This window comes from Gouania willdenowi, chromosome 5 (assembly GCF_900634775.1).
Source record: "Gouania willdenowi chromosome 5, fGouWil2.1, whole genome shotgun sequence".
Lineage (NCBI taxonomy): Eukaryota > Metazoa > Chordata > Actinopteri > Blenniiformes > Gobiesocidae > Gouania > Gouania willdenowi.
Window position 1 is genome coordinate 1,447,818 of NC_041048.1, and position 58,549 is coordinate 1,506,366.

The window sequence follows — 58,549 nt, forward strand, 5'->3', positions numbered from 1 at the left end:
CAGTAGATAAATAAACTGTCTATAATATTATTAATGCTTCATTTTCCCTTATTTCAACATGTCTATGTATTATACATCTGATATAGTTTATTAGAACACATTACAATGATTTATTGATTGTTTGTTGAAAAATACATAAGCAGAGGACCATGAAAAAAAATGATAGATCGATGATTGGATGATATATACAGTATATATATATATATATATATATATATATATATATATATATATATATATATATATATACTGTATATATCTATACAGTATATATATACTGTATATATACACACAGTATATATTAACTAATTTAAAAACGTAATAAACATGGCTCTGTTTTTTAAATTTACATTACATACATTACATAATTTACATAATAAATTGTTTTTCAAAAATTTCAATCGAGTTACAAAAAGTTTGTGTGATCACGTGTAAAAATCAATAAATACTAAACAGATCGTTTATGTGACCGACAGGGGGCGGTGTTTAGATGAAGAGCAGCACATAGTGGGCGGAACTTAGAGTGGGCGGAGCTTGAACGCAGCAGCGCCTTCAAAGTCTCGCAGAGTTTGAGAAAAAGTTCAGAGCAGCTGAAACACATCAGGTCTGACCCGGACTAACCTAACCTAGACCTAGACCTAGACCTAGACCTAGACCTAGAACCAGAACCAGAACCAGAACCAGAACCAGAACCATGCCGGTCACGGACAGAGACCTGGCCGAGGACGCGCCGTGGAAGAAGATCCAGCAGAACACGTTCACCCGCTGGACCAACGAGCACCTGAAGGCGGCCAACAAGCGGATCGCGGACCTGCAGTGTGACCTGGGAGACGGACTGCGGCTCATCGCGCTGCTGGAGGTGCTGAGCCAGAAGAAGATGCTGAGGAAGTACCACCAGAGGCCCAACTTCAGGCAGATGAAGCTGGAGAACGTGTCGGTGGCGCTGGAGTTCCTGGACAAGGAGAACATCAAACTGGTGTCCATCGGTGAGTGCAGAACTCCGTTCAAAACTCTGACGCGTTTTTCTCACCAAACACCAGAACATCGTGACTTTCCTCCAGGTTCACTTTGTCTCCATGAAGCACAAACAACAATGAAAACATCACGTTTGATTTAAAGCTGAGAACTTTGAAGAAGGTGTAGCCGTGACCGTAGATACCTGTGCGTCATAAACCAGACATGTGCGAACTCTGTTCAGAAAATGTGCTTCTTTTAAAAGGTTCAATGTGTAAATATTACTGGTTCTAATGATGAGACCACCAGGTCAGGGACGAATCCCTTTAAAATACAGAAATTAAATGTTTTATTTTCTTCACTGGTTTGTCATCAAACAACTTCACAGTTATTTTCCAGATTGATTTGGTTTCTGACTTTAATGCGGCTTTATTTACACTAACATAAAAATAAACAATAAAATAAAAATTAAAACTCAAAGACTTCTTCAGCAGGTTTAGCCTTTGGCTCCGCCCACATGGTGGTTTATTATTACCTTTAACTCCATTAAAAAAAACTTAAATTTGATTTAAGTCTTAGACATTGAACATTTGAGCTTTTTTTAATACGTTTTTTAACCTAGTTTTATATTTTAGCTTCACAAAAAGTCCAACTTTAGGAAAATCAATGGTTTGATCAGGGGGCGGTGCTCCGAAAGAGAAAAGAATCGATCATTGTTATTTATGATTATTCTCACAAAGACTTTAATTCACCTTTTTTATTTTTATTTTTTATAAAGGACCAAACTATTCACTTTTCCTACATTTTAATGCGTATTTGAACAAGCCTTTTATTTACTCTGAACATCAACATTTACTTTGCTTTAAATTTGCATCAAATGTCAATAGTTTTAGTGAAATGAGGGAATTAAATGTTTTTTTAATTATTGTTTATCGTTACTGTTCAACTTTTTAAAGTGTGTGTGTGTGTGTGTGTGTGTGTGTGTGTGTGTGTGTGTGTGTGTGTGTGTGTGTGTGTGTGTGTGTGTGTGTGTGTGTGTATGTGTTACATTTCTCACCTCCCTGTGAGGCAAACGTGGGAAAATGTGTCAAGCTTGAAAAAGAGTAAAATAATAGAAGTGAAATTCTTCAACATATTTAAAACATTTGATCAAGTGTGTGTGTGTGTGTGTGTGTCATTTTGTGTATTTTTATTGTGTATTTAAATCATTCTTTGCATGTTTGTTGCTTTTCTATATTTCTCCTCATTGACTCATTTTTATGTGATGATGTCATTTTGTGTATTTTTCTGTCTTGAGAAATATTGTTTATTTTGGGGCTGCACAAATTAGACTCAGGGCCGTCTGTGGGCCCCGGGCCGCATGTTGCCCTGAACATTCACGTGATAAATCACAGAAAACAAAGTACCTCCAGGATTAAATTTGATCAGTTTTTTTTTTTTTTTACATTTTATGAGATTATTTGTTATAAATCAGTCACAATATATCACGATAACCAGTATTATCATAACACTGTCTAACAATGACAATAAAAACACAGAAGTAACAAATGAAAATGAACCGAAACAACAAAAGTATAAAACGAGTCCCAGAAACACGTTGGATGATCCCTCATCTGTTCACACTGAATCCTGGGCCGCGTTGGGATGCAGTGACGGCCGTATTTGGTCTGCAGACCTCGAGTTGAATGCCTGCGCTTTATTTTGAAAGCGTCGTCTCCTGAACTCCTCCTCAGTTTCACAAGGTCAGGAAGGTAAAGCTGTGTGTGTGTTGTGTAATAAGGGTGTTGGCTGTGTGTGCGTTTGGCGGTGTGATGCGTTCACTGTCCCTGTAAGGTCGATGCTCAGCTAATGGTGTCATACAGGCAGGAAGTGTTTTATTTTCAAAATAAGAGGTCACCGTCTCGAAAATATTCTAAACAAAATGTGCTTTTGAGTCCTGACTTATTCTGTGTTTGAGTCCTCCTGGGTTCTATAACTGTCATTGTAGTGTTTAATCTGAATTATTTAAACCTCAGAGGATCTGTGAGTCATGATTCACTATAAAGACTCGACTCTTTAACTCTGATCGTTCATTAACCCAGCAGTTCCACAGTTAGATAACAGAAGTCCTGACTGGTCGTCTAGATATGGAGGAATACCACACACACACACACACTGATATCAACACACTCTCAAGGTCAAACGGTGAGGTGCATTCCTCCTGTTGTCATGGTAACCCCTGTAAACAAAGCCTCCTGTTGACGAGGAGGGAGAAGGAAACGCTTCATTGTGCGTTCAAGTGCATCAGGAACTGGGAGGACTTGTTCTTCTTCAGAGATTAAAGGAACTCCACACACAGACCCTCATGTTTGACTAGCTTAGCATGTAGCCACCAGCCCCTCAAGTTTGGTTAGCTTAGCATGTAGCCACCAGCCCCTCAAGTTTGGTTAGCTTAGCATGTAGCCACCAGGCCTTCATGTTTGGTTAGCTTAACACGTCACAACACTGGCTGTGCAGGGTTAGGGGTAAAGGGGTGGAGCTCCGCTCAGCTCCACTTTCATTGGACGATGATTACAAAGAGTTGCTGAAAGTGATGCTAACTTAGCGTGCGTTCCCGGTATAAAGTGACGCTAATGCACATGTGTAACCTGAGTTCAAACCTGAGCAGAAAGTGTCTTTGTTGCTTCACTTCACTAAACATCCCTCTGTTAGCGACAGTGTTAGCATTAGCTCTGCGAGCAGCATTTAAAGGAGCATTAATTAACACATGTCCTACATTATGCTTAACGATGCACAGATTCATGTTCATTTTTGTTTCAAACAAATGTAAAATGTAACATTTGAAGGATGTAAATAAGAATGTGTTGAATAAAGCTAACTAGCTTAGCCTCTGCTAACCTACAGTCGCTGTCTGTGGTCAGATGTTCGGCTTTATTTGGTCACCATTGTAACTGGTGACCTACTTCTCCTAGCATAACTCGTTGCTGTGGTAACGGAGCTGCATATTTAGCACTGCATAGAAAATGAATGCCCTTCAAAATAAAGCTCCAGGAAACAACCCACAGGCTGAGAAGCTCCGATCATTAATCAGTCCAGGAACACTATTTCTCTTTGAACTATTCTAAAGGCATTTTTACTACATGTTGAAATGAAGACGAGAAGTTTTCATCATAAGACCAACTTTTCTCCACGTGCAGACGTCATGTGACCATTACACAGCCTGTGATTGGCTGTTGACAGAAAACAATGTTTTTAAAATCATATAAATGAGTCACACACACCAGAAGGTGAGCGTGCCGCATCTTTAAAAACACTCACTATAATTTACAACTTTTAACCAATTTCTGTGGTTTTTAAAATCCCATTTCACCTGTTTTTCCACCATTTTTAGTCACTTTGAACCATTTTATTAGTGATTAAAACCATGATTTCCATCTTTAAGATGATTATAATAATAATAATAAACGTTCCTGGATAACAGTGGATATTATTCAGATGAATAAATAAATGTGGTTATCACAGATTCATAGAACAATAGACCATCATTTTACTGACTTTATGGATGGACCCCAAAAATCTCTCCTTTATTCCCCCTTATAGATGGTCCTGTCTCCACATGACTGTTCTTCAATGTTCATGTCTGTGTTCAACCACCTTCAGCTACAGGGGGGGTCCCTGCTCTATGGGACCTTTATTTTGGGGGTCACGGGCTGAACTACTGCTTTATCCAGTAGTTCAGTTTGTGTGACTTCACTGTTGAGTTATTTTTTCACGACGATCCTAAACTTAGTGAATGATATTCAGGTGCACGTGTATTCTAGGAGTTACGGTAATAAATAGTGACTACAGAACAAAGACTAAACGTTTGTTTGGCTGTGTTTAAAGAAATGGAACTTTGTGTGTGTGCGCGTGCGTGCGTGCGTGTGTGTGTGGCTTTTGTTGTCACCATCCTGTGGGGGGGGGGGGTGGTTTGGTTGTGACCTCAGCCCTGAGGAATGTGTGTGTGTTAGACCACACACACACACGTGTGTTTCCTAGCTGAGTTCACTGGTTAGACCTGATGAGGCGTCTTTTCATCTGCTCATCGTTTGTAATCAGTTTGTGTAAAACACACACACACACACAGAACAACAGAAACTCGAGCTTTATTAAACTCATCCTTTCACTCCTGGGTCTGTGTGTAACTCTGAGATCATGAGCCGAGTGATCTGATTGGATGATCTGATTGATGTGATCAGAGCCGTATACAGAGAGTTGTGACAACTCCGTTCACTCGAATTGTTGTTGTTATTTTTTTTACAGCAATGGCGTCTCATGGAGCCTCAATAGTTCCAGGAAGTGATCAGTTTACTATTGACACGCAATGAAAATATAGCAGATTAAACAGTTTGTGACATTTAAATGATCATATTCATTATTATTATCGGTGTATCTAAACCATTGATGTGTGCATTAAAGCATGTTAGTGGATTATTATGTTATTATCATCATAATTGACACATACATATGACGTGTACTGTATAAATATTGTAAATCAATGCACTTATTGACGAAAAATTACTGAAAATCCCAGTTATGTTGGATTTGAATCTTTTGAGGAACTATTTGAGTCGACATGAATCATGTGACGGTCAAGAATTTTGAACTTTGTTTTCACAACTTTCTCTAAACGGCTCTGGATGATCTGATTGGATGATCTGATTGGCGTCTAAACAGGAAGTGAGAGAAGCTTCATCATTGGACCAATTGGCTTGTTGCACCGGGCAACAAAAATGTACTTCCGCATTTGACGTGTGGTTGTCAACACGTTCCGTTCCTCGTCGGTTGTACCAGTGGTGCTTTGATGGTTATCTGTCATGAACAGTTGCTGAATGGCGCCGTAGACCGCTCTAATGGACTTTAACCTGAGGGTTCACTGGTTTAAAGACGGGACAGTGTTACTTTACACTAATTACTGTTACTTTACACTAATACTGTTACTTTACACTAATACTGTTACTTTACACTAATACTGTTACTTTACACTAATACTGTTACTTTACACTAATTACTGGTTGGGATGCACCGAATATTGGGTGACCAAATATATTCGGCCGAATATTGCAAAAAAAGCAACATTCGGTTTAGTGAGTTAAAAGCAAGACCGAATAGTAGCGTGTGACACAATCAAACAACGTGCAGTGATTTAGAGTCAGAAAAGTGTGTGTGCGTTGCTGCAGAACCAGCAGCTCCTCCTCCTTTCCACACACAAACACATCCAGACTTTCTCCTTAACGCTCTCCGTCACTGCGTAAAAGTTGGAAACCGTCCAATTCCACAACAGAGTTTGTTGTTAGCGCTGTTAGCGTTGTTAGCGCTGTGAGCCATGAATACGTAAACATCTCCATTGTTTCCTCCTTACACTACACCAGGTCTCTCTGCATAGACTGGTGTAGCATTAGCATGGAGTGCTAACAGCTGATGTGTGTAAACAGTGGGCGTGGCTCCAAGCAGTGACTCCCAACACGATCAGCAGCAGAAAAAGTAGTGCAGTTTGTATTTACATATATGGTAATAAAGTATAATATATATTCTATATTAAACAGCAGTGTTTGTTTTAGCTGTTAGATAGTTGGAGAGGGAGGAGCTAACATTCTAGGAGGCGTGTTAGGTGACATCACCTGACAACGTGGGTAAAATCCAACTGTCCTGTTTAAAGCTGACTTTTTATAAAATATGTAATAACAAGAGAAGAAACATAACTTTTTACACTTTGTTCCTCTGAATGAGACTAAATGATGTTTATCACTGTAGATAAACCATTAGAATGTTATTTATTATCATACCTCACCTTTAATGTACTTTAGTTTTTTTATGGAATTAATGTTTTGTTTTATTTGAAGGACTAATATAAATGAAAAATGTTATTGTGCTTTTTATGAAAAGCAAAAACTACTGGGATATTTAAAAAAATGTCAGAATATTCAATAAACATTTACTTTCTTTAAAAAACGTCTAACAATGTATTCAAGGCTATTTATTATGCACTACTAAAAAAAAAATAGTGAAAAACTTAACAACCGCATTTGATATTCAGTATTCGACCAAGTGTTTATATTTTATTCAGCTTCAGCCACAAATTTTCATTTCGGTTCATCACTAATTACTGGTACTTTACACTAATGAACATAACAAGTGTAAGAGTTTGTTTAAACAATATTTAATTATTGTTGATAGTATTAATGTTTGTAAACACATTAGAGGTCGACTGATTTTTAACGAAAAGTTTCAGCTGATGATCAATATCTAAAGTTCATTGATTATGAAAGACAATTGAAACCCTCGTATGATATAAATGTATATATTAGAAATAAAATGAAATACACCAATAGAACTCTTAACATTTATTGAACTTTAAATATACTCGTACAGGACAGATAAGTAGCAATAAAACATAACAATATATAGTGGTTTAAAGTAAATATCAGTTTTAATCATAACCACTCAGTCCTCACACTGGTCACATATACACAACTACAACATCACATTTCACTTTAAAATAATCAACTATTCTCCACCTTTTATTTCCTACCTGAGTCTCTCCTCCCTGTTCCCTTCCCCCCTCACCCAGGTGTAACACCGCCCTCTCTTTTAATATTAATATAATTAATGATGTAATGTTCAACCTGTCATGTGGAGTAGCCCAGGGCTCTGTTCTGGGACCTGTTTTGTTTTTACTGTATCTGATGCCTTTTGAAATATGTCTAATCATTTTTATGCTGATGATATCCAGTTGTACTGTTCCTTTAATGACTCAGCATTTCACTTTTTATCAGAGTTGTTAGATTGTATATCCTGTATCAAAAACTGGTTGTCATCAAAGGATCTCCAGATAAATTCTAATAAAACATAAACTCTGATCATGTGATTAAAAGTCTCTTGGTGATCTGGGCTCATCTGTTAAACCTTGTGTTTGATCAGTTCATGTCTTTGGAGGGTCACTGTCATCTACTGACTAAAAACTGTTTATCATCTGACAAATATCTCTAAAGTCATTATTAAAATCAGATCTAGAACTGGTCATACACACATTTATATCATCACACATGAACTATGTTTTAATAAGTCGACCCTAAACAGACTCCAGATCGTACAGACGCTGCTGTCAGACTTTTAACTGGTGCTTCTAGAACATCCCACATTACCACCATTCTTTCTACTCTGCACTGGTTCTAGTGAAGTTTAGAATAAACTATAAATATTAGTTATTACATTACATGAGCGTTACATGGTCAGACTTGTTGTACCCCTACACTTCAGGGTGAAGTCTTCAGTCTTCAGACCAGGGTCTCCTAAAGACCCTAGAACTAAATGTAAAACCAGAGGAGACCTGGTGTTCCAGACTCTGGAATAACCTGCACCAGTCTCTCAGGGAGCTCAACTGTGTGGTTACTTTTAAACAGACTCCACTTTACAGAAGAGCTTTTAGTTACTGGATTTAAAATGTTTATTATCCATTTATGATGCTGCTCTATGATGTATATGTACCCATGTTTTATTATGATGTTAATTGTATTAATGTATCCACAGCAAATGATTTACTTATAAAGTTCACCATTTTATGTAATTCTGACTAGAGATGTCCCGATACAACTTTTTCACTTCTGATACGATACCGATATTACAGCCTTGAGTACTGGTTGATACCGATATTGATGCGATATCAGCATGAATCACACATACTTTTATGACTTATTTGTAGTGTGGAATGTTAAAGGTTTGATCATGTGATCAATCAACACGTCTGAGATTTTAGATGCTGTCCGATAAAATGTATATTTGTTTTCTGGCTGATATCAGATCGATATCTGATATCAATATTGGATCAGGACACCCCTAATTCTGACCTTTTTTGTTTGTTTTCCAAACATTATAATTTCTGATGAAATGTGATCATTAAACATGGAGATGACGATGTTAAAGTTTGTGTATAAAAAACCTCAGTTGTTTAACAAAACCATTGAAGGAAATGTTCATTATATTCACATTTAAAAGTTTTGTGAGGTTTTAAAAAAATTTAAAAATAATTTTTTTTAGTTATTTTGTATTTTTTCGTATGTTTTTGTTTGTGTTTTCTGTTTATAATGTTATATTGAATTATATCAACCTGCATCTGATATTTTTATGTGGGTTATTTTTTTTTATTTTAGAATATCTTTCTATTTAAAATGTCTGTTACACATTGGTTAATAAATCATTTTATTTTCATCCTTGCTGTTGCTGACTATTGTTCTGAGTAAAATCACTTATCAATAAATAATAAGTCACAGCAGGATGTGATTAATGCTGATATTAGATGATTATTAACTCACACAGTGTGTGTTTGTGTCTGAAGTGAACAAGTTGTCACGACTCGTTATTGTTGCTCAACACGAGGATTTGATTTTAAAGTTGTTACACAGTAGACTATGTGAAGCCCCGCCCCCTTTTGTGTGTGTGTGTGTGTGTGTGTGTGTGTGTGTGTGTGTGTGTGTGTGTGTGTGTGTGTGTGTGTGCGTGTGTGCGTGTGTGCGTGTGTGCGTGTGTGCGTGTGTGCGTGTGTGCGTGTGTGCGTGCGCGTGTTGAAATAAGAGCCTGTTATCAGTGACACACACACACACTCTGACCCTCTGTTTGTGCTTAACAACCTTGTTGCTTTGGTTTTGTTGCGTCTCCATAGCAACTCCTCAGCATGTACCAGCAGGAGAGACGCCCTGAGAACTGTTTGAGATGTAGGCGGAGCCTAGAGTGTATAGAACAGATCTTGAAGTGTAATAGCCACATGTTTGTGTTAGCTTAGCATGTAGCGGTGCTGTCTATCTAATGTGTGTAGTGAGGTGAGCTGCAGGCTGTGAGGAGGTAAACCACACCAGGGCGTCTTCTGTGAGAATGTGAAAGTGTTTAAAAGCTCTTTAATTAGTCTCACCCGTGTTATTACAGATCTGGGTGTTCCTCAGGTTAGAGCAGCTACACTCACACCTTCAGCTTTGTTACGTTTTATATTTTGTTGAATTATTTCAGATATTCTATGTTCTAGAAAACTAAACAAACCAATTTTGAATTTCTGTGTCTTACATATTTATTTAACCTTAATAAACAGTTTTATTGTTTTTCATACATCCACCAGAGCAAAATGTGATGTGGGCGTGGTTTGTGCTGTTTTCTCGCCTCATGGCCAATCAGCATCATGTGTTCAGGTGTGTGCGCGCTGATTGAACGGCGTGATCTGACATATGGTCACTGAACCGTCCTGAAATAGATGACATTTCTTACTGTAACTCCTTTCGATACACGGCAACACAGGAAAGTTCTTTTTTGGAAAACGGGCGTTTATTGATGCCTCCTCCTGGCTTATACACACCATCCACGCCGTGAGAACTTAGAAAAATACAGTACAATACAGTACGTCAGACATTGTTTTGCATCAATAAACACTTAGAAAGAAATCAAATTACAAAAATACAATACCTCGTTGGCTGCTTGTAACAAAAGGAGATTCTAACAGGGATTTGCTTGAAGTTTCACAACTCAATGAACTAATTTAAATCTTTAGAGGAGCTGAAGACAACGTGCTCATACCTCCTCCTTTCATGCATGTTCTCCCCTGTTATCAGTCCGTGGGGGCGCAACATTACATCACTCGTTCCGCCGGAGCTCCGCAAAACAGAACCGAGTTCCGCGAAGACAGAACTAAGCTCGGTGTTTAAGACCATGCGTAATACACAATCAGTAAACAAACAGAGAGCAGCTGATGCAGCGCGGAGACACGAGCTGCGTTCAGGAACGGCCCGGACAACGAGGCACCGTCAGAGGAGGAATTTACACTCACACATTTTGTAATAATATTTTATAACTTTGCTCATCATGAACTTATTTATTGATATTTATTTATTCCATGTATTTAAAGCATTTATATGACATGTACCCTATTTAAAGTACTCTCCTTTTCAGCAGCAGTTACACTTACAGATGTTTTAAACACATCACAGTGACATGTATCTTTGTCAAAACATTTTAAAAAAACTCTTACATGCTAAGCTAACCAAACATGTGGGACTGGTCGCTACATGCTAAGCTAACCAAACATGTGGGACTGGTCGCTACATGCTAAGCTAACCAAACATGTGGGACTGGTCGCTACATGTTAAGCTAACCAAACACGTGGGACTGGTTGCTATATGCTAAGCTAACCAAACATGTGGGACTGGTTGCTACATGCTAAGCTAATCAATCATGTGGGACTGGTTGCTATATGCTAAGCTAACACAATATGTGAGACTGGTTGTTAGATGCTAAGCTAACCAAACATGTGGGACTGGTTGCTACATGCTAAGCTAACCAAACATGTGGGACTGGTTGCTACATGCTAAGCTAACCAAACATGTGGGACTGGTAGCTACATGCTAAGCTAATCAATCATGTGGGACTGGTTGTTAGCTGCTAAGCTAACCAAATATGTGAGACTGGTTGTTAGATGCTAAGCTAATCAATCATGTGGGACTGGTTGCTATATGCTAAGCTAACACAATATGTGAGACTGGTTGTTAGATGCTAAGCTAACCAAACATGTGGGACTGGTTGTTACATGCTAAGCTAACCAAACATGTGGGACTGGTTGCTACATACTAAGCTAACTCTAACATACAGGACTGGCTTCTGGTCCTTCCCAGTCTCAGAGGAAGAAGAACAAAGATTCATCTCTAACTTTTCTTCTTCTTCACCTGAAAGATAAACGACATGTTTGGAAGGAATATGAAACTTACGATAAAAGAGACATTTGTCATCTCTCTAGTTAAACGCTGCAGGTTAGTTAGCCCTAATGGAGGATGAGTCATGGTTTTCAGGTAAAAGTCATCAGAAAAATAATTGTAATAAAAGGTGAGCCATGGATAGACGCTAAAGCAGCAGCTGTTTGGTTTGTTTTAGTGTGAATCATCAGCGTCATCCATGAGCTCAGCACTGACAGGATGTCTGTGCGCACACACACACACACACACACACACACACACACACGGGTGGGGTGTTCGTGTTCAAACCTGAATGTTGTACTGGGAACAGATAAGTTACTGGGAGTAGTGACACTGGTAATCATCCATCATTTAAACCATTACAACCACTCTTTGTTTTAAACTCCCTTACAGTATGTCTGACTGGAACATGTTTAGAATTCTATGAAAAAGTAACAATAGATCATAATGATGGAATTAATGAGTGATTACACACTTTTAATAGATTTATTTTTTAAGAATTCCAGTCATCTCCCTCCTGATGTTGGACCAAGATTTACTTTTGTATTTTAATCAAGTTTTTTTGTTTCATTTTGTAATTTTTGTTCTTTTCATTATTCTGTATGTTTGTGTCTTTGTGTGTTTTTGTCGTTTTGTATCTTTCTGTTATTTTTGTGTATTTTTTTCTCATTTAGTGTCTTTGTTGTTGTTTTGTTAGTTGCTGGTAATATTTAGTATTAATTTTAACTAAAAATAAACATTATAAAACCCTATATTTATAATGTTTTTATTAGTTAATTTTCTTCTCTCTCTTTAAGTACCACCTGTAGTTCCATTGCGTACCCCTAGGCGTACACGTACCCCATTTGAGAAACACGTTCACTCAGGGCTTAGGTTAGTGCTAACGTTTTTACGTTCTGATAATTTTTGGGTCATTTAAAAAAAAGAAAGTGTCTATTTTTATTTCTGATATTTTATGTAGGTGTGAATCTGAAGTCATTACTCAGCAACAATTCATGGTCTAAACATTGGTACTAAGATGGGATTCTGGGTAATGAAGAAAAAATTTGTCGGTCAATTTTTGGTGAAAAAAAAACAACGTTTTTGATAATTTTGAAAAAGAACTTTGTGGTGGGCTGAATTTAAAGAAGGAAAGGAGGCGGAGCAAGACTTTACAAATATCAGGCCGAGGGTTTTTACAAGTGCAGACATGTTGTGTTTTTTGGGTGTAACTGTTGTTTTGTTTTATTGATATATAGACTTTATTAATCTCCTGAAAAGAAATTCCTGTCCCCAGTAGTTTACAGTGTGTGACATACATTTTACACACACAAATAAATAGGTCAAAAGTTACTAAGGATAGTAATTAAAGTGCACATTAACCATTGTACATTATTATAACTGTGTGTGTCAAAATAAACTGGTAGTTCATGTGTTCCACAGATCATAAAAACACACGTTATCTGTAATTTCAGTGATTATTTTAATGTGTTCTTTGGAGAGAACACACTAAACATGTGGAAAGCGTGATACACACACACACACACACACACACAGTGACACACATTAGGTGTGTGTGTGTGTGTCACTGTGGGTGAGGCTGAGCGTGAGCTGCTGAAACATGTCAGCCTTAAACGGTCTGACCTCATCCTACATCCTTTAAAGTAGGGATGAGTAACTGTTCTTATAAACATCTGATCTGAGGGTCACATGATCAACATTAACGTGAGCATTTAAAATGATGACCACCTGAGCATCAACACAGAAGCTGTAGTTAGCTAAAGTAGCGTACTGTATTTATGAACCATTTATTAATATACATCATGTGTGTCGGACTCGAGACCCGGGGGCCAAATTTGGCCCTTTGGAGCCTCCAATTCGGCCCAAAATAGAAAGTAAAAATGACAGAAAACATGAATCATTGTGTGAATTAAGGCTGCAATCATGAGTCGACATAATCAATAATGTCGACTACAAAAATTGGTCATGTGTTGTTTAATCTTGTAAAGTAATGAGAAAATCCAGCCTTCAACTGCTTCCTGGTTTCTTTCTGCTGCAGTGCCTGGCACTGACTGCTGGGGGCAGCATTGCACCAACAACTTAGTGTAAGTAAACAAAGAAGAAGAAGAATGGAGGAGAGAACACTAAAGTAGCTTAAAGCAGAACTAAATACCTTGTGCTTAGTGCGCCCCTAAAGGTTCCGTTTGGTTATGTCACTGTTGTAAACACGCCACACCCCCAGGGCAGCAGCTCTGCCCTCCCGCTACAGTGAGACGGGCGGAGGCTTCCTAAACATACCGGGGCAAAATTAAAGCAGTTAATCTTGACTAATCGTTTACATTGTGAGTGAATTCATCCTTTAGTAACTCAGTAAGTTTATCATTTATACCGTAGAAACAGAACTCCCCTGCTACACACACGCACACACACGTTCCCTGGTAATGACGTCACTGGAGTGATGAAGTGACCGAAAAGCACCACGGTGTTAAAGCGACGCATCACATCGCTGTGAACGCACCGTGAGTGTGTATTGGGCTGTCGTAAAGCAATACGTGTTGTCATGAGAACGAGAACAGAGCTGTGACACTGGTACCAGGTCAGAGGCAGGGAAAGCTGGGGGGGGGGGGTAAGACCCCCAATCACCCCATGAACACTTGTAATACCCTCACAGGGACTATGAGACGGAAATATTAGTGAAAAAGTGACTTAATTCTGTTTTAACGTCACCTAAAGTTTGTAAAGCATCAGAACTTTTCACAGAAAACAAATCAGTGAAAGTGTGAAATCTGAAGTTCAGCTCTTAGTCATTAAAGCACGGGGGGGGGGGGGGAGGGAGGGAGGGGGACCCCCTCCCAAACAGAAACACAGCAGAGCTTCAAATGAAGTCTGACCAGAAAGACAACTCTGGGTGAAATTCTATGATCCAAATACCACACTGACATTTATTAACAAACAGCTGCACTATATGTGCCACTTATAGTCTTATTCCTCCTCTAGGGGACAGCATGTGTGAGTGAGTTTTGTAGTGTGGTTTATTTAGATGAAGTCCTGTTTTAGAACACACTCAGAAATCCATTAAACTGAGCTTTTTATGCTGTTCTGAGAAGTAGTGAAAGCAGCGACTCCTAGAATAAGTATTTTAAAACAAAAGAAGCTATATAATAAATATAGATATTTATCTTCATTTAGGCAACATTGTCATTTTTTATATCCCCAAACTAAAAAACTCAATATATCGCCCAGCTCTAGCGGTCAGAAAAAGAAGTTAAAGATTATTTTTAAAGTTATTTTCTCCTCTCAGACTCTAAAGCCATCGTGGACGGGAACCTGAAACTGATCCTGGGTCTGATCTGGACTCTGATCCTGCACTACTCCATCTCCATGCCCACGTGGGAGGGCGAGGACCAAGAGGTAGCACACGTTACCATAACAACCCATGTTTATACGAAGTATTAAAGCCAGCTGTTCCAAAACAGAGAACATGTATACACTAAATAGTGTCTCTGTTAATGAAGATTTATGATATATTATTCATTAAAAAAGATTCATTAATTGCGCAATTTATTGTAATTAATTGCGATTAATCGCATTTTTCTACTTAAGACATTTATTTATGGAAAATCATGGAGTTGATGTAGAATTAATAAAGTATATTTAAATTCAATGACTATTTTTATAACTTTCTTTTAGCTTTTTTTTTTTTTTTTTTTTTACAAATTAAACATTAAATTAATCAACTAAATTAACATGAACATTTTTGTCAGCACATGTACAATATTTATTTATATATAAACACCCAACTAAAGCTTTTTGCACTTTAATTTGTATTACAGTGTTTTTAACAACATACAAATATATTTTTCAGGTTTTTTTCCATGCGTTCAAGTTTATAACAAAAAAATGCTAATAATTAATAAATATTAATTATTTTTTACAAGCACAACTTTTTTAATAAATGTAAACGTATAAATGACCTTTAGTTTCAGTTTTGCTAATTCATGTGAATCTTAAAAAAAAAAAAAAACTTGAAATAAAGTCACGTGACCTTTGTTTTTTAGATTATGACACATTTATAAACTATTTGTCTGGATAAACACGTCATGGTCAGAAGTGGAAATGTCAATTTTCTCTCAAAATGTGACGTAATATGAAACGATATGATGGACTTCCTGAAATAGAAATATCTTTATGACACAAACTGGTTAGAAATGGTTCCATTATTCCCAGAAAGGACTGGGTGAGTTGGTCTGATCATGAACTGGTGCCCCCCCCCCCCCCCCATGTTAGTACCTCCTCAGGTCATTGGTCAGACCAAACGGATTGATGACTCAGCAAAACGTCCATCAGATGAAACGACTTCACGTGTCAGACCAAGCGCCGTCAAATGGCACGGCCTCAGGCTTCAAAATAAAAGCCCTCAGACTCAACGCCCTCAGGCCTTAAAACATGACATGGCGTTTTATTTTGAAGGAACCGAAAGTACAGTACACATGACAAGTTTAAAAAGCTGTTCTTTCCTTAAGCTATGTCATGTATTGTTTGATTAATAAATACATAATTAAATTAGGAAAGACCTGTATTCACAAGGCAAATATGTATTTGGTAATTTAAAATGGAAAAAATTACAATGCAGGAAAAACAGGACTGACCTTGATCTTAAATATGACATTGAGCAAAGGTCAAGGTCACACATTGAAAGGAAATGTTGTTCAATGGTACCAGTCTGAGCACTGTATATCAATGTGTGGCCAAGTTATAGAAAAAAAAGTTTTTTTTTTTTTTTTTTTTTGTGATGTCATGAACTTTGACCCCTACCGATGTTTTTACTGGTAGGTCGTACAGTTTTGGTCCAATTAAAAAAAATACTCTGCTTGAGATGAGCTTTTCATACATGTAAGCATCAAACATGTACAATAAATATTGCTAGAGATATGGACATTTTTGTTTTTTGACACTTGATGTGACCTTCACCTTGTCCCTATGAGATACATGTGTCATTAGTTCTAGGATAAAGAGTTGTGGAAGAAAAATAATAATAACTCCTACGATAACAATTATCAATTGGTAAATACAATGAAACGTTGATATATTTTAACCTTTAAAAATAAATAAAATAACAATTTTCAACTTACTCTCGGATCCGAAGCACCACATATTGATGACGTCATGTTTATTTCCGTATGTGTATTTAGAAATCTGTTTTATTTATATCAATGTTTCATTTAATAATATGTGGATATATCTTAACTTTTAACAATAAAAGGAAAGAACAGCTTTTCAACTTAGTCATGTGTACTTTCGGTTCCTTCAAAATAAAATGCCATGCCTGGGGCCATTGAGTCCGACTCTTATTTTGAAACCTGAGGCTGTGCCATTTCATAACGCTTGGTTTGACGAGAGACCGTTAGATTTGACGGAGGTTTTGCTGAGTCATGAGTCCACCCTCCCAGTGAGGTCAGAAAGGACTCAATGGGTGTTTTTTTTTCTTATGTTTTTGTGTAGGCGGAGTCAAAGACGCCTAAACAGCGTCTGCTGGGATGGATCCAACACAAAGTCCCTGATCTGCCCATCACCAACTTTAGCCAAGACTGGAGGGACGGGAAGGCACTGGGAGCACTGGTGGACAGCTGTGCTCCAGGTGGGTCTGTGGGGGTCCATAGGGTCTGTGGGGTTCGTGTGGGTCCATAGGGTCTGTAGGGGTCCATAGGGTCTGTGGGGTTCGTGTGGGTCCATAGGGTCTGTGGGGGTCCATATGATCCGTGGGGGTTCATAGGGTCTGTGGGGGTCTGTGGGGTCCATAGGGTCTGTGTGTGGGGGTTCATAGGGTCTGTGGGGTCCATTTGGTCTGTGGGGTCCATTTGATCTGTGGGGGTTCAAAGGGTCTCTGGGGTTTGTGGGGGTCCATTTGGTCTGTGGGGGTCCGTGGGGGTCCATATGGTCTGTAGGGTCCATAGGGTCTGTGGGATCTGTGGGGGTCCATTTGGTCTGTGGGGGTCCGTGGGGGTTCATAGGGCCTGTGGGGTCCATGTGGTCTGTGGGGTCCATAGGGTCTGTGGGATCTGTGGGGGTCCATAGGGCGACTAGAAACATACCCTACACCAGTGGTTCTCGATCGTTTTGGCTCTCGTCCCCCTTTGTCCGACTTTAACTAGTTTTCTAAGCCAAATGTTAAACATCTTTAGATCATAATGATGGAATGAATAAAACATTAACTTCAGTGGTTCCCAACCTTGGATTGTGACCCCATTTTGATATCATGATTTTCTGGTGGCCCTAAAGACACTTTTTTTTTTCTAGAATAATTTTTTGATTATGTTTGAGCTCAGATATTTTTTTTTAACTTTTTTTAGTTGAACTAGATTAATATTTCACAAAGTGAAAGTATAGAAATACAGTTGTTCAAGATTGTGTGTTGGTTTAATAAAAAATAAATAAATAATTTTCAACAATTTCAGGCGACCCCACATGGGGCGCCGACCCCATGGTTGAAAAACACAGATTTAGTGGCTCCTGAATAGATTGATTTCTATAGTTTTTATCATTTCTGGTCCTATCACACCTGGGGAGGGACCAAGACTGAAACTTTATTTGTTTACATTCCATTCTCTCTCTCTCTAGGACCCCCTGTAGTGCCATCATGTACCCCTAGGGGTACACATACCCCCATTTGAGAAACACTGCCATACACAACTACAGCAGATACACACAGACTGTAAACTACACTTATCAACAATTTATATGATGACGGAGAAGCTAAAGTAGGTGTTTTATTTTGTTAACTGTGGTGGATGTGCTTCCTGTGTCCCTCACAGGCCTCTGTCCAGACTGGGAAACCTGGGATTCGGTCCAACCAGTGGACAACGCTACTGAGGCCATGAAGCTGGCTGATGATTGGCTCGGCATCCCTCAGGTACGGCCAACTGTTTATTGTTTGTATTTTAACAAAAAATCTAGTTTTTACTCTTCGTTCCTTTCATCACGTTTAGTCGGGTTGAATTAACACTTGTTCAACTGTTTTTGATTCAGCTCGAGTGTCCCTTCACAATAAAAGCACCTAGTTTTATCCTTTCCACTGGAGGTCAAAGGTCGTGTGCAGCATTTCTCACAGACGTGGTTTTTGCGGCTCAGGAAGCGACTCATTATTCTTCTTTGTGTTTTTTGTTCCCAACAATGAGGGTCTTAGATTTCCAGGAAAAGGAAATGATTTAATGTTAGTGTGGGAGGAGCTCACATCTTTATGTTCTTCTGCAGGTCATCGCTCCAGAGGAGATCATCAACCCTAACGTGGACGAGCAGTCGGTGATGACGTACCTGTCTCAGTTTCCCAAAGCTAAACTCAAACCTGGAGCTCCTTTAAAACCCAAACTCAACCCCAAGAAGGCCCGCGCATACGGGCCTGGTACGCACGCACGCACGCACATTTTTAGTTTGGGTGTCTGAGCCTCCTTTGTGTCAGTGTACCCCTAAATTTAAAAACATTTTAAAAGGTAAAATGTGGTAAAGCTTGATATGAAACATATTTTAATAATTATTAACTACATATGTCTAGAACTGTACATAGAACCGTAACATGGTTCCACAGTTTGGCATTCAATTATAATTGAAAGTTTTTATAGAATTTGTATGGCAATTACAATTATTTAAACTCAAATAATTATGCCATAGTTGTTATCAATTACACAATTACAATTATAATTGATTCTGACACAAACACACTTAAACAAATGATATGTATTTAGATGGTTGTGGTTTTTCTCGGCTGCGTTACTTCAAGATAAAACTCTGCTAAACTTTCAAAGTGACATCAGTAGAAACAAAAGATGGTTGTCAGCATTTTATTTTGAAAGCTTGAGCAGTCTTCTGGCTCTGCTCCTGGAGGGCTGCTGCTCTGCACGTTTCTCAAACGGGGTTCAAACCTACGCTGCTTTCAGGCATTGAGCCGACGGGGAACCGCGTGCTGCGTCCGGCCGTCTTCACCGTGGACACGTTCAGTGCTGGTCAGGGCCAGGTCACCGTCTACCTGGACCACCCGGACGGCACCAGAGAGGAGGTAAACTCAGCATGTGCTCATGGCTGGTGACGGTGTCACTGAGTGTCATGTGACCTCCCCCTGTGTCTGCGCTCCACAGCTGAAGGTGGAGCCCAACGAGGGAAAGAAGACGTACAGCGTCACCTACGTGCCTCAAGTCATGGGAGCGCACAAAGTAAGCCACAGGGGCGGGGCTAATGACTACGGATGATCTAACCTGCTATAAACTAGAATATTTACATTTCCTAAAGAAAAAGCAAGTGATGTTGCTGCTGTTGAAATTAATATAGACAAAATGTTACATTGTTAAATGAGGAGCTGAAAGGTTTATTTAAAGGAAGAAATGAAAGCTGATAGGATGAATAATGTAAATGTTCAAAAGTTGAAATTGTAAGGATTCCCACTATGATTTTAAGAGAGAGGAAGATTGTTGCAACATTTTAAGCTAAACGTTGTTGTAGCTTCAGAATTTAAGTTTTAACAGCAGTTTTTCCTCAAAGTTCATGCGCAGCAGCTGTCACACTCTAGCATGACAAACAGGACGTCTTCAAAAACTAATACACTTATTTTGTCAACATTTTGGTGTTATAATGATGTCGGAGTTAAAAACTGATGGAGATCTAACAGTTTAAAGAAACTCATTTACATAAAGCCTTAAATCACATTCAAAGTAAAAGTAGAACATTTTGACATTTGGATGGTGTAGACAGTGGAATAAAAAAATCTACTTGTAATTATCGCTCTTTTCTGTAACATTGAATTTATATTAGTTATATATGCGTTGCCTCATATCTCTACACAGTAAAGCGTGTGTATGTGTGTGTGTGTGTGTGTGCACACGTAGTGATTCGATATTTTAAGGCTTCCAACAGTTAGTTGTCGATGATGAAAGTATAAACTTAATTTTATTTAAATTCAACGATGGCTTATTGACGTTGAAATGTTCAGTTAATTTTCTACTGGAGTCAGAAGCTGTTTTGGTTTCATCTGCAAACACATTCCAACAGTCTTGAAACATTACAAATATCATTTACATACAGTATAAATCAATTGGGGCCAAACACTGAGCCTTGAGGAACTCCCCAAATTTTGATTTGACATTTTTTAATTGCACGTAATGGTATATTTTGTCAAGATAGGAGCCAGAAGCATGCTCGTCCTTTTATAACATATTTCATAAGTTTATTTATTTTCTATAGCAGCAGATATATTTTCCATCACTTCCCTAATTCAATCAAACTGGCGACATTTGAAAAAAGATGTTTTTAAAACGGACGATAATGACTCATTACTTTACAGTACATTAAAACAAAGCTGTTTAACAGTTTAGATATAAATGCGTTCTGTTTAACTCCTCCCCTTTTAGGTCACCATTTTATTTGCCGGACAGCAGATTCCCAAAAGTCCGTTCGAGGTCAACGTGGACAAAGCTCTCGGCGACGCCTCCAAAGTCACCGTCAAAGGCCCGGGAATCGAACCCGTGGGCACTATTGCCAACAAGCCCACGTACTTTGATGTTTATACCGCAGGTGGGAGATCAAAGCAGGGCTGGTTTTAATTAAGTGATCAGAGCTGCCAACTGCAGGTTAGGCTCAGGAGTAGGTGGCCATGGCAACGGAGCCTTGCCCTGAGCTTGTGGCTGGTTACCATAGCGACGGAACTGTAACAGACTCCTCTCTGAGGGCTTAGATCAACTCTGAGCTTTAAAGACTAAATCTACATCTAAAGCTCATACTTTATAAACCACGTCCAGTTTTTATTTACAGGCCTAGAGTTGGTTTATTTCCTTTACAATTATAATAATTAGCTAATGCTGAAGCTAGTAGAGGTAAAGCTAATGCTGAAGCTAGTGGAGGTAAAGCTAATGCTGAAGCTAGTGGAGGTAAAGCGAATGCTGAAGCTAGTGGAGGTAAAGCTAATGCTGAAGCTAGTGGAGGTAAAGCTAATGCTGAAGCTAGTGGAGGTAAAGCAAATGCTGAAGCTAGTAGAGGTAAAGCGAATGCTGAAGCTAGTGGAGGTAAAGCGAATGCTGAAGCTAGTGGAGGTAAAGCTAATGCTGAAGCTAGTGGAGGTAAAGCTAATGCTGAAGCTAGTGGAGGTAAAGCTAATGCTGAAGCTAGTGGAGGTAAAGCTAATGCTGAAGCTAGTAAAGGTAAAGCTGATGCTTAAGCTAGTAAAGGGAATGCTAAAGCCGATGAAGGTAATGTTAATGCCGAAGCTAGTAAAGGTAATGCTAGTACGGAAGCTAGTAAAGATAATGCTAAAACCTGTAAAGGTTTAGTTTATGCTAAAGCTAAAAAAGCTAATACCGACACTAGTAAAGGTAATGCTAATGCTGAAGCTAGTAAAGCTAATGCTGAAGCTAGTAATTATGAGTGTGTTTATTGCACACTACATGCTTTAACTTGTCACAGATAATTCATGTAATTAGTTTTTTGTTTTTGGCGTATTAGCGACCTTCTCTTGTTCTGAGCAGGGGCGGGGACCGGAGACGTGTCGGCCATGATCAGGGACCCCCAGGGTCGGCAAAACGTGGTGGAGGTGATGCTGGAGGACAAGGGGGACAGCATCTACCGCTGCACCTACCGGCCCACGCAGGCCGGACCGCACGTCGTCACCGTCAGCTTCGGGGGCGTGGGCGTCCCCAGGAGTCCGTTCAGCGTGGACGTTGGACCAGGTGTGTAGGAGATGTCCCCCCCACCCTCCCCTCACCCGTTGGTCCTGTGTTTTAACCATCATCCTCTGTCCACCCGTAGCCTGCATGCCCGGGGCGTGCCGCGCCTCAGGCCGGGGTCTCCAACCTTCAGGGATGAGGGTGAAGCAGGTTGGGGACATCAAGGTGGACACCAAGAACGCCGGCAGCGGAGACCTGAAGGTGGTCATCAAAGGGCCGAGTGAGTGCGGGGAGAGGGGGCGTGGCTTAGGTGGACACCAGAAGCAGAGGTGTTTGAACGTTGAGGATGTTTTGCTCTGTGTTCAGAAGGTTCAGAGGAACCGGTGAAGATGGTCTCCAGCGAGGACGGAGTCTTCCTCTACAAGTACCAGCCCAAGAACCCTGGGAAGTACAGCATCGCCATCAGCTGGGGGGGGCAGCACGTCCCCAAGAGGTGTGTGTATACGTGTGTGTGTGTGTGTGGTACGTGTGTGTGACTTCTCGTCTTCAGTCCCTTTGAGGTTATGGTCGGTTTGGAGGCGGGGCCTCAGCAGATCAGAGCTTGGGGTCCAGGCCTGGAGGGAGGCATTGTGGGTAATCCTGCTGCTTTCGTGGTGGAGTCCATCGGCACCGACGTGGGAGTGCTGGGTAACGCAACACAGTAACATCACATGGTAACGCAACAGTAATCCATCATGCTGACATCATCAGATCTCTGTTCGCAGGGTTCGCCATTGAAGGTCCGTCTCAGGCTAAGATTGAGTGCGAGGACCAGAATGACGGCTCGTGCGATGTTCGCTACTGGCCGACCGAGGCCGGAGAATACGCCGTACACGTCACATGTGACGAGGAGGACATCGAGCACAGCCCCTTCATGGCCTACGTTGTCCCCGACAACAACACCAGCCACCCCGAGAAGGTCTGTCCTCAGACACACAATCACACATACAAGGACGTGTACACACAGTCCAGTCCAGTGGGCGGGGCTTACCCATGGTTGTTTCTACAGGTGCGAGCCTTCGGACCAGGACTGGAGAAAAATGGCTGCTTGATCAACCAAACTGCTGAGTTCACTGTTAGCGCTGAGAATGCTGGGAAAGGACCTCTGAAGGTCATGGCTCAGGTATCAACCACACACACACACACACACACACACCAGGATTGGAGTCAATTACAATTGCGTTTGCCATTACCCATGTTTAATTATAATTCAATGACCAGCATTTTTCCCCAATGACATTTCAATTACAATAATTTTTTTGTCCTCACAGTCAATTACGTTCTCAATACTAAAGTTCAATTACAATTAATCACAATTACTAAGTTAACCTTTTCCTTGTGTTCGCTTTCCGTTAGCATCTCTAATGCTAACTAGGGTTTGGTACCGAAACGCGGTACCAATATGGCACCGGTTCTGACGTAAACGGTAGTAACCAGACCGAATAAGAACGAACATTTCGGTGCCTCCCCCCGGTTGTTGATCGTGACGTTAGTGCTGCTACTCAGCAGATTCAGAACACCCGTTGCTCATAACTGATAGTGAGAGGATCAAAGTTTACTTAAAAGCTGAATAAAGCACCATGTTTGATATCCTACGTGACCCAGAGCTAAGCACGTCAACAGCAGCAGCAGCCAGTGTCGACCCCCCCCTGACAAACTGAAGTGAGTCCCGCTCCCAGCGCTGTTAGTGTGGTTGACATCATCACAGATGATGACATCAGCCTTTCCTCTTTAGGTCAGTCTAGTGATTTATTGACAGCTAATGGTAAGCTAGCAGACATTGTTGCCATTCAACATGTGACAACAACATATGAACTATGTCTACACTTCAACTGAGTGTCCGCTGACTTTCTGTTTAATGTTAAGCTCGTCACATGTCGTGTTTATAAACAAAATGTTGAATTTAAGCTTTAACACCAGATTTAAAAGGCAGAGTTTTACATTTACACAGGAACACGACAGATTAGCTAGCTCAGGGGTTTACTGCAACCTACGGCTCAGGAGCCACATGTGTTTTTTTTTTTTTTTTTTTTTTACCAAGGCTATTAATGATTATTGACAAATAAAATCATGGCAACAATATTCATCTCCAGTATTAAATAGTTTAATATATTATAGCTTTACTGGATATTATTTAAATGGTTTTGTTTGTTTATTACTTCCATATGTTACTTGTATATATATTATTTAAGGTAATATTGTATTAAATTTGGAACTGAAAATAAAAGGGTATTGTATTTTGACAGTGTATGCGTTTTCATTTTTTTAAAAAGTACCGGTTTAAGCACCGGAACATTTAAAAAATACCGAGTCGGCACCGGTATCGGATAAAACACCAACCCTAATGCTACTGTAAGTGGTCCTAAATCAGCTGTAAAATACACTAATTTATTTCCAATCTTTTGGTTTCCTTGTTAGACTTTATAATCAATGAAAAATTAGGTTTTAATATTTATGGTGTGGGTGTCTGAGCCTTTTTTATGTCAGTATCAGAATCAGAAATACTTTATTGATCTCAGGGGGAAATAACGTGTTACAGAGGCTTGAGAATAAACACTAAAAAGACTGTTAATTAAATACAAGTGCACACATTACAGTAGAAAATAAAATAATACAAATATGATAGATATATACAAGAATCCAAGCTGTTGGGTTAGAGTGAAGAATTGTCCAACACACAGACACACTTAGCGCTAACCTTAGCCACTGTATGTGTCGAATAATTTTGATTTATGGATAAAAACTTTTTTCATTAACGTGTGTTTCTCCGTCAGGACGCTGAGGGGCTTCCCGTGGACGTGAAGGTGAGGAACAAAGGTGACGGGCTGTACTCCTGCTCCTACACGCCCACTTCCGCCCTCAAACACACCGTGGCCGTCGCCTGGGCCGGGGTCGGCCTCCCCAACAGCCCCTTCAGGGTAAGCAGCCAATCACAGACCACGGTTAGCGCAGGAAGTCACGTTACGAGGGATGCAATAGAGGCCGAGAGCCGGGAGGTGGCGACCGTCCCAGTGGAAAGTCAAAGTTCCCAGGAAGTGAAGTCGGAACGTCGCAGAACAAAGAAGCCGCTCATCATCATCACAGAGTTCATAGAGGAGCGCTACGGCTGTTAGCTGCAGATGCTAGCTATGGCTGCTAGCTACGGCTGTTAGCTGCAGATGCTAGCTATGGCTGTTAGCTATGGCTGTTAGCTATGGCTGTTAGCTATGGCTGTTAGCTATGGCTGCTAGCTATGGCTGCTAGCTATGGCTGCGGCTACTAGCTACGGCTGTTAGCTGCAGATGTTAGCTATGGCTACTAGCTACGGCTGTTAGCTGCAGATGCTAGCTACAGCTGCTAGCTGAAAGTTTGCCTAAATCAAGAGGAACATGGACTGTCACTAATCTGATTCTACTTATGTTTATATTTTCATCAACAAGATCAAATAAAACTGTTAGAGATTTAGGAACGAGGCTAGAAAACTAGGAATGGATCAGCGTTTGGTTCTGTTTGTGGATAGAGGCTCGCAAACTGTTTAATGATAATTATGCATTCATTACGTGTCAGTGATACTGTACGTATGCTTAGTCCATAGTTTGCTGACAGTTTAACTAAGGTGACCATATTTTCATTTCCAAAAAAAGAAACACTTGAGCTGACGTCGGCATAGTCTAATAACTTTTTTTAATCTACCTTGTAACGGTAAAAAACAATCCCAAATTTTGAGAGGAAATGATGAATTATTGCCGTATCAATCGTTCAGTTGCTAGTGGCTAGAGAAGCTAAACCAGGATCTACAAGGCAAACATCTGAAGGTTTGCTTAGGTTAATTAAAGACGTTATTGCGTTACTTACATCTGTTGTTGATAACTTCATACTGCATGAAGATTTAAGGTATTCTGCTGTGTATGGGTTTGGCGAGAAACCAGGTAATTGATGATATCAGGATACATAATAGACGGAAGACTCTCCGGGTCGTCATTGATCCAATACGAGGGCGCCGACTTATCGCCATTAAACCGTAACTTTTCCAGATATCGTGCCCTTTCCTGCGGACCAAGTCCGTCCCTGTTTGCTTTCCATCTATCACGCATTTTAAAGAGCTTTTTTGTGGTTTATCCATCGCAGTGTTTACCCCCGAGTGCCTCCGACATGGCTGCGCATCCGGGTTACTGCCCAGAGCGTGATTTAGGTGAAAACCCTCTAAGTTGTTAAAGATTTAAAAAAACTAATCTGTCCTTTATTAAAATCATTTAAACAATGAGAAACATCTACAGCTTACAGAACATTAAATAATCATTAAATAAACACTTAAATAAGTGTTAGTTTCCATGCTGACTGAGCTTTATTCTGTCCGTTGTCATGGAGACGGGAGGTTATGGTGGAAACCTTACCTTAACTTCATACATTCTAAGTTTCTCCCTGTTATTTATTCATTAAATCCACCACTATTTGGTCTCTTTCAATTCATCTAGGACTTTAGTCGCTCTTCTCTTTTCCTCATGTCTGACAATTTCATCAAAACAAAGCAGCATCATCGGTCATTTAAATTAACGTTTTATCATGATGCGTTCAGGGTCCCTGAGGAAACCCAGACATTTTGATGAGTTTATAAAACCCAGATAAGTGAAAAGAGGACATGTCGTAGACGTATGGTCACCCTAGTTTAACAACAGGAGGGACTTCCTGCTTTTAAACCCTGAAAAAGGAACAGCATTCCTGCTTTTATTTTGACGGTCTTTACATTTCCTAATGTATCAGTCTCACTTTCAGTCCTACGGGAATTCAACTCCTATGATTTCAGTCGTCAGATTTCTCCTCACTTTGTTTCCAGTCGAGTTAAATCCAAACGATGTGATTGGACCAGACTTTAGCGACTCTGAACCAATGATGTTATTATGTTGTGATTCTGTGCACTGAACAAAGCTGATGTAACATGTGAAGGCTTCACTGCGTGCACTAACCGCTCCACGCGCACTAACCGCTCCACGCGCGCTAACCGCTCCACGCGCGCTAACCGCTCCACGTGCACTAACCGCTAACCGCTCCACGTGCGCTAACCGCTCCACGCGCACTAACCGCTCCACGTGCACTAACCGCTCCTCTAACGCCAAAATGTCTCTGATCTGAACCTTTGTGACTACCTAAAGATAAACATACTCCAAATCACCGGTGTTGTGGTTTAACTGGTGACCAACTGTTGTTAGCATCGCTAGCTGCTGCACCAACAGTAGATGAAACAGGAAATCTGAGCTGTTACTTTTTCTCACAGTCCGCAGATAAAACCACTCACGTCGTAACACCGGGTCCACGCCTGCATGTTGGCATATTTTCAGATTCTTTCCCTCAGCTCAGTCACTGGTGTTGGGGTTTAAGTGGTGACCGTTTTAACTGGTGACTGATTTCCAGATTATGCTTTGTGGTGCATTGTGGGTAAAAAATCCACTGACTATTCGTCACTTCTAGACCAGGGAATACGGTAAAACCAAACATAAAATGTGCCATTTTCCATAAAAATACAAAATAAAAATGTACCACCATTTGGGTGGTAGAAATTCTGCCTGTATCTAAAGTATTTTCACGCAATTCTTCCTGAATGAGGAGTTTTCTGAACAATTCACATGAGCTACTTTAATGAGCCGCAGGACACGGGAATACGTCATGGAAAACTGGACCAGTGAAATATTTACAGACACCAGATGTAGTAGGGCTGGGATGATGTGCTTTTCTCCTGATTTATCACCTGTACTGATTCTATATTTATACTTTGCAATTTGGATTTATTTTTATTCTACAAGTTTTGTGATTTAATAGTAACAATTATTCAGTTTTTAAATCCTTATTTTTCCAAATATGAATCAAGCATTTCAAGTCAGTCGCTCTGACGTATGTGTGTGTGTATATATATATATGTATGTATGTATGTATATATATGTATGTATGTATGTATGTATATATATATATATGTATGTATGTATATATATGTATATACATGAGTGCTGGGACTTTGCAATTCATTATTTACAGAAATATAATGCACTAAAAAAAATTGCATTTAATCACTTTTTTTTTTAAACACCAGTGAGGAACATCTCATGTCACGGGTTCCTGGTAAACACATAATACTGATGCACAGAGCACAACACAGGAAACAGGAGAACCAGAGGAGAAGACGTTGTTGTGCTTCGTGAGCGTTAATTTTAAATAAAAACACTGGATGGAAAACTAAAGCCCAGTTGAGTATAAATAACCAAATATACCAAAATCTATTTAAACTGGAAAATGTTGCTTCTCATGTCAAATATCGTTAGTCCATTAATTTAGATGAATTAATTATAAAGTTTCTAATTAATTAGATTTTTTTTTAAGTGAGTCCCACCACTAATGTGTGTGTGTGTATATACATATATATATATTCATTCTGTGGAGGAATATTAATTTTTTTTTTTTTTTCGTCGCTCAACATATCACGACATAATGAATAAATTTTTTTTTTTCCACTGCAGCTCAAACAGGAACCCAAAGGTTCAGATCAGACGAAGTAGTTTCTATGTAACGTCTTTATATAACAAATATAATATATCTCTGTGTCCTGTTTGTTTTCTGTACAAAGTAACTTGCTCTCCTGTTTGCTTAGTCTTTGGTTGGGTTTATCAGTCCCTCACCCACTCCCTCACCCACTCCCTCACCCACTCCCTCACCCACTCCCTCACCCACTCCCACTGGGCGTTCAACGATTCACACGCAGCAATAAAAGCTCAGGATCTGTCTGGATCTGTTTCCTCCGCGTCCTGCAGGAATTTGGCATCGTCATGTTTGGAAGATAAGTAGAACTCAAAGTCCAACAAAAGTTATGATCTCTCTGTTTGGACAAGATGCGTTGCGTTGGTTTTAACGACTCATAACTGTGGAACGTCAGTGACGCTAAACGCCTCCAATCATAGATGTTCAGACAGGTTTACTTTGAAAGGAAGCTTTAGAAGCTGAAAGATTTCTTCCTCCCGTTTCCAGATCTTCTAAAAAGTATCCGGGTTAAGGACAGGCGATATAGAATCTTAACTGAGTCTTCCTGTTAGTGAATCGATTCATTTCAATCCTTTAAGTCTACCATGTTTATGCTGAGTTATCCTGACTTGGTCTTTTGTCGGCTCAGAGGACTCATGACTCATGATTCAGTTCAAAGACTCGACTCTGATCGTTTAACCCCAGTTCTCATAACTACTAGTTGACCTCTAAAGAAGTATGTCAGGTTTACTGTCTGTGTTTCTACGGTAACGTCTGCTATAAACTCGACCAATAAATGTGTCCCCTCCTCTGCGTTCTACGGACCAATGAATGACTAGCATTGCAGATATTAAAGATTAACTTTATCTGACCTGTTAAAAGGCTGGAAATTTAAAAAAAAAAAAGCCTGGATTATGGGTGGGGCTTCTGAAGCAATTAAGACACGCCCAGTAACTGTTTTTTTTTTTTTTTTTTTTTTTAAGTTTGAAAGTGAAACTTAGAAATTAAGTTCTTATATTGCACATGGACTGTACTTTGTTCGTTGTTTCATAGTAGAAAAAAAAAGAGATGCAGATGATCAGGACGTTAATACAGTTATTAATAACGCTCCACTCCAGTTTTTGATAAGAGGGGCGGAGCCAACACAGGTTGTTTGTGACACAAGAATCCACCAAAACGTCACAAAGCACCGTTCTCAGCCAATAACACAAATAGATTTTAAAAGTCATGTTTCAACCCATAGAGGGCAGTCGCTCTGACATTTTTACAACAAAATACCAACACGTCACATTTGTTTTCAGCTAAATAATGGTTTTAGGGTTTAGTGACTTTTTAAAATGCAATAATTTGAGTGCAAACTTCTACATTCACCACATACTCTCCAGTCCTACATGTTTGGTTAGCGGTTAGCTTAGCACATTGTGACAAGTCCTACATGTTTGGTTAGCGGTTAGCTTAGCACATTGTGACAAGTCCTACATGTTTGGTTAGCTTAGCACATAGCCAACAGTCCTGCTTGCGTACCATTTGTTTGGGTTAGCTTGGCACGTAGCAGTGCTAACTGAGTAGGCTCAAAGGGTAAAGGGGAGGGGCTAAGGTTGATTTGAAAAAGAATAAGAAAATATGTTTTTTTATATTTTCTGATTCTCCATTAGAAAAAAAATAAATTACATGACTTTAATTCAAAAGTAATACATTTTGTCCCATTTCAGTGTAAATAAATCCACATGTGGCTGAAAGGTGGAAAGTTAACACCTTTACTGGAGGTTTTACTGGTTTCCATCTGACGTGATGGGAACACACACACACACACACACACACACACACACACACACACACACTGCTGTTAGAAACCAGTAAAGCTGTTTAATAGTTACTGGTTAGTAACTAATCCTATGAGCTCTAGTGGTAATCAGATTCAGAAATGGAGGAATGTCGTTGTTGCTCATAAAGCCCCCTGCTGGACAGTCAGGGGATTACATCCTGAAAGTCACACAAAGATCCTGATTTTTTTTAATTTAAACTCATTCTGTGAAGTTTATGATGATGTGATGTCACAGGTGGTCACCATGTGACTTAAACTAAACCTCAGGAATGTGTTGCTTAAAATAAAGAATCCTGATCCATGAAATGGTCTGAACTACTGAACCTGTCAATCATTCCCATGATACCAGTCGGCTGCACACGCTGCGGGACTAGAATCCAAAGATTTGGACTTAATCACACTTTAAATACAAAAACTACATCTTATGATAGCACTTTTTAATATTCTTATAATCTACATTTATTTTGAAGATGATTAGGTGTAAAACCATGTGAATATTATTCTTTTAATCTCAGCTCCAGGACTCAGCTTTTGTCATATCGCTGAAGACGCTTAATGATCACACGTTGTTTTTATTCATCATGGAACTTCAACCAATGACTGAGCAACATAGAAATTACCACAAAAATATGTGGTTGAGAGCAAGAATTCAACCTTTGACGTTATAAGAAGGTTCGTCGTAGTAATTAATGTTAAAATCTGTAGAAATTCCAGATAAATGTTTAATATTTGATGCTGATAAACCTGAAGCGGAGCGTTCACACAGGTTTAACATGTATACTGTATATACCATATATACTATGGTGGAAGAGGAAAACAAACAAGCATATGTGACTCTAAGCAGGGGAAACACTATATCAATGGCCTGCCGTGAGAAAAACAAGAAGAACAGCAGATGAGCCAATAAAGAAACAGTGAGAATGGTTCTTGTTTGGGTTTGTGCCGATGGTTGAGAACCATCTGCTGTTAAACTTTGTGTTTATTTAATCCAAGCATTTAACAATCAATGAGTGTTTGAACAAAGAGCGATGAACAACTGTTTATGTTTTTATTACCTGATCAAAACTCCTGGAAATCAAAGTGATTTTAAATAAATGACTTAATATTTCACTGTATTCCTGTTTGTTTTCTTACTGTTTAACTTTAGACACTTTTTCTGATTTTTATTTTGAAATGTCTGCAGCAAAGTCTGTAGTGTTTCACTTTTCCAGTATTTTGTTCCTTATTCACCTTTGGGAAAATGTTAATCACATTGCTTTAATTAATGAAATATAACTCCTTTACTTCCTCACCTAAAACTAAATCAAACGCTTGTTCACTCATTAATATCCAACACAGTTAGAATCTGATAAATAAAAACCAGACAAAATTTTTAGAGAATCAGATCTTTTTTTTTCTTTCTTTTTTTAGATTCATTTGATCTGATTTATGAGTCAGGGGGAGGGGCATGACATTTGAATGAGCCAATCAGAAATGTTCTCTGTGTAGGAAGTGAAGATGCTACACAGTCAGTTAGAAAATTTAAATAAAATACACTGAGACTAAAGAAATAAAAGCTTTGTTTAGAATAAACTGAGTCAAGGAGCTAAAAAGTAATTATTTAGAGAGGCAGTGAATGCTAATTAGTGTCTGAATTAACACTGCTAATTGGAACTCGATGGTATCCAGGGCGGAGCCTTGTGGGACGCCACATTTACTTTTAAGTTACATTCAGATATTAAATGTTTTAAAATGGATTAAAAAAAAGATTATTTACTAGCATGAATAAATATAATGAAAAAGATGAATCGGCTCCTCTCCTTTAATCGACACATTGTTGCTACTCATTATGATCAAAGGTAAGCTTTGATGTATCTGAACACATCCTGTGGGCCCAGGAAACAACCTTTACTTTGAAAACTCTTTTATTCCTATAAATGATGAGTTTCTAAAGTGTTTTTTTTAAATTTAATTTCTTTATTTTTAAAGGTGAACATCGGGAAAGGCAGCCATCCCAACCAGGTGAAGGTTTTCGGTCCCGGAGTGGAAAGAACCGGACTGAAAGCTAACGAACCCACACACTTCACCGTAGATTGTTCTGGGGCAGGAGACGGTAAAGATTAACACACGCACACTGCACCACAACTTTATGTTCACGAGACAGAAAGACGCACAACAACAAAAGGAAAAGGAATCATAACAAAGCTCATTGGTTCATGTGGTCGTCATTATTGTAGCTACTCCTGGTCGGCTCAAAAAAGGACTTCACGCCTCGTACTGATGTCCACAGGCATTTATTTCTTCACAGCAGTAGAAAATAAGTGGGACAACACATAGGACATGTTGTCAACTCTCCCATTAATATATAGTATTTTGATCACAAATTACACATTTCAAACATACAACAATACATAAACAAGGTGAAAATCATATTACCGTGTGTGCCGAGTTGACCAGTTGTAGAATAGTCTCTCTAAGGGAGAAAAATCTCATTTTTATCAACAAACCTTCGTCCTGACTCAACTCTGCAGGTATTTTCACACTCTTACATCTGGTTCCCTTTGGTGGGTATTTTCACACTTTCATATCCGGTTCAAACGTCATGTCATGTGACCATCAACGGGTAAATTACTCCTTTTACATGTTAAATAAAATATTAAATAAGCTTTTACAACTTAAAGGCTGTGTTACTTAATGCTGTGGACATTATGTTTTCATTTTAATACTCAACAAATTAAACTTAAAGTAGCATAGTCTGAGCTCTTGTGGTAACTTATAGAACAGCGCCAGCTACAATTATAACTGGTGACTCTGGTGGAAAGACATGTTCCGTGTTGTAAATATCATGCTAACATTCTGCTCATGCTAACATGCTACTCATACTAAATGAGTGCGCTCACATTAGTTAGCATGAAAAGATTGAGTGTGTGAGAAATACCAGGATGTGTACTATATGGGGACATTTAACACCAACATAATCCATTGAACAAATGAAACGCGTGTCTGTTCACTTTGAAAACAAAAATAAACCAAAATGAATTTTCTTTTTTTTTTTTTTTTTTTTTTTTTTTTTTAAGCAAAAATGCATTTTCCAGTAGTGTGCATGTGCTCATATACCATCTCAGTACAATGCAATCTCAGTACATGACACCGGCTTCAAGCTAAGAATCAAACATCCCCTTTTCAAAATAAAAGCATCTCTTATCGTCTTCCAATAGTTTTTTACAAAACTGTTTTGTAAATAGGGCTCTTATTTTGAAGTTAACAGGAAGTTTAGTCAGTAGACTAAAAATGTGTGAAATGTGTCTCCGTGAGTTTTATGGATCAAATGAGCACATGTTGATATTCTACTTTCTCACTTCAAACGCTGTAGGTTCCAGATGCATCTTGGGAAACTTAGAAGTTTACTTCAGTGGGAACACTCACCATCCTAATCATACTATAGTATATAGTAGTACCAGTATATACTATAGTGTATACTATAGTATGAGTGCGACACAGTTATGGATATTACACATAAAATAACATGATCACTAGTTGAACTGTAACACCAGCTGTTCTGTTCTGCTCGTGCGTGCGTGTGTGTGGTTATTGTTCTCCTCTGACGGTGATGTAAAGGTAGAAACATCCCAACAGGAAATTCCAGCCGAAACCAAAGCCTCTGTGACCTTTAACGTGTGCACGTTTCCTCTCCTGATGTTTGAGCTCAGAGGGAAGGAAGCGTTCAACGTTAGGGGGGGGGGGGGGGGGGGGGTTGGTTTTAAGTTCACTCTTATTTTTTTAGTCTTCAGAAAAACAAAAACAGAACAAACACATAATTGTCCAACTAATCAGATAAAAGGGTGATTCGTTGTAGCAAAAGCTTCTCCACGCCTACCCCATCACAACAAAAACAACACAATAAGGCTAATAACATACATATATATATATACACACAGTGCATTTGGAAAGTTTTTACATTTTGTAATGTTAAAGCCTCATTCCAAAATGGATCAAGTTTTTAATTTTTCTCATCAATCTACTCGTAATATCCCATAGTGACAAAGTGAAAAAAGGTTTTTAGGGTTTTTTTGCCTTTTCATTAAAAATAAAATGAAATTATCACATGTACATTCGTAATCACACTCTTTATTTAATACTTTGTTGAGGCACCTACGGCAGTAATTACAGCATCAACTCTTCTTGGGTAAGATGCTACAAGTTTGGCACACCTACATTTGGGGATTTTTTCCTACTCTTCTCTGCAGATCCTCTAAAGTTCTGTCAGATTAGACGTTGTTGTACAGCTGTTTTCAGGTCTTTCCACAGATGTTCTAGTCTGGGCTCTGGCTGGGCCACACAAGGACATTCACAGACGTGTCCTGAAGCCACTCTTTCGTTAAGTTTGCTGTGTGCTTCGGGTTGTTATCCTGTTGGAACGTGAACCAACGCCCCAGTCTGAGCTCCAGAGTGCTCAGGAGCAGGTTTTCATCCAGGATGTCTCTGTACATTGCTGCATAAATCTTTCCCTGTATCCTGACTAGTCTCCCTGTCCCTGCTGCCGAAAAACATCCCCACAGCATAATGCTGCCACCACCATGCTTCACTGTAGGGATGGTATTTGCCAGGTGATGAGCAGTGGCTGTTTCCTCCAAACGTGACGTTTAGCATTCAGACCAAATAGTTCTATTTTTGTTTCATCAGACCATAGAATGTTGTTTATGTTCGGAGGGTCATTTACATGCCCTTTGGCAAATTCCAAGCAGGCTGTCGTGCCTTTTACTGAGGAGAGGCTTCCGTCTGGCGACTCTTCCATGAAGGCCTGATTGGTGAAGTGCTGCACTGATGGTTGTACTTCTGGAAGGTTCTCCCATTTGCTCAGAGTAATGCAGAAGCTCTATTAGAGCGACCATCAGGTTCTTGGTCTCCTCCCTGACCAAAGCCCTTCTCCCCCGATTGCTCAGTTTGGACGGGCGGTCAGCTCTGGGAAGAGTCCTGGTGGTTTTGAGCTTTTCCCATTTCTGAATGATGGAGGCCACTGTGCTCTTCGGGACCTTCAATGCTGTTCCAATTGTTTTATATCCTTCCCTAGATCTGTGCCTCGACCTCATGGCTTGTTTTCTGCTCTGACAATCACTGTCAGCTGTAGGACCTTATATAGACCGGTGTGTCCCTTTCCAAGTCAAGTTAAATCAGTAGAATTTACTGTTGGTGTTCTTCAGTCAAGTTGTACAAACATCTCAACAACAATCAGTGGAGGTTGTATCTGAGCTCAGTATTGAGTGTTATAGCAAAGGGTGTAAATATTAACGTACATGTGATATTTTTCTGTTTTATTTTGAATGAAATGGCAAAAAATCCTAAAAAACGTTTTCACTTTGTCTTCATGGGGTATTACGAGTAGATTGATGAGAAAAATTATTTGATCAATTTTGAAATGAGGCTTTAACATTACAAAATGTAGAAAGAGTCATGGGGGTTGAATACTTTCTGAATGCACTGTATATTAAATTTTTTTTTTTTACAAACTGTTACTAGTTTTACAATATACATTTAATATATATTCAACACAAAGTTTTATATATGCTGTTTATATGTGCACATCAAGTGTGTGTGTGTGTGTATATATATATATATACACATACATGTACATAATATTAATAATATACGATTTAATATTTACTGTACAAATTTCATTGATAAAATTTTAAATACAAAATATAGTGGCAACATTAAAATTAATAATATTCTCTATCACAATATATACCTTTTATTATGTTAATATATTATTGCTCTTTGTTATACTTACTAACTAGAAATGACTTAATAAGCTTTTTAAACTGTTTTTTTTTTTTTGGTTCAATAATTTAACCCCTGCTATTGTTTTATTCATTATTTTCACTGATGTTCTGGCAGATTTTATCTTGATCTTAAATTATAATTTATATAGATTATTATCTCTCTAAAACTCTATTCTGAAACGCTATGGGCGTGAACCTCTGCTTGCTTTATTGTTGTAAGAGCAATGTTGAGACGAGCGTTTCCATATAGACATTAACTATCTCCATTTGTATCTCATACCATCCAAGCTGATATAAAAAGTGTGTGTGTGTGTTTTCAGGCGACGTCAGCGTTGGCATTAAGTGTGACGCCAACTCAGGTGATGAGAGAGAGTTTGATGTGAACTTTGACATCATCCCCAACGCCAATGACACGTTTACAGTAAAATACATCCCACCAGCTGCTGGAAAACTGACTGTTAAAGTGTTGTTTACTGACAAGGTGCACACACACGCACACACACACACACACACACACACACAACCAGTGATTCTAAGGATTTTTACTCTTTTCTTTCTGTGCAGGAAGTTCCTCAGAGTCCCTTCACAGTAAAGGTTGATCCCTCCCACGATGCATCAAAGGTTAAAGCAGAAGGTCCTGGACTGTTGCACACAGGTAACACACACACACACTCATCTGTGGAGTAATAAGTTCTTAGGCTCCGCCCCCTATGTGTGTTAATTGTGCAGGTGTGGAGAGCGGTAAACCAACTCATTTCACCGTGTTGACCAAAGGAGCAGGAAAAGCTCCTCTGGATGTTAATTTTTCTTCTCCCGTCAACGACTTCGACATCATCGACAACTATGACTACTCCCAGACCGTCAAATACACACCTGCACAACAGGTTACACACACACACGCACCTGCGCATCAATAGTGCATACATGTATTATTTTATTGTTTATCAATTATAATGATGTAACATTTTTATAAATTGGTTCCAAATAGTTTTGTAACTTTAAATCCAGAGGAACTTTGGAATGATGTCTGTGTAATTGAATAAGTTAAATATTTTAGGCTAATGGCTAAAGTGGCTAATGCGTGGTGTTTTGCTGCCATCTGCTGGTCACTCCTTGTCTTTGGTTCCTGTCACTAAGACAATGACCCCCCCCCCCCAGTGGACACATGATGAGTATCAGCCACTCTGTGTTCACCCACAGGGTGAGATGAGCGTCACTGTGAAGTTTGGAGGCGATCAGATCGCTAAGAGTCCCTTCACCGTCAGCGTCGCTGCACCGCTCGACCTGGACAAGGTTCACGTGGACAACCTGGATGGTCGTAAGTATCTGTCCTCCTTTGGTTGAGTGTTGGTTTACAGGTTCTCACTGGAAAGTATTCACTACTATTATACTGTGTGTGTTTCAGGAGCGGAGGTCGATCAGGAACAAATGTTCACTGTGGACACTCAAGGTGCAGGAGGTCAAGGTCGCCTGGAGGTGGCAGTGGTGAGTTAAAGAAAAAATGTACCATCTGAATTTGATGACCATATCCTGTCTCCGTGGGTCTGTCTGTATAATCGTCTTTCTGTCCATCTTTGTTTGTCCACCAGTGACTTCTGTCTTTTTCTGTGTATTTTTCCTTCTCTTTGTCTTTCTTTGTCTGTCTGCATCTTTTATTGTCTTGTTTCTGTCTCTGTACTTCCCTGTCTCTTGTCTTTCGTCCTGAGGTTGACTTGTCTGTGTGTGTGTGTGTGTGTGTGTGTGTGTGTGTGTGTGTGTGTGTGTGTGTGTGTGTGTGTGTGTGTGTGTGTGTGTGTGTGTGTGTGTGTGTGTGTGTGTGTGTGTGTGTGTGTGTGTGTGTGTGTGTGTGTGTGTGTGTGTGTGTGTGTGTGTGTGTGTGTGTGTGTGTGTCCTCAGATGAGTCCCAGTCAGCGTTCTGTCCCCTGTAAAACGGAGCCTCAGCCCAGTAAGGCTGATGTTCATCTGGTTCAGTTCACTCCTACAGAGGAGGGGACGTACATGGTCAACGTGTCCTATGATGGACACCCCGTCCCTGGGAGTCCCTTCCCTGTGGAGGCCCATCTTCCCCCAGACCCCAGCAAGGTAGGAGCAGTTCAAAACCATGAACCTGTAAAGCTTGTCCTGTCACATCTTTAGTCCCACTAAGTCAATAGGGTCTCTTCTCGCAGGTCAAGGCGTTCGGCCCCGGCCTTAAAGGCGGTTTGGTTGGGACCCCGGCAGATTTCACCATCGATACGAAGGGCGCTGGCACCGGAGGTTTGGGGCTGACGGTGGAAGGTCCGACTGAGGCGAAGATCGAGTGCTCGGATAACGGCGACGGTACCTGTTCCGTCTCCTATCTGCCCACTGAGCCCGGAGACTACCTGGTCAACATCCTGTTTGAGAACGTCCACATCCCAGGCTCGCCCTTTAGGGCGGACGTCCAGATGCCCTTTGACCCCACTAAGGTGGTGGCGTCTGGAGACGGCCTGAAGAGAGCCAAGGTGAGTGTCTGTGTGCAGTTGTCAGCTTCAGTCTCTAGCTGGGTGTCCATTACAGATTTTTGCAAAATAAAAGCGATATTTCTAAATGTTTACAAGGTACAGTTGCCCTTTGAACATTGTTTTGGGGAGGAGCCTCACAACTCCCATTAGATCTCATCCCCGAGACTTCGCTGCAGAAAAATGGACGCTCATATCCTCCTTAGAACACTGCATTCCTTTGTTGTTTCACGTCTAATATGGCAGTAATATTTTAAGTATAATGCTAAGAAATGTCTGGATCTTCTGTTTTGTCCACACATGCCGCACCATGTTTTCTCAGAAAGACGTGATCATGTGACCATTTACGTCACGTCCTATGACGTGTATTTGCGGAAAAAGCGTTTCCATTGAGCTTTTGCGACACACATTTCAATATCAAAACATCTGAAATTCCTCCTCATGAAAGCATAAAAACTTTCAATTTTGTGCATTTCCAAGGGTAAAGGAAGTGCAGCTTCTGAGTCTGACCCAGTTTGTTTTCTCTCTGTAGGTGGGAGAAACCAGCATGTTGAATGTGGACTGTTCTCGAGCTGGACCAGGAGAACTCAGCCTGGAAGCAGCCCTGGACTCTCCTCCGACCAGCCCAACGGGCTCCACGCCACGCTCGGGTAACCCACTGAACAGCGGACGTTTCCTAGCTCCACCGATCGGCTGACGTCTATCAAACATCTACAGAAACCTGATGGAGACGTTTGTCTTTTGTGTTTCAGGCAGTAAAGCGAAGGCGGAGGTTCTGGACCACAAGGACGGGACCTACACGGTGACGTACATCCCTCTGACGGCGGGAATGTACACGCTGCTGCTGAAGTACGGAGGGAAGGTCGTCCCAGGGTTCCCGGCAAAGGTGACGGTGGATCCTGCAGTGGACACATCCCGGGTCCGAGTGTTTGGACCTGGAGTGGACGGAGAAGGTAGCGACAGTGGACAAAAGACGGAGCAGATCTATTCTTCTACATCTATAACAGAGGACTCTTTCTGCAGCTGTGTTCAGAGAAGCGACCACAGACTTCACGGTGGACGCCAGCCCTCTGACGCAGCGAGGAGGGAACCACGTGAAGGCGGAGGTGGTGAACCCGTCGGGCACACTGACGGACTGCGTGGTCACCGACCGGTCCGACGGGACCTACAACGTGGAGTACACTCCGTTTGAGAACGGTGAGTTTGGCCTGAGTGAGTCCGGCCAAGTCCACGAGACGGTGCGCTGACTGTTGGTGCTTCTGGGTTTCAGGAGTCCACAGCGTCTCCGTTCTCTACGATGACACACCGGTTCCAAAAAGCCCATTTAAGGTTTCTGTGGGCGAAGGCTGCGACCCCAGCAGGGTGGTCGCCACCGGGCCTGGACTATCACAAGGACTGACCAACCAGACCAACAAGTTCAACATCATCACCAGGTACAACACCACGAGACAGGACAAAGTACACTAAGGCAGTACAAGAGAATCTAAGTAAAAAAGAGCTACAGAGGGACCAGACTAAACAAGGTAGATTAGAAAAGGCAAGACATTCTGTGACAACACAAGACAGGACAAGGAAAGAAAGAAGAGACAGAAGAATAAAACACATAAGGTAGGACAGCATGAGATAATATAAGGTAGGAAAGGACTAAGTGTAAGGGTGAGGTAGGACAGGCCAAGAGGACAGAAGCTAAGATAAAGTAGTCTGAGGACAAGGTGATATAAGACAAGACTAGTAGGTTGGGTTTGTTGTACCTTCAGACCGTCGTGTTTGACCACTGATGATAATGAATGAGTTGTTGGTTCTCAACCAGAGGGGCAGGTATCGGTGGTCTCGGTATCGCTGTGGAGGGTCCGTCAGAGTCGAAGATGTCCTGTAAGGACAACAAGGACGGCAGCTGCAGTGTAGACTACGTCCCCCTGACCCCGGGGAGCTACGACATCAACGTGACCTTCGGAGGAGAACACATCCCAGGTTAGCTAAACCTGGTTTAACCAGGACCAAATCCAGGTCCAATTAGGCCTTAAAGGTCCAGTATTATGGTACTGCCATATATATATATATATATATATATATATATATATATATAGCAAATAAAAGGACAATCCATGTTCTTGTGCAGAAAAAGGATTGATATAATAGTAGATGCTTGTTTCAAACCTGTCTTAATTTGTTCCCTATCTGATCTGATCTGATCTGATCACAGCGCAGTGACAGCTGAAGCACAACTTTTTTCTTTTTGCTTCGGGGCACGCACTCACACAGCTGTTACTGGACATAGAATCATGTTTAGGTAATAAATACATTATATTTGATATTTAATCCTGATCACCTGTATAAGTGCATTGCTTTTTTTACGGTATTAAAACTGATACCTTTACTGGTCGACCAATGAAAATCTTGGTCGACCACGACGGCATCGACCAATTAGTGACTAAACGACCAAAGTTGGCAGCCCTAATAATCACTAATAGTAATTTCACATAGTGACTATACATGCGCCAAAAACATGGGATAAATCTCACTGGTCTCTGTAGATCCTCTCCCTCCAGAGTGTCCCGTGCACCTCGTCCTCCAGCAGTGCCTGATTGGCCACTGTGCGTCTTTACGAATTGTGTACGCATTCCTTTTTATAACAGCTACAGGTGTTGCAGCCAATTGATCAGCAGTTTTGCACAATGATCATGTGATTGTGATTACAATTATTTGTATTAATATAAAATGAAGTATTTGTAGGCGCGCGCACGTCACTAACTACCTGCGGGCGTCAGTATTATTTTATCCTCCGTTTTTGCAAATGCATCCTTCACATAATGCGTTGTGAAATTACGTATTTCACACAAACTATTAATTTCACAGAGCTGTCATTAATTTCGTCCTTCTTCTGTTGGCGTCAGAGTTTCCCATTTCTCATGATTTAGGGCGTACGACAGGGTCAGAGCTGCCATGGTGTTGCGCACATTATCTCACCAGGTCAACGTTGCTTATATTGTACGTTTTCTTTTGTACGTACGCAGCGTTTATAAATGAGGCCCCAGGTCTAGTGGTAATGGGTGTAACTGGTGCCGTGTTGTCCTCCTCACAGGAAGTCCTTTCAAAGTGCCGGTAAAGGACCTGGTGGACCCCTCCAAAATCCAGGTGTCTGGTCCCGGCGTGGGGTCAAAGGTTAGGACGGGTGTCCCACAGTCCTTCACCGTGGACTGCAGGAAGGCGGGGGAAGCCGCGCTTGCCGTGTCCGTCTGCGGCCCAAGGGGTGTGAAGGTGCCGACGGAAGTGACGGACAATGGGGACGGGACGTTCACCGTGTCCTACACGCCAGCAGTGGAGGGGCTGCACTCTGTGGAGGTGAAGTACGCCGAGGAGGATGCCCCCCACAGGTACACAGCAGTACTGCAGCACAAACTATTGCTTTGTTTTTGTTGTAGTTTTGTCTTTACTTTGTATTTTCATATTGTGTGTTTGTTGTTGACATTAGATTGTCTATACGAGTTTTTGTTAAACTATCTTTATAATAGGGATGTCCGATATTTTCGTCCTGATTTAATCATATTTATAATATTTGTTCAAATAGTTTTCATGTTTTCCACCCTTAAAGACAAACTAAGCTAGTTCTAGTAGTTTTTTGGTGCGACACTGTTGTATCATTGCGTTGTTGTTGCTTGTTGATGATGTCATGTGTCTGCAGCCCCTTCAAGTTCCGGGTTCTTCCCACGTACGACGCAAGTAAAGTGCGAGCCAGCGGCCCCGGCCTGACCAGCAGCGTTCCCGCCAGCTTCCCCGTCGAGTTCAGCATCGACGCCAAAGACGCCGGCGAAGGCCAACTGAGCGTGCTCATCACGGTAACACACACACACACACACACACACACACACACACACACACACACACACACACACACACACACACACGGTAGATGAATTCAGGCTACAATAATGTTAAATTTGAGTCAATTTCCAGATATGTATAATTGTAACAAAAATACATTAAAAGAAGCAAAACAATGGCAAGGAAAAGTGATGAAAATAGGTTAAAATACGGTGAGTTTGGTGTAGTTGTAGAAAAAGGGTAAAAATAAACAATTGGCTCAAATTCTTCAAAAAATATTCTTAGTTTCTTGAAGGCGTGTCTCGTGACCCCAAATAGGGTCCTGACCCCAACGTGGAGAACCCCTGCTTTAGATGGTGATGCCTTTGTACAAGTCGGACCCTCAGTTTCAGTTGTAAACCAGACGGTTGTTCATGGCGTGTCACTTCCTGTCTCAGTCGTCACATGCACTTTCTTCCTTTCAGGACCAAGATGGGAAAGTGAAGACCCCCACCGTCCATCCCAATGACGACGGCACCTACCAAGTGTCCTACGTCCCTGACCACACGGGCCGCTACACCATCGTTATCAAATACGGCGGCGACGACATCCCCTCGTCCCCTTACCGCGTCCGCGCCACGGCGACGGGTGACGCCAGCAAGTGCACGGTCACAGGTGGGCGAGCGAGAACTGTGTTTAGGGCGTGGCCCTGAGCCTGGCTCCTGTGTAACGTGTGGTGATTGAAACAGGTCCCGGGGTGGGCCCCACCGTGGCCATGGGCCAGGAGCTGGGGCTGGTGGTCAACGCTAAGGATGCTGGGAAAGGGAAGGTGAGCTGCGTGGTGGTGCAGCCCGACGGCAGCGAGGTGGAGGCTCAGGTGGTGGAGAACGAGGATGGAACCTTTGACATCTTCTACACGGCCCCGGCTCCAGGGAACTACGTCATCTACGTCCGCTTTGGAGGAGAAAACATTCCTCGCAGTCCCTTCAAAGTCATGGTGAGACACGGCGCTGAGGGGCGGAGCTTAGTTAGCAACAGAGGTATAAAGAGTACTGATACCTACTCAAGTAGAAGTTCTGTTACTTTATTGACTTTTTAGGGCGATCGTGGATCAGTGGTATAATGGGTCGTCCAGAAACTTAAGGGTTGGGAGTTCGAATCCCACTCTATCCAAGTCATTGTTATTGTGTACTTAGGCAAGGCACTTTTACCTACATTGCCTGGTATGAATGGGTTTGAATTGTCTGAATGTTGGTGGTGGTTAGAGGGGCCGTAGGCGTGATGGCGGGGTAGCTGTGGCTACATTGTAGCTTACCACCACTGGTGTGACTGATTTTAATAATTCATGATTTCTGTGACGTGCTTTGAGTCTCCTCGAAAAAAGTGCTAAATAAATCTAAGCCGTTATTATTATTATTATTATTGAAATTGTACTCAAGTACAAGTAAGTCATACATAAAATACTCAAATATGAGCAAAAAAAAGCTGAATTATTGAAAACTCAAATTAAAAGTTACTCGTTACTTTCACCTCCCACGTTTATTGTTGGTAATAAATCTGGGTTCGGGTCCCTTACATACAGTAAAAATCTCATGTAGAAACTTAAAAAGGAAGAGAGACAATTTGTCACAGTGGAACTTAAAATAAAAAGTTTGAATTCATTAGTGGTTTTTTATTTTAAAAGTAATTGTACGTTTTGACAATTAAAAATACAAAATGAGCAGGCTATAAGTATAGATCAAATGTGGGCAACTTCTATCAAAGCGGGGGCCACAAAAATGTGTTTGTCAACATTTAACACAGAAAAACACAGTTACCATAAAAACTTTTTTTCTGTCATTCTGTGTATGTTTGTTGTTGTTTTACTTGTTCTGAGGCATTTTGTGTATTTATGTTCTTTTGTGTATTTGACCTGTTAAAGGTATGTTGTTTAGTGTTTCTGATGTTGTTTTGCTTTTTTAATACTGTGAGTTTACAGTTATTTTTTTTTAATCATTTTGTGTATTTTTGTTGTTTTTTTGTTTATTTTTGTAATTATTATTTTTGTATTTTTTTAATTCTGTTTTCTAGCCGTTGTAATTTATTGTATTTTTGTTTTGTGTATTTTTCTGTCACATGTGGCCCCTGGGCCACCAGTTGCTCATGTCTGGTATAGATACATTTATAAACTCTAAAACATGGTAAATGTTCCATGTGGGTAACATCGTAATGTGTAGAAACCACAACCTGAACCATAGAAAGTAGAATTGATCAGAAATAATACGAATAACAATATAAAGATTGTGTTAAATGTGCCGTGAAACGGAAATAAAAAATAATCACAAAAACAATCATTTATTTGGTAACGGTTGGGTGTAGAAATGTAACTAATTACTATACTACTTTTAAAATGTACAAGTGAAATTACTGATTTAGAAATATGCTCAAAAAGTACAGGTTCCAGTAAAAGTAACTTCATTACAGTAGCGCGAGTACTTGTAATGCATTACTTTCACCTCTGGTTGGCGTCCCTGGGGTCAGAGGTCAGACTGGTCTGTAGGTCGGAGGATTAGCATCAGACATGCTAATGTTTACGTTATGTCTTTAGGCTGCTGATGAGGAGCAGAGGTTTCTACAGCAACAAGCCACGCCCCCCAGCGTCGGCTTCCAGCCATGGGTACTTCATTCCCTAACACGCACAGATCTCTCACACACACACACACACTACACCCCTTAAAGCTTCTACAAACATCAGATGATCTGAAGTGGGCGTGGCTACTGTTACCATGCGGCCCCTGGGCCAATCAGCATCCTGTGTGTGTGTGCTGAACAAATGACGTGATCTGACGCACGCGGTCAGTAAAAACCCAGAAACATCCCGACACAGATCACAGATCAGCTGGTGTTACGGCTCAACTGGTGATCATGTTATTTTGTGACTGAACTAATATGAAACACACACACACACACAAACACACACACACGTTGACTCTCCTGTTTGGGCTCCTCCGTGACTTTGTCCCTGGTTTCAGCCAATGGGATCACAGCAAACCTCCTCCATGAACGGCCTCTTGTGATTGGTCAGAAATGCTGCTGTGGTTGGTTTCGGGCTTGTGGTTTTTTCTCTTTGATTTGGGGACTTTGATCTTTAAATCATCCTCCCAGGATTCCCTGATGTGGGCGTGGCTTGTGTTCACTGACGTGTGTGTGTGTGTGTTTGATCAGGTGACCTCTGACCCCTACACGTCCGTCGGCAGCAGCGTTAATGGCAGTGGATTCCGACCGTTCGACATGGTGATTCCATTCTCCTTCAGGAAAGGAGAAGTGACGGGTGAGGCCACGCCCACTCTCACATCCTCTTCAAAATAAGAGCATGGGCTCAGTTTCCTGTTTCCTGCCCAGGTGAGGTCCTGATGCCTTCTGGGAAATCTGCTCAGCCTCTGATCGCGGACAACCAGGATGGGACGGTGACGGTGCAGTACTCGCCCACGGAGGCCGGCCTCCACGAGATGCACATCAAATATAACGGCACGCACATCCCAGGTCTGACACACGCACATGCAGCAGCACTTCCTGTGGGTTGTCATGGTGATGTTGATGTGTGTTCCCTGTGTTTCAGAGTCTCCTCTTCAGTTCTTCGTCAACCACGTCAGCAACCCCAACGTGACGGCCTATGGCCCCGGGCTGAGCTACGGCGTGGCCAATAAGAGGGCCACGTTCACCGTCTACACCGACGACGCCTCTGAAGGTACGTACGGACCGTAAACGCCTCTTTGCTGGTTTCTAACCTGGGTTGGCTCCCCGTAGGTGGTCTGGACCTGGCCATCGAGGGTCCGTCCAAAGCGGACATCAGCTGTGTGGACAACAAGGACGGGACGTGTAGCGTTAGCTACCTGCCGCTACTGCCCGGGGACTACAACGTCCTGGTCAAGTACAACGATGAGCACATCGCAGGAAGTCCCTTCACCGCCAGGATCGCTGGTCAGACGCACGCACGCACGCGCACACACGCACACACACACGCACACACACACGTAAAAGTCTTCTAGAAAGTACCGTATTTCTGGCGTATAGGACGCTATTTTAAAGTTGAGGGTGTGGCCAATGCAGCAGAGCGCTCTATGGCCCTCATTTATCAACCGTTGATGCGTTCAGATCTGAACGTATGATGTCCAAATTCACACAAACATCAGTATTTATTAATTGTGACGTAATCGTACGCTACGATCAGATCTCACGTCTGTTCTGATCTTGTGTAGAAAATGTGACCGAGTCTGAAAATAGAATAATAAACAATCCTCAGCTGTCATTAAAACAGAGACACAATCAGAACAGATCTAAACACGTTCACACTCGTCAGCCTGACTCGTTTAAATGTAAATAATTGTCTTGATCAAATAGCAGGATTTTAGGCTGTGGATGAGTAAATTAATTTAAACCATCATTGTCAGTTATTGATCATTTCATTTAACCCTCAGCCTGAGTCCGCTCTAATACGTAAACACTGTTCACTTCCTCCGTTATTCTCTTCCACAGAGCGTTTAAATTAACTCCTTAAATTCCAGTTTTCACACGTTTTAAAAGAACGTCTTTGTTTTTCTTCATCTCAGCTGTGAGGATGATGATTTTCAGCTCAAACGTTTATTTCTTTGCAAATGTTTGTTTGACCTCTGTGGGCGGGGCCTCAGAACCTGGAATATTTGAGGGCGTAACATGTTAACGAGGATCAAGTTCAGCCACATTGGCCATGTTTACATGGGAGCATTAATTCCTCTTTAAAGCAGAATAAAAGTTAATTCCTCTTTAAACTGACCATGTAAACACTTGATTCCTAATGCTAATTTAATTCTGATTTAAACTTAAATCTGAATTAGATGGCTGGTTTATTCCAATTTTAGTTTCAAATTAGATAATTCCTCTTTCTTGTAAATGCTTAACTTGCTTAATTCCGCTTTATGTGAATTCGGGTCATTCTGCGCATGCGCGATTTACCGCGATGACGACATAATCCAAGATGGCCGCCTGGACTAGAGCCAAGACTATTTAATAAGAGCCTTAAAAGACATGGATATAATGAAGAGTGGATGAATGGAGAACGGAGAGGCAGGCTGGCACTAGGACCCAGAGGCGGAGTAAATGTGTCCTCATACTGCGTGTACAGGCTGTAATATCACCAGTTTATCATTTTACCAGTTATTAGTTACTATCTTTACCAGACGTCATACAATAAAGATGTTTGCATAAATAAAAATTAAATACTGGTAATAAATGATAGTTTGTGGAGCGGTGCTGACTCGTATGTATTTACAGTGGGAGGAGCCTATATATAAAGTACAATAAGGTTTAAAATGTAACATATCTCAGCCAGTTTTTAATAGTAGGAAATAATAAAGGTTGGGTTTGTTCAGTAGAGATCAGAGTCCAGACTCAACGTGATTTCTCCTGATGCTGAAAGTTCACAGTAAGAAGAACAGATGAGGTTCTGGATCCTTTAAAAGCTGGAAATGACTGATATGCAGACGTGGAGCAGTGAGGAAGAGACTTCATGTGCAGATGGAAACTAACATGAGTACAGCAGCCCGACACCAGCTCGTTCTGATTGGCCGAGTCCTTTAAAGGCAGCCCTCATCAGCCAATAGGGTGTGGCCTATTTTACGACGCAGACTTTATGTAGATTTTTATTGGAATGCAGCGAACACAGCGGTGCGTTCATAACTTGTAAAATCCAGTAGTTTGTCTCCCTTGTGTTTCAGTTAGCTTAGCATGTAGCATAAAGTCTTTTTACTCACGATTGTCTTTTTATTTCCTCAGAGGATCCACAGGACAAACAGCGCCGCTCTCAGGTCAAACTGGGCTCTGCAGCCGACTTCTTTCTGGACATCAATGAGACGGACCTCAGTTTGCTGACCACCAGCATCCGGGCGCCGTCCGGCCGCAAGGAGCCGTGTCTGCTGAAGAGGATGGCCAACAACCACATCGGTAACGCACCTGGTGACGGTCCAGACGCTGAACACCACGCTAACGTTTCTGTGGCTTGGCAGGAATCTCCTTCATCCCCAGAGAGGTGGGCGAGCACCAGGTGAGCATCCTGAAGAACGGGCAACACATCCCCAACAGCCCCATCGCCATCATGGTGGTGCAGTCAGAGATCGGAGACGCCAGCCTCGTCAAAGCTCACGGTGACGGACTCGTCCAAGGAACGACCTTTACCGACGCTAGCTTCATCGTAGACACAAAGGAAGCTGGTGAGTGTCACAATAAAATCTCGTCATTCACTGAGAAAACCAAACTACGCTAAAGTATAAAACATGGCGGTGTGTGCAGGTTACGGGGGTCTGGCCCTGGCCATCGAGGGGCCCAGTAAGGTGGACATCAGGACGGAGGACATGGAGGACGGGACGTGTGGGGTCACCTACTGTCCCACGGAACCTGGAAACTACATCGTCTCTATCAGGTTCTCTGATGAACACGTACCAGGTGAGAGAGGATCAGTCACTGGTCACATGACCACAGGAGGGCGCTCTGCATTAGTGAGAGAAACACTAATAATAATGTGGTTTAATATATGTTTAATACGTTTATTAATGTTTTAAATGTGTTGTGTTGAATGTGTTTAAAAACAACACATTTCAAACACATTTTTAGTGTTTTTTGAACCAGTTTGATTTAAAACAAAATATTAAAAAAATTCTAAATTGTGTGTGTTACAGGAAGTCCTTTTACGGTGCAGGTAACCGGTGAGGGTCGTATTAGGGAGAGCATCAGCAGACGTCAGAAAGCAGCGTCTGTCACTAACGTGGGGAGTGTGTGTGACCTCAACCTGAAGATCCCAGGTACACACACACACACACACACCGACTGTGTGTGTGTAAGGTTAAAGTACCGCTGCATCATTTGTAGAAACACATTTCATAGAAAGTTATTGAATTTACAAAATAAAATCTTTCACCTATTGCAGTTTCTTTGAGACTCTTATTTTGAAAGTTTAGTGTTTGTTAAAATAGAAATGATCATGTGATCACACACGTTATTGCCTTTGATCTTAAAGTATTTAATGCTCTCTATATCTCGCTCTAATATTATCTCTCTATATTTATCTTGCTTTATTTCTCACGATCTCACTCTATATTCTAATAATAATAATCTATCCTTTCACTCACTTAAAGAGATAAAGAAGGATTTATAAAGTATGGATTTTTTTATAAATGTTGTGCAATGACAAATAAAAATGATTCTGATTCACTTTATCTCTATGGCTGTCACTCTAAATCTCTATCTCTCTTATCTTCATTTCTCTCTACATAAATATTTCGTTATCTATCTTTATTTTGCTTAATGTCATTGTTGTTTTAATTTTATAACTATATTCTCCATATTTCTCTATTTATCCAGTTCTACGTCTCTCTTGCTCTACTATCTTTATCATGTTTTATATCTCTATTATTCTATCTCACTATGTCTATATTTTTGACAGCCATTGATATGAAGGACGTCTCCGCCGACGTCACCTCACCGTCCGGATCTAACCGTCCGGCCGAGCTGGTTGCCATGGGCAACGACACCTACTGCGTGCGCTTCGTGCCGACGGAGATGGGCGTGCACAGCGTCAATGTGCGCTACAGAGGCGTGCACGTGCCGGGCAGTCCCTTCCAGTTCACAGTAGGGCCGCTGGGAGAGGGCGGGGCCGGCATGGTGAAGGCGGGCGGGGCCGGACTGGAGGGGGCTCTGGCGGGGGAGCCAGGTAGGACCCCCCCCCCAAAAAAACAAAACATGTGGTTTATGGTGATGAGGGTTAGACCGTCTCGCTCTCTCTCTCTCTCTCTCTCTCTCTCTCTCTCTCTCTCTCTCTCTCTCTAGCTGAGTTCAGTATCTGGACCAGGGAGGCGGGGGCTGGGGGTCTGTCTGTAGCCGTAGAGGGTCCTAGCCGTGCTGAAGTCTCCTTTGATGATCGTAAAGATGGATCCTGTGGCGTCTCCTACGTGGCTCAGGAACCAGGTACGGACCCCACAGCACTCGCATAATATATATGTATATATCAGCGCCCCCTGTTGGTCACGCTCTTCTTCTTCATCATCATCAGGTGACTATGAGATCTCAGTGAAGTTCAATGAGCAGCACATTCCTGACAGTCCGTATCTGGTTCCTGTCGTCGCTCCGATAAACGACGCCCGACGCCTCACGGTTAGCGGCCTCCTGGTAAGACACGCCCCCAACAAACGGATCAACACGTTCAATAAAAACACCTGTTGCGATTGGTTCTGAGCCTCTAAACCAGGGGTTCTCAACCTTAGGGTCGGGATCTCATTTTGTTGAGACAGTGGGAGGGTCGCAATTATTACGACGTCACTGATTTTTTTAAAAAAAAGCAAAAAACAACAGAAAAACTCTCCTATGTTGCTGAAAAGAGAGCATGGGGGGCAAAATGACAACATGGAGAGAACCCTGGGTTATATCACAGATTCATGGATATTATTCAGATGAATAAATAAATGTGGTTATCACAGATTCATAGAACAATAGACCATCATTTTACTGACTTTATGGATGGACCCCAAAAATCTCTCCCCTTTATTCCCCCTTATAGATGGTCCTGTCTCCACATGACTGTTCTTCAATGTTCATGTCTGTGTTCAACCACCTTCAGCTACAGTGGGGGTCCCTGCTCTATGGAACCTTTATTTTGGAGGTCACGGGCTGAAGGTTTTTATTTATTTATTTGATGGGACAATGCAGTTAGCATACAGAGTGTATAGCTAATGCTAATGAACTAATGCCCTTTGTGGCTGAGGGAGCTGCTTGGTTCCATGATGTCATCACGTATGATATGTAGGAGGAGATCATCACATACATGTACAGCATGTTGAAGTGTCCATCCAGTATTCCTTCAGACTAGCATGATGCTAACCAGAACACTCGGCACGTTTGTGCCACGTGCGTTTTGCCTTGCCTGTTACCATGACTCCGCCTCACCTATACCATGCGTGGGTTGTTCTGTGTGGCGGTGTCTTGGTGTGTGAGCACCGTCACCAGCGCTCTCGCCATGTCTGAGTATGGGCACGTCAGGTAGGGAGACTTACGGTGGACCTGTGGTTAAGTGATCATAGGCGGCTGAGTTCATGGGTGGTGCGCCAGCAACAGGGTCGGATGGTGCTCAGGTGTACACAGGGGCAGTGACAGTGCAGGCCTCGTGGTGGGGGGCAGGCCTCGCGGTGGGGGGCAGGCCTCGCGGTGGGGGGCAGGCCTCGCGGTGGGGGGCAGGCCTCGTGGTGGGGGGCAGGCCTCGTGGTGGGGGGCAGGCCTCGCGGTGGGGGGCAGGCCTCGCGGTGGGGGGCAGGCCTGTTGCTCACACATGGTCAGTTTGGGATTAAGATGATGATTATGATCACAAGCAGGACTTTAAATGTCTACATACGGCCATGCTTTGATGGTGTCTGTTATCAAACATATAAAGTTTGTTTTGTTCATTTGTTAAAAAGGTTTATATTCCTCTTTGTAGTGAAACGTTGTAAATCCAAACACATGATAACGATAAAACTAAATGTAAAATACAAACACAAACCACTCCTGTCCTCAGCTGGTCATGTGTTGATGTGGTCTAAACCAAAACACCCAGAGAGATTTGATCACATCATGAGGTGAATAAAGATGCTGAGTCATGATGTGGCTGATTTACCCTGTGTGTGACCTCATCAGGAGGCGGGGCTAAAGGTGAATCACCCAGCATCATTTGCTGTGCGTCTGAACGGGGCTAAGGGAAAGATGGAGGCCAAGGTTCACAGTCCGTCTGGAGCTCTGGAGGAGTGCGCCGTCACCGAGCTGGAGCAAGGTCAGTGTCAGAGAGACTCCGCCCACTGAGGCTCCGCCCACTGATGCTCCACCTGTCTGTGTCTCAGATAAATACGCCATCCGCTTCATCCCTCGAGAGAACGGCCTCCACATCATCCACGTTAAATTCAACGGCTCACACATCCCGGGAAGTCCTTTCCAGGTCCGAGTGGGAGAACCAGGACAGAGCGGAGATCCAGGTCTGGTGTCTGCGTACGGAGCCGGACTGGAGAGTGGAACCACAGGTAGAACCACAACAGGTCCTCCACCAAGTGTTTTTTTTAAAAAGTCCTATCCAAACAAGAAACACCGTAGCATTTTTTTCAACTGTTTTTGAAAAAGTACTTTTTACAGAAATTTTTCTGCTCTAATATTTTTGTAAAATTTGTTTTCCAAAACAAAGACCTTAAAAAGTACTTTCATTATAAAAAAGTCTGAGCTTTGGACTTTTTTTGTCTTTAATCAAAAGCTTTTGTCCTGCAACCTTTTGTTTTTTCTAAAATAAAAAAAACATATTTTCAAATTAAAAGGTTCAAATTTTCCCAGAATAAGTCCTTTTAAAACAAATACTGCAGTTTAAAATGTCTTAAGTCTTTTTTTCTTAGTCTTTTCAAACTAAAAGGTCATTTAAAAACAAAACTTTTCAAATTAAAAGCTTGTTGTCCCAATACTTAGTGGTCCAGAGCAGATTCTCTGATGTGGGACGTACAATCAGTCTGTGGTTGTGTAAAACAGGAAGTGTGTGTGTCCTCCCCCCACCCCCACCCCCGCAGGTGTCCAATCAGAGTTTGTGATCAATAACTCCAAAGCGGGCCCCGGGGCCCTGTCGGTGACCATCGAGGGTCCGTCTAAGGTGAAGATGGACTGTCAGGAAGTGGCTGATGGATACCGAGTCCTCTACACGCCCATGACTCCTGGAAACTACATGATCAGCATCAAGTACGGAGGCCCCGCCCACATTAGCGGCAGCCCCTTCAAGGCCAAAGTCACAGGTGGGTGCTGCCCTGGCCAGGAGGCGGAGTTTAAAGCCATGTCCTTAGAAATCATTGGTTCTTCTTCTTCAGGTTCTCGGTTGGTGAGCGCGTCCAACGTCAGCGAGACGACCACCATGACCTTTGACCCCGTGGTTAGCTCGTCCAATCACAGCATCCTGCAGAGCTCCGCCCCCACAGACTCAGATGCCAGCAAAGTTCAGAGCAGAGGGGGCGGGCTTAGCAAGGCCTACGTGGGCCAGAGAAGCAGCTTCTCTGTGGACTGCAGCCACGCAGGTAAACAACAACCGTCACCGTGGTAACCATGTTTGTTTTCGTCTGTGGGCGTGGCACCGATGAATGTTAGCGCTAAGAGACGCTCTGAGAGCTTTGGGTGTAATGTGCGATGTGGTCACCGTGCTAACTGCCGTCCTCCTCACAGGTAAGAACATGCTGCTGGTGGGCGTGTTGGGCCCTCAGGTTCCCTGTGATGAGATCCTGGTGAAACACGTCGGGAACCAGCGCTACAACGTTAGCTACGTGCTAAAGGAGCGCGGGAGCTACCAGCTGGTGGTCAAGTGGGGCGACGCCCATGTGCCGGGGTCGCCGTTCCTCGTCCAAGTTCCTTAAATGATCCGACCAATGGAGAGATGATGATGACGATGGCGTTAAAAACATTCCAGACACAGAGCGGTCGTTGAGGAGCTCAGAGACGAGCTGCTGCTGGACTTAGTTTAGTTGTCATGTGACTACTGATGATTGTAACTACTACTTCCTGTCTTTTCTTTGATGTTTTCAACTGGGAATCTTCTCTTTTTCTATTCGGGGTTCGTCCACTTAGCTGATGTACATTTGATAAATAAATAAAGTCGATTGGAAGAAGAAAAAACTCTGGTGTCTGGATTGTGTTAGAAACTGATGGTGTAATGGTTCAACTGGTGATTGTTATAACAGGTGACCAGTCACCGCTTTGATTCTGAATCACGTTATAATTAAAACACTTTAGACAACAGCTTTAATTACATCTGTCCTCACGATTAGTCACAATAACATGATCGCCAGATGAAGCGTAACACCAACCCTTCTGAGCCTCCACGTAATTAAAGTTTAGTATTTTTTTTGCTTCTAAAGAAGCTTAACATGATCACTATTTAACTGTTAACACCGTCTGGTACGAGCACTCCAGCATCATAAACCAGTCACAACGTAACATGAGCACCAGTGGAACCATAACACCTACTGGTGCTACTTTCACTGCTTCCATCTGTCAGAAACAAGTCACTAGATAACATCAGCACCAGTTTATCTGTAACTAATATAACACCAGCTCAAAGTGCCAGAAAACGGTCACAAGATAACATGGACACCAGTGGAACCATAACATTTATTATTCCTCCAGAAAACTTTAAAATGGGGAAACTTTTTAACTTCTTATTTTTGTCTCATTTTTTGTGACACTTTTTTTTTTTTTTGCTCATTTTGCCAATAAATATCCCTTTTTCCTAATTTTTGCAAGTTCTTTACACTTTTATCCAATTTATGTCAATTCTTTAACCATTATTTTGGCGCACCGAATACATCTGTAGCGACTACAGTCACTTCAATATAGTGTATATATATATATATATGTATATATATGTAGCTCTTTGTTTTTAAGATTAAAAGATTAAATCGGGGCTTTCGCCTTTAATTGGCCATGTAAAGTTATTACATTAATGGAATTCCTCCTCTGCATTTAACCCATCCCTGAGGAGCAGTGGGCAGCCATTTTGCGGTGCCTGGGGAGCAGTTCGGGGTTAAGGGACTTGCTCAACATCCCACAATGATGGCCCAGGTGAGACTTGAACCAACAACCCTCGGATTATAAGCCCAGCGTCCTTAACCACTAGGCCACCACTTTTTATACTACGGTCAACTTGTTTGTAATTTTATTTCAGCAACTTTCACTTTTACAGTTACAGTTGGGGACCTTTGTAATTGAATACCTTAGTTACATTACAGCAACCAAAATTAAACTGGATCAACTAAGTGAATTAATAAAAATGGCCTGTGTAAAGGCTTTTTAAATGAAATCTGTGAAATCTGTGACCTGTTGACCTGCACAACTGAAAGAATTGGAATCGTTAAAATCCAAATGAACGATAAAAAGTGAGGGGGATTAATTTTAGTTTTTATGAAAGTGCGGCTGCTGCACCCCCACAGGTGAGACCCCTGGTGTTAGGTGTCGTTGTGTCATTGGATCCAAAGTCATTTTCACAGAAACTGATCCTTTTCAGCTCAGGAAGTGTTTGTGTTTTTAAATGTTGTGTTGGATAAAAGTAAAGACTTGTGTGTGTGTGTGTGTGTGTGTGTGTTAGGAGATGTGAGGCGTGATGAACACTCAGAACCAGAACAGATCCACTGACCCATCTGTCCTGGAGGGGGCGCTACGCTCAGCTCTACCTGTCAACGTGCCACGCCTCCAACCACTCACAGGTACAACAGGTCACATGTCATATTTGTTTAGTAATCTACACTAAGGGTGTAAGAAAAAAAAATGATTCCAAGATATATCGCAATGTTTCACAGCAAGATTATCATATGATCTTTTTTTTAAATAATGTTTTTTTAATGAAAAAAACATTGCATGCTAACATTAGCATAGCATGTAAATGCCAGATCACTAGGTGTCAGTGAACCCACCATCAGACCTTGTTCAATTCAATTCAATTTAACTTTATTTATATAGCGCAATTACAACAATAGTAATCTCTGAATCTTGCTATATATAAAATATAAAATTCTTGGGAGTGCTAGAGTTCGCCTGCTTATCAGTCCTTGGCTGGCGGGGTGGCCCTGCTTGGGCGGTAGATGACGTCCTCTCACGTTGGGGGGGGGGGGGGGGGTTGTATCTTGGTGTCGTGCGGGCCTATGCTGGCCTTGGTGCAGGCTTCTCTCCTGCTTGGCTGCTCCCCGTTGTGGTGGGGCTGGCCGCTCTGGGCTAACGTGTGGTGGGGGTTGCCCCCTGGACCTCTGGGGGATGTGGCTGGTGCCCAACTGCGCCTGGGGGGTGGGGGATGCCGCCATGCTCCGTGGGGCAAGCACCGCTCCCCTCCATCCCCTTTTCTTTTAATTACCTGGGGTCCGGTCCCTGCTGGCTCTGGGCCCGCCGGCTGCCCATTCGACACAGCTTTGGCCGTCTGCTGGGTGTGGGCCTGAATCCTCCGCTAGGGTCTCAGGCAGGGGGCTTTCTGGACCCTCTCGTCGGGGGGTTGGGTGTGGAGTTGTTTGTTGGTAGGGGCCTTGGGGTTGGGGTCGGTGGCGGGGTGCGCTGGGTCCTCGGCTCCTTGGGGCTTTCTCGGGTGTGTATATGGGGGCGGTGGCTGCCTCTCAGCTTGGGATCTTGGGGGCGTCTGGGGGGTTGCTTGGCCGTGGGGTGGTTGCCTAGGGGCTCTTTGGCCCCCGCTCTCTCTGCTGGCCTGGCTGCGTCTTTGCTTCTGGGGCAGCGCTTGGGTTTACAGTAGCAGTGTTAGCTCATACATTGGGCTACGATGCCCTTGAGTCTCTCCTCACTGTCCGACATGCATCGCTGTGGTAAAAAGATTGCACTTCTTGTAATGTTGACCTTTGACAGCATGTGTAGATGAAGAAAAGAATCCACATGAACTACCTCACTCCTCAATGCATTTTAGCTGGAAGTTGGTCACACTTTGATTAAACAAACTGGTGAATTTTATAAATGTATGTGGTTACTTTTATTAAAGATTTTAAAAACTGAACAGAATCAAAATTTGTTGTAAAAGCAAAAGTCAAACTTTTTTCTAAAATGTTATTTGTCTGATAAACATTCCACCTGTTTTTGATATTTGTAGTTGAGTTACAGTTAGTTACTATGTACTTGTTCTCGCGAGTACCAAAAAAAAAAAAAAAAGTTTCATACCATGTTGTACTTTTAAAGGTGAAATTTATAATTATTGATATTGCGATATATTGCAATGTATATGGTATTGTTTAGTATTTGTATATATTATATCATGACATGCAAATCGTGAATCGTATAGTATCGTCTACCCACTTTTACCAACTTGTGTTTCCGTAGAAACGATGTTGGTCATTCGCAGGTGCAGCTGGAGCCACAGCTGGAGCTGGAGCCACAGCTGGAGCTGGAGCTGGAGCCACAGGTGTCCCGAGCACCTAATTTTCAAAAGTTCATCTTCATGTTTTTAAAAGTTGCTCCTCCTAAAATGTGTTTCCCCAAGACAAACATTTCTACCAATAAAGTCTATTCTTCAAATGTAAATTTTACCTGAAAATATAGTTTATTTTTAAACCTTTGGGTATTTAGCTCATTATGACTAAAAATCACTTTTGCAGCTGAGATTACAGCCAAAATATGGAGAAAAAATGTCAATATTTAACAAATGTTTATAATTAAAGCTGTGGTCAACAAGCTCTTATTTTGAAGGGAATCACTGCTATGTCCTGTCAGTTTTTTAACACTAGAGGGCAGTAGTTAATGACGTATTCTCTTAAAATGATGTCTGTCTGTCTGTTGAGGAGCTCAGAGTAGAGCAGGACGTAGCTGATGCTCTACTAATGAAACCAGTTCCTTCTGACAGACAGACTCTGTTCCAGGACTCTTCTCATCACGTACGTAGTTTAGTTTACTGATGACGTCAATCTGTGTGTGGCGGACTCAGCTTTAGGCTCCTCCCCCTCACAGGGAAAAGGAGGTAGACTATGTTTGAAGGAGTGAGGCGTCCTCCACCCTGAGAAATACCACTACCCCTGCTCTCATCCTGAGAATACTAACTAACTAACAAAGCAACTAACTAACTAACTAACTAACTAACTAACTAACTAACTAACTAACTAACTAACTAACAAAGCAACTAACTAACTAACTAACTAACTAACTAACAAAGAAACTAACTAACTAACTAACAAATCAACTAACTAACAAAGCAACTAACTAACTAACTAACTAACTAACTAACTAACTAACTAACTAACAAAGCAACTAACTAACTAACTAACTAACAAAGCAACTAACTGTGATGGACTGGCGCCCTGTCCAGGGTGTACCC

At 41.5% G+C, this 58,549-nt stretch overlaps 1 protein-coding gene across 2 annotated transcripts; it reads left to right on the forward strand.

Annotated features, from left to right (window-relative positions):
• The first annotated feature begins 560 nt into the window (after positions 1–560).
• Positions 561–54,372, forward strand: flnba (filamin B a). 2 transcript variants are annotated; one of them, XM_028447899.1, is made up of 49 exons: positions 561–986; positions 14,980–15,089; positions 17,181–17,316; positions 18,491–18,588; positions 18,930–19,077; positions 19,610–19,728; positions 19,808–19,882; positions 21,074–21,236; positions 22,184–22,384; positions 22,464–22,601; positions 22,688–22,814; positions 22,872–23,008; positions 23,086–23,279; positions 23,370–23,483; positions 25,135–25,278; positions 32,637–32,760; positions 36,748–36,908; positions 36,992–37,082; positions 37,157–37,311; positions 37,628–37,745; positions 37,833–37,912; positions 38,324–38,509; positions 38,596–38,910; positions 39,440–39,557; positions 39,660–39,860; positions 39,931–40,104; positions 40,178–40,340; positions 40,718–40,878; positions 41,990–42,281; positions 42,590–42,743; positions 43,194–43,383; positions 43,458–43,705; positions 45,296–45,364; positions 45,913–46,018; positions 46,090–46,230; positions 46,307–46,435; positions 46,495–46,668; positions 48,499–48,666; positions 48,729–48,932; positions 49,012–49,164; positions 49,398–49,520; positions 50,162–50,428; positions 50,545–50,682; positions 50,768–50,883; positions 52,381–52,513; positions 52,581–52,757; positions 53,286–53,504; positions 53,577–53,780; positions 53,926–54,372. In XM_028447899.1, the coding sequence occupies exons 1-49, from the start codon at positions 695–697 to the stop codon at positions 54,111–54,113; spliced, it is 7,836 nt and encodes a 2,611-aa protein (XP_028303700.1). In that variant the 5' UTR covers positions 561–694; the 3' UTR covers positions 54,114–54,372. The 2 variants fall into 2 exon arrangements, with proteins under 2 accessions (XP_028303700.1, XP_028303701.1); XM_028447900.1 differs by lacking the exon at positions 45,296–45,364 and having other exon boundaries at positions 53,926–54,362.
• Positions 54,373–58,549: the final 4,177 nt, after the last annotated feature.

What these genes read in the sequence shown, in the direction of transcription:
- flnba (XM_028447899.1), top strand. Translation starts at nt 695, where the DNA reads ATGCCGGTCACGGACAGAGACCTGGCCGAGGACGCGCCGTGGAAGAAG. An exon ending in AACTGAGCGTGCTCATCACG is followed by an intron (nt 42,744 to 43,193) that starts GTAACACACACA and finishes TCTTCCTTTCAG; the next exon opens with GACCAAGATGGGAAAGTGAA. An exon ending in CTTCAAGGCCAAAGTCACAG is followed by an intron (nt 53,505 to 53,576) that starts GTGGGTGCTGCC and finishes CTTCTTCTTCAG; the next exon opens with GTTCTCGGTTGGTGAGCGCG.